General features: G+C 37.3%; 10 protein-coding genes across 11 annotated transcripts; 3 read left to right on the top strand and 7 right to left on the bottom strand.

Annotated features, from left to right (window-relative positions):
• Window positions 1-471: 471 nt before the first annotated feature.
• On the bottom strand, window positions 472-4,264 carry LOC112188380. Its single transcript, XM_024327484.2, has 8 exons — window positions 3,806-4,264; window positions 3,400-3,586; window positions 3,188-3,285; window positions 2,855-2,960; window positions 2,337-2,554; window positions 1,549-1,591; window positions 1,165-1,418; window positions 472-1,047 (listed from the first exon to the last, which is right to left on the bottom strand). Exons 1-8 carry the CDS (start codon window positions 4,153-4,155, stop codon window positions 645-647), a joined length of 1,659 nt encoding a protein of 552 aa, XP_024183252.1. The 5' UTR covers window positions 4,156-4,264; the 3' UTR covers window positions 472-644.
• A 403-nt stretch (window positions 4,265-4,667) lies between these two features.
• Window positions 4,668-8,733, bottom strand: LOC112189167 (V-type proton ATPase subunit d2). The gene is made up of 10 exons (XM_024328435.2): window positions 8,305-8,733; window positions 7,218-7,338; window positions 6,795-6,902; window positions 6,546-6,648; window positions 6,137-6,217; window positions 5,944-6,029; window positions 5,782-5,841; window positions 5,643-5,691; window positions 5,200-5,334; window positions 4,668-5,076 (listed from the first exon to the last, which is right to left on the bottom strand). Exons 1-10 carry the CDS (start codon window positions 8,483-8,485, stop codon window positions 4,945-4,947), a joined length of 1,056 nt encoding a protein of 351 aa, XP_024184203.1. The 5' UTR covers window positions 8,486-8,733; the 3' UTR covers window positions 4,668-4,944.
• Window positions 8,734-22,798: 14,065 nt separating this feature from the next.
• On the top strand, window positions 22,799-26,138 carry LOC112187994 (plant cysteine oxidase 2). The gene is made up of 5 exons (XM_024326983.2): window positions 22,799-23,463; window positions 24,179-24,297; window positions 24,387-24,618; window positions 25,310-25,537; window positions 25,625-26,138. The coding sequence occupies exons 1-5, from the start codon at window positions 23,238-23,240 to the stop codon at window positions 25,747-25,749; spliced, it is 930 nt and encodes a 309-aa protein (XP_024182751.1). The 5' UTR covers window positions 22,799-23,237; the 3' UTR covers window positions 25,750-26,138.
• An 8,257-nt stretch (window positions 26,139-34,395) lies between these two features.
• On the top strand, window positions 34,396-36,761 carry LOC112186938 (probable WRKY transcription factor 72). Its single transcript, XM_024325514.2, has 4 exons — window positions 34,396-34,676; window positions 34,935-35,468; window positions 35,549-35,662; window positions 35,763-36,761. The coding sequence occupies exons 1-4, from the start codon at window positions 34,596-34,598 to the stop codon at window positions 36,504-36,506; spliced, it is 1,473 nt and encodes a 490-aa protein (XP_024181282.1). The 5' UTR covers window positions 34,396-34,595; the 3' UTR covers window positions 36,507-36,761.
• On the bottom strand, window positions 36,349-41,773 carry LOC112186937 (translation factor GUF1 homolog, mitochondrial). 2 transcript variants are annotated; one of them, XM_040514740.1, is made up of 12 exons: window positions 41,072-41,773; window positions 39,929-40,679; window positions 39,703-39,859; window positions 39,510-39,564; window positions 39,174-39,241; window positions 38,993-39,097; window positions 38,820-38,891; window positions 38,351-38,464; window positions 37,796-37,936; window positions 37,654-37,713; window positions 37,388-37,567; window positions 36,349-36,480 (listed from the first exon to the last, which is right to left on the bottom strand). In XM_040514740.1, exons 1-11 carry the CDS (start codon window positions 41,420-41,422, stop codon window positions 37,402-37,404), a joined length of 2,040 nt encoding a protein of 679 aa, XP_040370674.1. In that variant the 5' UTR covers window positions 41,423-41,773; the 3' UTR covers window positions 36,349-36,480; window positions 37,388-37,401. The 2 variants fall into 2 exon arrangements, with proteins under 2 accessions (XP_040370674.1, XP_024181280.1); XM_024325512.2 differs by lacking the exon at window positions 36,349-36,480 and adding an exon at window positions 36,675-37,152 and having other exon boundaries at window positions 41,072-41,771.
• Window positions 41,774-42,160: 387 nt separating this feature from the next.
• On the bottom strand, window positions 42,161-43,751 carry LOC112186939. The gene is made up of 2 exons (XM_024325515.2): window positions 43,225-43,751; window positions 42,161-43,141 (listed from the first exon to the last, which is right to left on the bottom strand). The coding sequence occupies exons 1-2, from the start codon at window positions 43,729-43,731 to the stop codon at window positions 42,686-42,688; spliced, it is 963 nt and encodes a 320-aa protein (XP_024181283.1). The 5' UTR covers window positions 43,732-43,751; the 3' UTR covers window positions 42,161-42,685.
• Window positions 43,752-44,570: 819 nt separating this feature from the next.
• Window positions 44,571-46,500, bottom strand: LOC112185227. The gene is made up of 5 exons (XM_024323429.2): window positions 46,244-46,500; window positions 46,025-46,184; window positions 45,635-45,853; window positions 44,652-44,923; window positions 44,571-44,601 (listed from the first exon to the last, which is right to left on the bottom strand). Exons 1-5 carry the CDS (start codon window positions 46,498-46,500, stop codon window positions 44,571-44,573), a joined length of 939 nt encoding a protein of 312 aa, XP_024179197.2.
• A 1,614-nt stretch (window positions 46,501-48,114) lies between these two features.
• LOC112185226 lies at window positions 48,115-50,636 on the top strand. The gene is made up of 5 exons (XM_024323428.2): window positions 48,115-48,341; window positions 48,629-48,708; window positions 48,807-49,380; window positions 49,480-50,400; window positions 50,491-50,636. Exons 3-5 carry the CDS (start codon window positions 49,287-49,289, stop codon window positions 50,634-50,636), a joined length of 1,161 nt encoding a protein of 386 aa, XP_024179196.1. The 5' UTR covers window positions 48,115-48,341; window positions 48,629-48,708; window positions 48,807-49,286.
• A 5,871-nt stretch (window positions 50,637-56,507) lies between these two features.
• LOC112186246 lies at window positions 56,508-57,724 on the bottom strand. Its single transcript, XM_024324601.2, has 2 exons — window positions 57,123-57,724; window positions 56,508-57,009 (listed from the first exon to the last, which is right to left on the bottom strand). Exons 1-2 carry the CDS (start codon window positions 57,147-57,149, stop codon window positions 56,731-56,733), a joined length of 306 nt encoding a protein of 101 aa, XP_024180369.1. The 5' UTR covers window positions 57,150-57,724; the 3' UTR covers window positions 56,508-56,730.
• Window positions 57,725-59,036: 1,312 nt separating this feature from the next.
• Window positions 59,037-61,507, bottom strand: LOC112190177 (polyvinylalcohol dehydrogenase). Its single transcript, XM_024329597.2, has 4 exons — window positions 61,371-61,507; window positions 60,820-61,289; window positions 59,701-60,304; window positions 59,037-59,604 (listed from the first exon to the last, which is right to left on the bottom strand). The coding sequence occupies exons 1-4, from the start codon at window positions 61,458-61,460 to the stop codon at window positions 59,146-59,148; spliced, it is 1,623 nt and encodes a 540-aa protein (XP_024185365.1). The 5' UTR covers window positions 61,461-61,507; the 3' UTR covers window positions 59,037-59,145.
• Between the last annotated feature and the right edge of the window lie 7,460 nt (window positions 61,508-68,967).

Raw genomic sequence — 68,967 nt, 5'->3', positions numbered from 1 at the left:
AAGAGTCCAGACACTGTTGAACTAAAAAACCCCCTGAAGAACTAAAGGAAGTGGGAAATGTCCTTTTTACCCTTATTTTGTGCTTCACGTGCTGGGCACGTGGTCATAGTTAACGGTTCTGTGACGGAAATCGACCGCAGGTACGACGTTGATACCAAAAAATGAGTTCAGGTATCACATTGATAACTTTGAAAGTTCAGGTATCATTTCAAAAGTCCTCGAAGAGTTCAGACACTATTGAAGTAAAAAACCCGATTTCCAAATGACCTTTTTTTCTTCCCGAATAGATCGACAGAATAACATTAACAGTTCAAATATTATCATCATATGGTATGACCTTATTTGACATATGATCTATACATATGACTTTTTCTTATCAATGCCCCAAATTAAATATTAACTTTTTTTATATTGCCAAATTTGGATATTTTGATAAATAAATAAAAAAAAAGGGGGAATTTTAGGCGGTAAAACATCAATTCTTGTGTATTTATAACTTGTGCACCAAGCCCTTAAGACACATGAGTAAACCACCAATTTTGAACAAAAATTGTCCAACAAGATTGTGGCTCCATATCACCAAACATTTTCATATTATTTTTGTGGCTCCATAAATTATGTAGAAGCAAATCTATTCAGTCTCACTAATCACTATCACTATAAGATTGTGGATTCCAAAACTTTGAAACACGGTCATCACCTTCACTATTAACAGCAGGACATGAAGCATTGCTGAAGTCCCTATAGCGTAGAACTCCCGAATCTTCCATATGGCTGGTGTTGGCAGTAACAATTTGACACCCATTTACAGCTAGGGCATCCATACTTGCTTCCTCCAGATCACAAGTCAGGGAACTGACGAGTGCACCAGTGTTGGACTCCCAAATATTAACATGAGAATCTCCCCTGCCTCGGCCTCCTGTAACTATTTTGTATGAATCCATGTTCAAGTGAGTCAATGGCCCAATGTGTCCACCATCCAACTCGGTTACTGGTTCTGCTTTTGAGTTGGGGAGCTTGACCCTCCTGATATCGTAAAGCATCGCTCTGCATCATTACGTTTATTTGTCTCAGTAAGGGCAGAACTACTGGTAAAATTATGAATACTAATTTGTACTAATGAAACAAAAATACGTGAAATCAGAGGAATTCTGACTGATGTACCTGCCATTACTGCTGCCAACACAGCACAAGGATTTTGAAGGAATGGCATCAAAAGAACATAGCTTTTCATCTATCGAATATGGGAGAACTTTTCTCATTGTCCTCAGATCGATTACAGCAACAGAGGAACCGGCAGCAAGATAGAGCAATTGTTCATGGCACTTCATGTTTATAAGGGGACCAGGAATTGAAGTCATTCCCACACAAGATGAAGAAGGAACAGCAGACTGTGCAGCTGCATCCCACAACCTTACCTGTTAGAAACCACAATCATCAGAAAGCCAACGATATAAAACAAAATTGTCAAGAGGTTGATCAGATCTCAGTAAGAATGCAGCATTAGATTGATGAATGAGGTAACAACAAAAAAGAAAATGAGCATACCTTAGAATCTCCTGTAACAGTTACCAAAATAGAAGTTTTATGCCTGCCGGGTAAAAGAAAAACATATTATCAGTGTTCCAAAGCACAAGAATCATAGCCAGATGATCAACTATGAGGTGCAGCTAATATGGACAGACTATCATGATTGTGCCCCTATCAGCTCATCACACAAAAAGGATGGACTACTTAGAAAGAGATGTTAAAGAAACCAACGAATGTCCACAATGGAATGTTGAAACCCATACAGTTTAGATAAATCAGAACATGACTTACGATACAAATCAAGCTATAAGCCCATAACAAAAGTAAATTTACTGAGATACCATGAATTTATAAATTTAAACCCAGTGATCATTAGTTCGTAAGCCCATACCAGGCTAATTAGAAAAGAAAAGGTACCCATTCCCAGATTCATCCTTATTAGGCTAACTGAAGCAAAAATCTACCTTCTGTTTGCTTTGCATCACTTAAAGCTCAGATTAGTTACTCGGCAATCTTGTGAATTTATGTTATCTCTATAATTTTTCTTCTCCACAACTAGTTAGTTGGCAAGTTCAACATAAAAAGTATACATATACATATAATTAAAAACAATAACAAGAGTTATCATTCCTACATCTTCAAGTCTTCAACTAAAGGGCAAGTACTTAAAACGTATAATTGTGAACTCAAATAAGTAAAGTAACAAAGCAAAGCACTAGACAAATAGTAAACAGAGAATAATGAAACACATTTTTCATTTATCTAGTTTTAATAAACAGAAATAGCCTTAAGGAACCAAATCATACCCAGCAACTGACATCAATTTGATGGGTTTCTCATGACCATAGAAAGTAGCCTTTAAAGCATGCTGACCACGTCTTCCACTGGAAGTAAGAGACCAAAGGCGAACTGTGCCATCTTCCCCTCCACTTGCCAATACTTTTCCAGTGCCATTGCCTAACAATTTATCAGACAGGGCCGTAACTGAGCCTTTGTGACCTGTAAAACATCGTCGGCAAGCACCCTAAAAAGGAAAAAAAAAGCGATTAACAGCTTTCAAGGATTCGAAAAGGCATGAGCAATAACCCGAAATCAACTATCATTCTCCTTGTGTCCCATGGAACTGAACTAAGAAAAGAAAATTACTGTTTACAGTAGAATAGTAGCCACTGAATCGAAAATAATTCAATTACCAACACTGGGTGTCTGTTAAATTGGCTTAGAGCAAAGAGTGGAAGCCCAAGTAATTGAAAGAAGAATTAACAATGAAAGAATCAAAGGACAGCCAAATAATGAGACTGTATTCTTTAAGTTCTTGTAATACCTTCCACCATAGCCGGATACCATGATCGGAGCTTGAAGTTACCAAAACATTCTCTTTCCTTTGTGCTTCACTTCGATATAAAGATGTTTCATTAAGCGAAAACAGTCTGCAGTTTATGTCAAAGATGTTAGAATCACAAAACCTGAATATCCCAAAGAACCTTTGGTAGAGTAGCAATTGAGACAAAAAAAAACAAAAAAATCTAAATAATGGAATAGTCGTAACAAGCTCAAAACTAAGCAATTTCAAACGAAACACGAAAACATCATCAAGTAATCAATCATTTAAAAACATCAGCAGCAAATTAACAAAAACCACACACACAACACCCACCTCATACAAGTAATTCTTGCGCTGTGATCACTGAGTGTGACAACCGAATCCCTCCCACTTAACCAGTCATCAATCTTTATCACTTGTATCACTGAACCCTGAGGTCACAAAGGACACATTCGAAACTTTTAACATACGCTCAAAAACTAATCGAAACTCAAAACAGGCTTTGTTAAATTACTTCATACGATAATATGATGAATTGCATATACCTTAGAGAAGATTATATGCTTTTCATTCAATAAAATGTGGTCAACAGGCTTTCTATCTGTGATGAAATCGGCAACCACCGGGTCCGAAAACTTGAATTGCAGCAAATCCGTGCGCCGCCGTAAATACGCTTCCCTAACTCGTGAAGTTGGCGAAGCAAATGCAGGTGTTTGCTGCGGCCAACTCTCCCTGTAGCCAATTGATTTCGAAAAAAGCTTCAGTAAAAACTGAACAAACGCATGTTCCATAACAAAAAATTTACTATTCTCCAGAAAATGGTCAACAGTTGAAAACTCACAAGTAGAATTTTGAAAGGAAAAAAAAAATCAGACAGGAATGATGGAAACTCGGTATCAAATTCTAGTATGCTCGGAAAAGTAAATCTATCGGAGCCGTAAGGAGGAAGACCTGAAGAAGCGGCGCCAGATAGAGTCGGAGTAGGCGACTTTTTGGAGGTACTTGCAGGTCATGGCCATGTTGGAGACGTCCTGGAGGCTAAGGTAGCTGGTGCAGTGAGCCAAGGCGTCCACATCCACGTCAGTCATGTGCGTCGCCGGCCACGCCGAGCTTGGATTCTGGTTCTCACTCATCGTCGGCGGTGCCGGTGCCGGTGGTGATGGCTCCGCCATTGGAAATATCAGATACGAAACTATGATTTCGCTCACAACAGTAAACAGTGAGAGAATAGAAACCAGTTTTGGAAGGTAAAGGCGACACGTAAAAATGATGCGACTGTACGGGCTATAACTACTTGTCATAAAAATGTGGTGTGCCTTCTCCTTCTACTTGTCATTACTTGTATTTTTACGAAATATTTCACACTATCAAGCACAATTTCAGAGAAACCAACACACAACTTTGGAAATTGGAACGTTCAAGACCAAATGGACAAGTCTAGGTCCCTCCCGCAGTTAATACTTAATAGAGATTAGTCGGGTCATCTTTCTCCTTTAAAAAAAAAAAAAAATTGTTTTTCTTATAAACCAAAAAAAAAAACCCTTGTGTTTTTGCATATCTGGAAAATTTTCGTGTCACAATGGGAATGTAAGAAGGTCCTGTCGAGTATTAGATTACCAAGTCAATCTAATCCTCGTTCAATCAGGAGTTTATCTCTTCATTTCTTCGAAAGTAAAAATGTGGAATAGAATTCGAATGCATTTGTTGAACAGAATTACATGAAAATTTTCATTCCAAAGTGAAAACTAAGTTGTCTCCCTTCTTGAATGCAGGGTAAGATACAATCATACTAATGTATTTACCCAAAGATACGTATATCTCAAAATACAATATATATAAATTCATTTCACCCTCGCAACAGAAACGTATTCGATACCAGACATTTTTTCCTCCAAAAAAAAAATAATTGGAATACATTCAACCGCAACTTATTTGAACAAGATATGCAAACAATGCAACTGCATCCATCTCTACAGTTTCATTGTGATGGGGGGTGGAGAGAAGATAGGGAAAAGATTTACAGAAGATTATGCAGGGAAGAACATATAATAATCTCTAATGAACTGCTCTGAGTTTGAGTTTAGATGCAACTAAAATATGAAGACCACGCTGTCATGAACTCTGGACTTCTGGTTCTGAGCCACACACTCGGATATCCACATCAGATTTCTGATCTCCTGCTCCCTCAACCTCATGTACGCAAAGAAGACGCCATAATGAAACTGCAGTCACAGATGAAAACTGAGCATAAGTGAACTACCAGAGTGTAAAGATAGAACTTCACTTTACTAAAATGTGATGTTCTATGGAAAAGGATATGGCTGCACAATAATGGAAGTACAGACCTGTTGCTCAAATGCTAAACAAAGCCTTTTCACCTCCTCCTCATAAAATGCCTTGTCAAGCATCTGGCTCTCTCCATAAGATAGTTTTGAAAATATAGACTGATAAGGAGGATACTTTTCCATGACACCACGAACCTACAAGAAAATAAGTTCATAGCTTAGACAAAAGCATTCCTGTAACTTGAGATGCTGCCTAAGGATGAATATATGGTAAAGAGACAATCAACTGATGTCGCTTTCAATGGAATAAGTACGGACATCATCCAAATAACTCTAGCAAAGTTGTAACATTTTAAATTTCATTATAATTTCCCTTCAAGCACATAAAAAAAAAAAAAATAAATAAAAAAGTATTGCTGGAACTACGACTTCAAGAAAATATGGACCAAGAGCTGCAGCACTTATTTGGCAAGTACTAAAACCAATTGAAGCTCACACCCTACCTGATCAATGTCCTCACAGATAGCAAGTTCCTCGTGGCCATAGGGATAGCTGTACACAACCAGCAAACAGAAGTCAGATATAGCAATCCTGTACAGAAACATAGTACCCAATCAACAGCAAATCACAATGTGAGCTTACAGTAAGCCAAAGCTAGAATACAATTTCTTGCGATCATCTCGAGTAAGCTCTGTTCCAATGCTGCATAGAGTGAACAACAATAGTAGAATGAGACCATGAAAAGAATCTTATAACCAAAACTACGAATCAAGAAAACGTGTCATCAATTCAGCACAACTATACCTGTTTATGGTAATATTGACAGCCCTTCTGTCAGCTTCAAAAGCAAGTAAGTCAGACATGATCTCTGCTGTGGCACCACCAAGTTTCTGTCCAACAAATGAAAAGCAGACTGATGAGAAACACAATCTTTAAAAGTCAAAGACTTCACAGACTGAAAGTAAACAAAAATCTTCACTTTGCAATGAATAGTTACCTGACAAAACCTGTAAAAGTCTTCAAGGTATGCCTTGTAAAGAGTATTCCTCATGATTTCAATATTCATGTCATCCAGATCCTGAAAAAGAGAATAATGAAAAGACAATTAAAATCAGAAACCTAAGTCCTGGGACCTTACAGAAATTTCAATTCTTTATGATTAGAGTTTTTGGAAATAAAATGGTAAAATGGTGTGACTGGCCAGCTACTTATCACTAGCATATTGCCTACCATTAAACCCTTGATTTTTTTGTTCCCCTCTTATAATGAGATTTATTCAAACTATGAGATCGCTTGACCAAATAAAAAGCGATTCCTAGTTCTACTAGGTAGTAATTTTAGGACCCAATAGAAAGGTGAAACTTAATAGAAAGAAAAAAAAGTTGAAATAGCATCCTAATCTGTACCTCTGATGTAATGCACTCGGAAAAGTAAGGAGCAAGAGGTGTGTCAACAAGCACCAATCTGTAAAGCTCCCGCATATTCTGTGCAACTGCCAGGGTAGCAATGCTGAGGAGACAAAAATGAAAGTCAGATGAAGACTCTATAGAATGTAAAAAAAGTGAGAAACACTTCAGCTGGGTGGGGGGAGGGAGAGATGAATAAAAGAAAAGGAAAAGAAAAAGAAAAAGAAAAATATAATGCAATGATGATACCTGTCAAACATGCCCAAAGGGTGGCATTTTTCCAATAGTTCCTGGACATCTCTCTCATGCAAAGTTCCAGTAACGATCAGGACAACATTGTCTATCATATGACCATATCTGGATGAAGAAAAACATTAAATCCACAATTAAACACAAACTTTAGATACAAATGATGATAGAGATCACAAAAGGTTGTCATTTCAGAGTTCACAGTGCTACTCCAGCCTTGAATGGGCTGGACTAATGCCCAATGTAATATGCTAAGTATTGCCTGGCCAAGACCCAAATCATATTTTATATGTTCAATATCTTTGCTTAAGTTTGAATAAAACGCAAAAACAGATTACAAACTTTTGCAGATGCTAATGGGATAATAAAAAATGTCCACTAATTTTTATAGAAACAATGCCATGAAAAGACAGAGCTACTTACGTGATATACTCCAAAAATGTTGACAAGGGCTCTGTGGCTTGGCATAGCATGTGCTTGTACTCATCAACCAACTTAAGAGTGCACTTTTCCACAATGGTAGTTGTATGCAATGGAGATGGTTCTGCAAGCAAGCACATTTAAGGACATCAAAAACTCTGTGTGTGTGTGTGTGAGAGAGAGAGAGAGAGGGAGAGAGAGAGAGAGAGAGAGAGAGAGAGAGAGAGGAATTATACGGAAAACTATGCACGGAGATTCTATAAATAGATAGTGCCAGGCAGTTGACTCAATTACAGATTTACAGATGATCATGCATGTATAACACATGAAATATACCTGGTAAACTCAGTTCCCTATCTTCTTTTTCTGAATACCCTCAAATCCCACTAGCTACCTTATTTAGGATATGTTCCACAAATTCTCACAACTACAATATTGAATTAAATGCAACTCTTTCAAACTGATAATATGCCTAAATGAGGAGAGATGAATCTATCTGCTTCCCAGTAAGTTGCGCTTATCTTTTACTACAATTTCACACAGTTATACTGGAACAGTTTAGTTGTCATGAGCAATAAGCCATGCTCTAATATACAATGACAATTCCCATTATAGCTAAAATTAAAGTATTATTTTAAATTCACTCTCTAAACCCCTTTATTCTACTGTTTCATTCAAACCTTAATCAAAGTACCAAGCTCTTTCCCCTTTTTAGCACACAGCGCAAATAATAACTAACACTTGGCAGCAAAATTCAAATCCCTCATTCAATATCCAGATGCAATCTGTTAACATACGTGCTGGACTGTTCAGCACATCAAAGATAAACCCACTTCTGATCCACTTAAGACATCATATATGTGTTGCTCATACTAATTCTAAAATCAACACCAGCAAACACCAAAGCCAAATCATTAGCTAGCAAAAACTAAACATCCAGATCAATAAGCAGCATTTCAGTACGAAAACACATCAAATCAAAGCACAAAGATCCACAATTCAACCTCCAATTCTGTTCAATTTCCTCAGCTACGGACAAATTAGAGCACAAATCCACAATAAGAAAGAGAAGAGATACACCGAAACGCACCGTTTTGGAGGTAGGGGCCGTACTCGGTGGCAGAGAGGTGCATCTTAATGTCGTCGAGGGTCTCGCACTGGCAGAGGTTGTTGTAATCAGCGGCGGTGAGAAGACCGGCACGGTGTCCCCGGACGATGGCCTCCAAGTAGCCGCCGTGAATGTTGAAGGTCATCGCTTCGAAGCCGTACATTTTGTTCGATCGGAAAATTTAACGCGATCTGCCACTGGCCGATCCGAAATGAAATCCAAGAGGGATAGAGAGAGAGAGAGAGAGAAAGGGGACGATCAAAGAACCAGAAAGCCCCTTCGATTGAAGAAAGAAATCTGAAAACCCTAACGATCCAGACGGAGCTGAATTGCAGGTTTTAGGAGGAAGAGGGAGATCAAAAGCCTGGGTGGTGTTGAGAGCTCTGATCCTGTTTCTGAGAAAAAAACCCAATCTTGGTTTTTTTCGTTATTTGGAGGGTCTAAATTACTTTTCTGCCCTCGTGGATTTTGCGTAATGCCTGGTTCGGTTTTCGGACCGGTTTGGTTTTGACTTTTGTTCTTGGATGGCGGGTGGCCCGTGGCGCGTAACTTGTTGGGCTTTTGTTGTTTTTATGCAACGCAGTTCATGGACCTAGTGCTGAGCCTGATATAGGAGAGGTTTAGTCCCAGTCCACCAGTCCATACTCTATAGGTTTTTTTTTTTTTTTTCCGATACAAAAAAGGAAAATTACAAGGTACTACGAGCAGATTGTACAAAAGAGCATTACAAGCAGATAAAGTAGCATAAGGTAAAGGGGAAGCTGTAATTCTACTAACTATATCCGAAGGAAGCATGCATTATGCATAGAGAGCAATTTATCTTTATTCCAAGAGCCATTTAAGATGTAATCAGAAACAGTTTCATTAGTATTGATATTGGTACGATCATTAGGGGAAATAAAATTGATTAGAGGAAAAGGAAAGATCCAATTATAAAGCCAGAAGTTTATTGAACCATTTACTATATACTGAAGTTGGTGGGATGGGTAATGTTACTAAAGCCGTGTACCGGTGCCGGCTTGAGCCAAGCCGGTCTTGAAAATGACAATTTTACCCTCTATTTTTGTTTAGTTACAACCTTCCATTTGCCCTTTGCATAAAAGATGATCATCAAGGTAAGGCTGACTTTATATTTGCGCTTTATCGTTTGATGATGATGGCGAAGACGATGAGATAAGTGAAGAGGGCCATGCTAGGTTTGAACAGAAACTCGCAAAGGCATTTGGTGCAATTGGTGAGGATTAGGGGTGGGCTCACAAAACCGAAAACCGAAAAAAAACCGCACCGAAAATCAAACCAAAGCTGAACCGATTATGTTCAATATGGAATAAGACAACAATTTTAGGAATTGATGCTTCAATCTTTCGTAGATGAATCAAGCTATCTTCACTCATTTTCATCATTTATGATGTCATGTAACAATAACATTTTGGAGTGCGTTTTGTGAAACAAATTGCAATTGGTGAAAGTTCAGAATGAACCTACATATGAATAGGTTATGTAATTTTTTAGCACTTGCTAATGGAAGGCACAAAGCCCTTTATATTCAATAATTAGCAGCTATATATATATATATATATATATATATATCTGTGAATTTTGTTGGTATGTATAATTCCAACTGGATGCTTCAAAAGATATTAGAACGGTATATAATATCCTTTGTTGTCTAGCCCAGGCCTTGCTTCAATCCAAAAGTGGAAATTTTTGGTTTAATCATGCTTATCTATACTTTGTGATACTTCACGATGTTTCCTGAACCTGCTTTCCCTGACTTCATTTATCCTTGACAATTATTCTGAAACACCTCATGGAGAGTCAATCGACATTGATAACATTTTGGCTTCAATCAAGGATCTTAAATTAACCCCTATAGCATTAGAGAGTTCATGTCGAAGGTTAACTGAGAGCAGTTGCTTACATGTATGTTCTTGGACAATTTGTTGAAGAATGTGAAGCAAGGTATGAATTTTTATAATGGTACCCTCTCATGGCATTGAATTTCTAATGGAGTTATTTATATGTATGTTTGTAAGTTGCAAACAAATAAAAAAGGCAAACTCAAAAGGTTGATAACCCAATTTACTAACGGCAGCTTATTGCATGATAATTTTTCTACTTTATGTTTATGTCTTTTGTTATTTGCTTTGATTCTTATTCTCTGCTTTATTCGTCCAAATCTACCAAAGTTATGTTTTGATTTGTATAAATGACCAAGTGGCAACTTTTACTACATATTGATCAGTCTTTCCAAATTCGTTGTAGTTATGGAAGCCTGCTCGAGGGTGAGGCTGATGAACTCAAGGTATTTCTCATTTCTTTTACTTGGGATACTTTCTTCAATTTGCATATGATAATTTATTTTTTTTTTGCTATACTTCCTGCGGTGCTCATATCCAATTCAATTTTGATGAGTGTGATTGAGAACTACTTTTTAAAGTTTTGGGCAGTCTATAAAACAAAAGTAAGATGTGATCCATATTGTATTTAATGACCTTGCACGTTGTATACTTTAAAAAACAATTCAATGATCAGGGTTATGTCAAACTAATAAATGAAAATCCTATTTTCATGGTCCCGCTTTACTCTTTGCAGTAACTTCTATCACCACATGCTTAGCATTTCCTTAAAGTTTGGGTAATCCAGATCAGTTACTAACACATTACATTGTGCAATCTTGATCTGCAGTGGTGTGGATGGGCAGTGGGAGACCATCAAGAGCAAATTGGAGGTATAGGCCATGCTGGAGATGTGTCTCTCAATTTGTATTAGATCTTTTGTAATGCCAAGAAAGTGTTGTGTAGGGTTTGTTAATTGAATTGTATAAGATTAAGGATTTTATCCTTGGCTTACTTAATAATATTTTCTTCATCTTCTAAACTTAATTCATTTCAAACAGTTCCTATTGTTATTAAGAGTGAGTAAATTAAATTGTTATTTATCTACATGAGCACCTTACTAAACTGCACCTCATAATGTAGATAAATATCTTCATTACAATAATTTTTCATCATTAACAACCTAGCTAGAATATATTACTATAATTAGTTCAATTGACAATAAAACCCTGTGGCATCACGCGGGTGCTCTTTCTAGTCATACTCTATAGTTAGTAATATACAAAACATGACCCGCATGTCACAATAAAATATATTTTAATTTTAGCATGATGAGGAAAAAATGTCCAAAAACAAAAATAGTTATTATAAAAGGTTAGTCCATGGGACTAGTATAGACCGCGCACAATAGCCTTGGGGCTAAATTTTAGCCCTGAATTCTGTATTATTCATCAATCTGATATCAACCGTCTCCAACCCGTCAAGTTTAAATTATAGCCTTAAAATATATTTTAACATTTTAGATATGTTATATATATATATTCTTATTTTTTAAAGTCAATTGACTTATAGGAATTGAAATCATTTTTATGATAAAAAATATTTTTTCCGTTGTATTTTTTTTCTAAGATAATTAAAAATATCTTTAGCTGATTTTTAAATGGAATAAAACTAATTTCAAAATAGAATAAAGCTGATTTCGAAATGAAATAAAGTTGAATTCGAAATGGAATCATATTTTCAATATTTATTTATTTTATCAAACATTTATTTCATAATAACTTAAAGTTACAAGGAAAATTTATTGATAAAGAATAAAGATAATGAAGTTTATTGCAGCATCGTGTCATTTTATTCTTTGCTCTGTAATTAAATTTAGCAAGTAAGACAATCAAAAGCCTCAAAATCTATCATCATCGTCTCAAAATTCTCGAAATTCATTAGTCAAATGTTGAGCAACATCTTTAATTTATTCCTCCATTTTCAAAATGCAAGTCAAATTGTGCATGGTTCACGCAAACCCTAGAGTTTGCGCTTTAACATTAAATATTCAAATCAAAGCTATCAAGTACCGTGCTCCAACAATGCTCTTAATAGCGTTATAATATAAGGATCGTTGTACTAATCGAATTGGAGCAAATCCCTGGGGAACCAACCACATATTTATAACAAAGCATAACACTGATCAAAGTGATTGGATTATATAATCTCAACCCTAGTTTGTTAAATATTTTCAAAGTGGTCTAATCTTTTTTTAATTATTTCCCTGTAGCTTTGCCTTGTGGCACTTTGCCACGTAAAAGTTGTATAGAGTTCTTTACCACGTGGGCTACGAGGTTTTCCATGTGGAATCCGTAGGCCCAATGTCTTCCGCCATGTGGCCATTGCACTCGCAGAATACCTTGATATTAATATGAGATTATTGGAAGGAGACCAACGATCCAAATATCATATTGCAGGAAATTGATGAGCATTGAATGTACTGCTACATGAATCACTTTTTTGGGTACTATTTAGTATTTACAACTCACTTTATCTCCACAACCATCTTATTTAATGAAATTTTTTTATTGATTGAAATTTATCATACATCAGTTATCATATAAAGTGAGATGCAGCTAGTATTTGGTTTACATAACATTACTCATTCAAAAATCAATATATAAGATATATATATATATATATAGCTCACATGTCCCTGGATATAACAATATAAGGTTCGAGAGAAGTGACCGTCTGGACTTAAAGTATGTAAATTGTCTTTAAAAGAAAACATTGAAAAGAAACAAGTTAATCCATTGATCAATCTACAATACATTAATATAGGGGAGTGAAATTCACACTCCTAATTTTACAATCCACATTTTTTTTTTCATTTTTAATAACTTAAATTTTGTATTTAGTAATATAAATTTTGTTTTTTATAAGAATTTACAAAAAAAAAAATGTAAATAATAAAATAAAGAGTGTGGATTTCATTACCTTTAATATATTGATACGAACATTGTAGAGCAGTTCTATATAGTGGTAGACTAGTCGTATACCAGGTTATACTTTCCGCTAAATACATGTACTACACTAATCTATTGCCGCAAATAGCTGGCTTATAATTGCATGCAATTTGTCAATGTTTTAATGCATCGAATGAGAAAGTTGTCAAAAGATAAACTCCAAAAATCCTCCCTGATAATTTTGTAAATCTACCCATCTCTCCATTCTTATTTGAGTCTAGGGTCTTGTCAAGCTTCCCTAAGAAAGTAACCTGACATGGTCAATATCCACTATAATTAGGTGGGGCGAATAACTGGTCTCACTTTGAATGTAGGTAGTAACTTCAGGATAAACTTTTCCTTTGTCAAATTTAAGGATCTTTTTCAAAACCGAAGAAAATATGATAATAGTTGAATACCATCCATCAATATCCAAAACCGCCAAAACCATATAAAGAAAAGGGTTTTTATCATAGGTGGGGTCTGAACTATGTCTGACCGGACTGAATGGTACCTGGACTTTTAAAATGATCAAATAGGTACCTGAACTTCCAAAACCACATCATTAAGGTACTTCCGTCTATATTCCGTTAATCCTCCGTTAATTGCAGGGATAAATCAGACATTTCACCAAAATTGACCACTAAAATGACTGTTATAACCTCATCTGACATTTTGTCTTTTTCCCTCCTTTCTATCTTAATTTCCCTCCAAAAAAATTGACTCTTCCCCCAACACCATTCATGTAAAACTTTTCATCAAATTTTACCTCCAAGTATTGTCTTTCGATAAATAATAATCAACATCTCAACATCAAGTTTTCTTGAATAATTTTTATTGTTCTTCAAAAATTAGCCTAACATAATGAAATACCAAATTATTCAAGTTTTACCTCCAATTATTGTCTTTCGATAATAAAATTAGCCTAACATAATGAAATACCAAAATAATTTTATTGTCTTTCGATAAATAATAATCAACATCTCAACATCAAGTTTTCTTGAATAATTTTTATTGTTCTTCAAAAATTAGCCTAACATAAAAATTATTTTGGTATTTCATTATGTTAGAATTTTTGAAGAACAATAAAAATTATTCAAGAAAACTTGATGTTGAGATGTTGATTATTATTTATCGAAAGACAATAATCAGAGGTAAAATTTGATGAAAAGTTTTATTATGTTAGGCTAATTTTGGTATTTCATTATGTTAGGCTAATTTTATTATCGAAAGACAATAATTGGAGGTAAAACTTGAATAATTTGGTATTTCATTATGTTAGGCTAATTTTTGAAGAACAATAAAAATTATTTAAGAAAACTTGATGTTGAGATGTTGATTATTATTTATCGAAAGACAATAATTGGAGGTAAAATTTGATGAAAAGTTTTACATGAATAGTGTTGGGGGAAGAGTCAATTTTTTTGGAGGGAAGTTAAGATAGAAAGGAGGGAAATGGACAAAATGTCAGATGAGGTTATAACAGTCATTTTAGTGGTCAATTTGGGTGAAATGTCTGATTTATCCCTGCAATTAACGGAGGATTAACGAAATATAGACGGAAGTACCTTAATGATGTGGTTTTGGAAGTTCAGGTACCTATTTGATCATTTTAAAAGTCCAGGTACCATTCAGTCCGGTCAGACATAGTTCAGACCCCACCTATGATAAAAACCCTAAAGAAAACAATTTAGTAGAATTAAGTAAATACTATATAATTAAGGTCGCTTCACGGTCTTAATCAATAATACTTTATTGTTATTATGTTTATATATGGACGTCTATCTCATTTTTAGCCACTTTACCCAGAAAAAAATATATATTAAAATCTAGCTTTTGTAGGCTAAAAAATACTAAAATAGTTTAAAAAAAAAAAAAAAAACCAAAAATGATGGTTAACTCAGCGAGGCTATGTAATATGTACCAGCAGTCCAGCACCTTCAAAGCTCACGAGGTTGGGAGTCCTTACCATGAATCCGTTTCTGTTTATGTTTATGTTTATGTTTTGTTTTCTTTTATGTATTTTTATTGATTTTTATGACTTGTGACGATTAGGAGGCTCATGTAATGATGTAAATTGTAGATTTGAAAATATTTTGAAAGAGTTCGTTGTCTTTTTTTTTTTTTAATGATTTCATGATTTTTAGTGATAACGGGATATATAGTGATTTTGACACTCAAGTTTTAGTTAAGTGACTAACTCATAAGTGTTAGTCTATCTCAATGCTTAAAGGTGGATTAAGTGCAAGTGTTGAAGATAAGTTTTATATACACATCCCTATTTACTAGATACACAACCCTAATTTTTTTTTTTCCATATTCTTCTTTAAACTTCCTCTTCTACCCTTTTTTAATTAGAAAACAAATTATTTACACATATCTAATTACATGATACTGAAAACCTAATACTATTGTATGATCTTCCATGTACAACCATCACTCTATTTACAATCATGACATGATCATGTTCTTCTAGTTTCAAAGAAGGTGAGAACGCAAAGGTTCTGGAGTGAGGCTAGAGGAGTAAATATACAATTGACTTTCACAACTGTAATCAAATTATCATACAGACAAATTAATAGAGTGAGGAATTGAGGAGGTACTTGTTATTGCCATCATTTGTTTAATAATCTATCAAACATATTAATCCAATTGTTGTATTATTCTCTGTTTATGTGTGGGTCAAAATCAATATGAAGATTGAAACCTAAAGATGGACTCTATTCCATTCAATTTCATTCAACAATGTGAACAACTGGCGGCATCAAAGGTGGGTGGTATAAAAGATGAAGTTTAAAAGGAAAATTGGATAAAAACATAAATAAATAGATATGTGTAAATAAAAGTTTCCTAATAAGAAAGAAGGGCAGAAGAGGAAGTTTAAGGAATATGATGGGAAAAAAAAATTATGGGTGCGTATCTAGTAAATAAGGATGTGTATATAAAGCTTCTCAGTGTTCAATGAGGAAAAAAAAGGGAAATAGATTAAACTTTGCAGCACTTGTAATGGGAAATTCTGTACATATATAAAGAACTTTTAACTGCACGTAAATTTATAGGTCTTTTTGTTCATCTCTTGTAACTTTTCTCATCATACGTTTTCCCACTTCTTCCATTTTCTAGTTATAAGTATTTTCTTGTGAAAGTTACAGGCAGCGCAGGCTGCTACGTAGCTAGTTAGTAGCGATGACGCTTTTGTTTCCTAACTTTCATATTAGGTTAAGGATTGTCATCTTGACTTTCCCGTACTTATACCTTGTACTTGTATCTCAATTGCATTTAGCAGTTTAATGCAATGCATTTCCTTCTCTCCAAAAAAAAAAAAAAAAAACTCACAAGTATTGGTCTATCTCAATGTTTAAAGATGGATTAAATGCAAGTGTTCAATGAGAAAAAAAAAAAGGAAAGGGATTATATACTTTGCAGCACTTGTAATGGAAATTTTTATACATATATAAAGCATTTTAACTGCACCTGGATTTTTGAGTTTCTTTCTTCATCTCTTGTAACTTTTCAACGCATGTTTCAACTAGGCAACGCATGTTTCATGCACCTCCATGCCCCAACCGACGCTCAAATATGATTTTATGTTGAAGAAAAATCTAATGTTACATTCACACTATATCTTGATTATTGGATTTTTTCATTAATTGACTTTTTCATATTTTAAATATGTAACATGCATATTTGTTCATTTGTCCATTGTAATGCCGAACTTCATAGATTTTCTTTTCAATCAGTTTAATTTCTTTAACAAAAATGAACTTCATAGATTTTCTTTTCAATCAGTTTAATTTCTTTAACAAAAATGAAAAGGCCGGGTTAAGAGGGAAGATACCCGTTCAAGCACTGTTTTTCTATCATGCAAACTTTATACAAATAATTTGATCAAGTACTTTGCTAATTATATGTAATCCATGTTATCAAAATTCTTTAACTAGTACTGAGCAACCTTTGCACAACAGAAGTTGTATACTTTTTGTTTGTAATGTAGAAAATAATAGCATATTGTGGTATTGGGAATTATAAATAATTTGATGTGATTAAATAAGTTGGATAACGATGAACTGTTTAGTGTCCAACTCACTTAATAATGCGTTTTGTTAAGAGAAATGCATGACATGCGTGCTCTATTGGAAGCTAGCTTAAACCATGGGAGTTAGAAGAGAAAACTGATTATTTAAAAAGCCAAATCAGTTGGTTAACTCCACGAGGCTACCATCCCTAAAATGCTCAAAAGCTCACGAGGATAGTACTCCATCCGTTTCAGTTTTTCTTTGTTTTTTCCAATGTGCTTTTATTTATTTTCTTAAATTACAATAATTATAATACTCATGAAATGTGCGAATTTGAATACATTTTGAAAAAAATTATAGTTGTTTTTTTGTAGTGATTAGTGATAGCACAATTCAAAATACAGAGACAAATTAAGTGTGGGTGTTCATATATTGATGAAAAGATTTCATGCTTTAGAACACTTTGGACTAGGGTTTGTCTTTGTGATTTATATCAATGGAAATTATTCTATGCACCGATGGTGTAAGTGACTCAACCCTTATAAAATAATCTTAACCCTTGATATTTATTATCAACTTTATTTTTAATAAACAAAAAATGTATTTAATGCAATCTAACTATTTATTTATGTTGGTGCAAGTGCACAGCGATGCTTTGAATAATCTCTCTTATATCAAACACCTATACGTGTACTTGGGTTGTTGGGCTCTTTATATAAATGAATTTTTTTCTTTTTCTTTTTTTCTTTTTCTTTATTTCTTTTTCATGCTTGCTTTCTTTAGCAATTAGCATACGCGTGTTCCATGCATAACCATACTCGATATCCTCCTTCGTTGACCCTCAAATGAGATTTCACTTTAGAGGACAATTAAGGGTGCGTCTATTTACACCCTACTAAATACTTTGTTCACCCTATAACTAAATTTTTTCTTTAAAATCCCAAAATTGTCCTTAACAACAATTATTAACATAAAAAAATGAAAATGAGAAAGAAAAAAAAATGAAAATGAGAAATCAATTTTGTTTCAATTAAAACTTTACCCAACAGACATCCTAATATGAATTATCATAACAGCTTTCTATACCAAAAAAATAATAATTGTCATAGCTTCTTCATCGCTAGCCGACAAACATGTAAGTAAACAAAATTTTCAAGCTATAGCTACAAGTGAAAAAAATTGTTGGTTAGTATTATTTTGTTCTACTTCATGTGAGTTGTGTTTGATTCTATGTCATAGTAGTTAATGAAGGGAGAAAATAGAGAAGAGAAAAAAAAAAGTAAAAAGAAACTAGAAGGCATGGGGTTGATGGTGTGCTAATTTTATTTTTCTTTTTTCTTTTCCAATTTCACATTTTCAACGGTAATATCTTTTTTTTCTTTTTAAAATTATTTGTGGGTGAAATTGGAAATTTCATAATAAAAATTTAATTGTAGGGTGAACAAATCATTTGGTAGGGTGGAAATAGCCTCACCCGACAATTAATTGCTATAATCGCTAAATCTTGATCATCAGATTTGTTCATTAATATATCTTTTAATATTTTACACATGTAAGATTTGTATTCAAACTCTCGTTTAATGCCGTAATTTGAACTCTATAGATTCCTTTCCACTCATCTTTACCAGAAATGAAAAAGATCGAGAAGACTACCCCCTCAAACACCCTTTTCATATCATCATAACTTTACACTAATAATGATTTAAGTGATGCGCTAATTACTTGCAACATCAGAGTGATCAAAGCTAGAAACTTGTACGTGTGTTGCAAAGATGGGATTTTCCTTTACTTTTTACCAAATTTACTGGATTCTCACGGCAAAGAGGAATGAACACGATAGCTACATTTGTAAATTAATTGGATGTAATTAAGTTGGGATAATCAACGGTTACTGAATTAAGCGTTTTGTTAAGAAGTGCTCACATGCCATGCGTGCACTACCGGAAGCCAGCGTAAACCGGAGTTACAATTGAGAAAGGAAAGAAAGAAAGTGTGCTTCACTCGTCAAATTACTACAATGACCTCCTTGTTTAAGTTTATTTATAGAATTAATAAATTGATTTAATACATGATAATTTTGTAAAATATTTTGTTTATGGGAGAATATCACAAATGATCACTCAACTTTTACATATTCGACACTTTGGTCACTCACCTTTTAAATATATCACTTTGGTCACTCAACTTTAACTCTGTTATTCACTTTAGTCACTTCTTTAATTTTTTTCATTAAAAAAATTATTTGCCACAATATTAATGATATTTTCATCCAACCAATTGTGAAAAATTGAGAAATATGTATTAGAATGATTGAGAGAAGTGATCAAAGTGAGATAAAATGCCCATTAGGTGACTAAAGTGATTGACAGTGTAATAGTTGAGTGACTAAAGTGATATGTTTGAAACTTGAGTGACCAAAGTGATATATTTGAAACTTGAGTAACCAAAGTGTCGAATGAGTTATAGTTGAGTGACCATTTGTGGAATTCTCCCTTATTTTATATCTTAAACTCTAGGGTTAATATTTTACCTAGTATCATTGGTCTAGTGGCGTAAATCTCTTCTTTGTAAATGAGAGGTCGTTAGTTGGATTTACAATAGATTAGTTGTTGTATATGAGTTGTTTATTTGATATACAAAAAAAAAAAAATTTCTTGCTAATTGCTCGGTTGTGGATTTGAATCACAAAAGACTAGTTGTTAATGTAATAAAAATAACATTTCTTGCTATTTGATATTTTGGTAGATAAATTAATGCCCATTTCGCTTTGCATTTTGAATTCTTAATTAAGTCGATATAGATTTTTAAATATATATCACTATTAACGGTGTTGGCATACAACTCGTTGACAATGTTATACTTTTTATGCAAGAATAAATTTTGGAGATGATATGATTGGATTCAAATTTGCTCACCGCCAATACTTTGGTAGTGTTATCACCACTCAATATAAAACTGTTATGTGTTATAAAACACAATTATGGTTAATCATGATGTTTTATTAAAAAATAATTTCAATTAATTATATATGACGTAGCGAAATTTGTATTCTATGATTCTTTAGCTTTAATTTCTTATTAGGTGGTGTTTTTTATTTTGTAACTCTTATTATCGGCCCACTATAATCGCATATTGATATATACACTTATTTGACATTAAATTATTTTGTAACTCTTACTATGTGAAATTCTTCTAACGATGCAACCATATCTTTTTTTTTTTAATTTAGAATTTCAATTAATTATAAAGGATCAATATTTATGATTAAACATCTATGATTGACAGATTACAAGTTAATAGCCACAATAGAGATATTGGCGGGGAGAAAAAGCAAAAAATCTTAAAGGTTTGTTCTCTCGGTGCCGAACGCTGCTGGCGCCACTACCGCCTCTTTCCGGCCCGAGAGGGGATGCTGACGATGAGTAGCGGTGGGTTGTCTAAGAAGAGGTGCGGTCTAGGAAAGAAGGCTGGGTCTTCGACCCTGGGTTGGACAGACAGATCCTGTTCTGTCCTTCTCGGATCGAAGACGAAGGCGGTTGTGGAGCAGCGACTCGATGGTCCTTTCTAGTGGTGGGATCTGGCACAACCATTCCGGCGATCTGTGATGCGACGGACGAGATCGAATCGAGGCTAGGATAGGTAGCGGTTTTGGATCTGGTTGCAGTCGTATGCAGGTTGTCGGATTTGTCTGCAACGTGGCCTGGCGGCTCGATGGTGTAGGGTTACGGCTGCGTGGCGTGGTGATGTGTAGCGGCGGAGTGGTGACATCGGAGCTTGCCGGCGTCAGGAAGGACTATTTGGGGCTCTTTCTCTCTGTTAGGGAAAGGGGTGTTTGGGCTGGGCTTCTTTTCTTAGGCCTCACTGGTTTTGTGTTGTTTTTAGTTTCTTTAGGTTTTGGGGTTTATGTCTGGTTGTTGTTCTGTTGAAAATAAGTCTCTCCTCTTGTGAGCGAGGGTATAGGGGTTTATGTGCAGTGTCGATGCCATTGTTATGTCATGGTCGTTCTGCTGTGCCATGGTCTGGTCTTTTATCGGTGTTTTTTGGTTATCAACGTGATGGTGAATCACCCTTACACGTGGTCTGGCGGTTTTGGATTGCGGTGTCTAAACGGGTGAAAACAGTTTATCGTAATGTTGGTGGGTGGGTTGTATCGGTACAGGTTTGGTTGTTACTCATTGTAGCTCGAGGGTATGAGCGTAAAATTTGGTTAGGGGTTGGGTCTTTTTGGCTCATGGAAGTCACTCATGTTGACGGTCCCGTAACTATGGATCCAATGCTATGTAATATGTTTGGTTATTAATTGAATTTTCATCTTCTAAAAAAAAAAAAAGACAGATTACAAGTTAAGTATAAAGGAAAAAATGATCAAACATTTTCCATTGACATAACAATCGGGCCCCAATCCCACAACTTGCCCTAACTTTGCAAGTAGCCCACGATTCAACACACGAGCCCACGATTCAGCATACAAGCCAACTCACTAGGGTGATCAATACTGTACCATACATGAGATAATACGTTATGAGATTTGATATATGGAAAATTATGTTAAGTGTGCATGTTAGCACATTGTTTTACATCGTATACGAAGTTGGTTTTAGTCTTTTAAATCATTGTATTAGAGTCTGACATTGTACAATAAGCATAGTTAGTAAATAACGGGACTTGTATACTACGTGAAAAATATGTACGTGTATTATTCGGACATTTCATTAAATAATTCATTGAAAAGTTCAGCAAAATATTTTTAATTAATTAAATAATTAATTTTGTTAATTTTAAAATATTAATTTATATTCATTTTTGTTCAATAATATAGGTAAAATACGAAGAAAAAAAATGTAAAAATTGTGGATAGTACGTGTATAATATTTTTGACTTCAAAAATATGAAAAATTTAACGTGTCTCTTCAAAAGTACGAAGTATGGAAATATTTTTGAAAAAAATGTAAGTACGTGTTTTATTCGCGTATAATACAAAAAATTACTAACTATGATGATATGAGGCTATTACCATATATGAAAAGCTACTTTTATAAGTCTCGTATTATCAAGCACAAGGATTGGTAGATATTTTCAGCACACTGTTTTTAAGCGAAGTTTATAATACCGGTAACCTCGGATGAGACCGTTGCATGATTACAACACAATTAATACGAAACACATGATTATACGACTTTATATTCTCAAAAGCTGCAATCACTGAGCACAGACGTCTGAACATTGTTTTAGATTGCAACGGAAAACTAAATGAAATTGACTGCGCCTTAGTTGACCCCGAATCTATTTTATAAGAGTCTGACATAAACCGTTGCACGTATATTGAAAAGTGAATCTTTAAAAAGCCGTGCGCGAATTCTCGTACAAAATGTTTAAGGTGTTACCCAAAATTAAAAACAGATTTTTGCATTGCCAAATCAAAATTTCTTCTTGTCTCTTCTTCTACACCATTTGATAGCTGCTATCACTTATAGACATAGCAAATTCCAAGTTTAAGAAAATAAATAAGAATTAAGAAAATAAGAGTGGACTTGTGAAAATGACTAAAAGGAGGGGCGAAGATAGAAAAGAGCAAAGAGAAGAGGAGTGGATAAAAATCCGCTGTTGGAACAGCCCACTGGAAAGCCGAGCATGGCCCCTGGTTTTCACTCCCTCACGCCAAAACCAACTGTCTTTCTCTTTCAGCTAACCCTAACATCTCCATTTCCCTTGTCCCTTTTTATACCCATTAAATCCTCCCCACCCCTTCTCCTTCTTCCACAGAATAAGAAGAGGCAGCAGAAGAAGAAGCAGAGCTGCCAAATTTCACATCTCTGTCCTTCCCTCTCCTTTTTCACCACCCAACAGCAACTCAACCTGTACAAACCGTACCTGTTTATCACTATTCATTCATTCTCTCTCCTTCCCTGTTCCACCTGCTCTGTTTTTCTCGTTTTCTGGGTTCGAATGGGCCATTACCCGGATTGAAATTTTGCATTTTGCTGCGGTTTCTGAAACACCCAGATCGATTCTTTCTATTTTTAGCGAGTGGGTTTTCTGGGCGTGTCAGATTCTGCGATTTTGGAGTGTGAATGGGGGTTGAGACGACGTTGCCCAACCGAAAAGACAACAACAAGGTGCTTCATCCATCGCCGGAGGAGACGAATTCGATCAGCAAGTCCAGGAAGTCCCGGCGGCGTCATCGGAAGATGTCGCCGGTGCAGAAGCTATACGAGACGTGTAAGGCTGTGTTTTCCTTGTGCGGCGCCGGGATTATTCCCTCCTCCGAAGATATCCAGAAGCTATGCTCTGTTTTAGGTACGTATTTTCTTATATTGCATGATGATTCACTGGTTTCTCATTTTACGGAGAATTTAAGAGGGAATTTCGTAATCGGATTGAATTGAAGCCGGTTTCGGATCACAATTTCGCAACTGGTTAAATTTTTTCTTCAGCAATATTTTCTTTGTCAGACATGCCAATTTTTCGTGCCAGACAATGCATTATGTTTAGATCATCTCAATCATTCATTCATCTGTGCTTTGTTAATCTCAGTCTTGAATCTTTGATCTTTCAATTCCGTATACAAATATTTGTATGAATTTTGCATTGCATTGTTGGTTGTTTGTTTAATGTCAGTTGCTTATATATGTGTTTTTTAAATTATTTTTTTTAAAATTCTGATCCCTGTCCTGGGATAATGGTACATATCCTCTTGGAGTTGGGACTAAATTTTCTGTATATAAAAAAGAAAATGTCTGTGGCAGTACATATGTATTGCATGGTTTGGTTTCTTTACAGCTGGAGTCTGGTTTGGTTACCCAAGTGTCTTTTAAGTGAAGGGTTTTAAATAGGTCTCATCAAGTGTTGTTTGCATTCCATTGGAGAAAACACTTGGCATTCATAGCACCATGAGGTTGCTGGGACATTGTATTGTTTGTTATGTTTTTAATTTGTTGCCTAAATTGCAAATGTGGCGCACGGGGTATTATATACGCAATGTCGTTAATATTCATGGCTTGTTTGGATGCAGATGCTATGAGACCTGTTGATTTTGGCCTGAGTCCTGAGTTGCCATACGAAAGACTTACAACAGCTGGGCGAACCCCGCCAATCACATACTTGCATCTGTTTGAGTGTGACAAATTTTCAGTAAGTAGGATTCTTTGTGGTACTGCAATGCAACACGCAATTTTAGCCAACCATTGCTTATGTTCTTGTATTAAACCAACTATATGCAGATGGGGATATTCTGTTTGCCGCCGTCAGGTGTAATTCCGCTTCATAATCACCCGGGAATGACGGTTTTCAGTAAGCTTCTTTTCGGGACAATGCATATCAAGTCATATGACTGGGTGGTTGATGCCCCTGAGAAAACACCAACAATTGAGAATCAGCAACCGACAACTGAGAATCAGAATCCAGCAATTGAGAATCAGAAGCCAACACCTGAGAATCCTATTCCTTCCCAAGGTATGTTCTTCCTTCAGAAGTTATGCTGGATTGCTCAGATTGTGTGTACTTTCTGTTGTTGATTACTACTTGCTGCAAAAACTAGGGTGCCTTGACCAAAGAAAGAAAGATTAGAAGGAGTACACTCCTTGTTATGAGCAAGGAGTCCTGATTTTACTAGAGAGTCTGAAAAAAAAAAAAAAAACCATTCATTTTTGTGAAACAAGCACCTCATTTTAGGCACATTAGATGGTCATAGGCCTGCTATGTTGACCAACAGACCATCTGCCTATAGGAATTCTATGGGAAGATCAAATTTTACGAAAGTGCTATTTTCCCTTGATACAACCAAGGCTTTATGGATGGAGTCATGCACAAGACCTTTTCATGCTGTGAGAAATTAAGTAGCTGGTCTTACAAAACTTTGACATTTTCACAGTACTTCTTTGTCAAGTAAAATTTTTGTCTGGTTCTAGTCACTTCCTGTTACTTGTTATATATACGAGTACATATAAAAAGCCCCTGCCTCTGCTTTTCAACCTTTATATTTTAGGTAAAGACTAAAGAGTGCTTGCTTGATGACTTGAGTGCTAAAATCTTTTTGTTGTAAAATCAAGTCATGAGGACTGCCTATTTGTGCAGTTACCATCTTCATTGTTCTAGAAGAAAGCTAAAATTACCAATATTTTGGTGTTTGGTTTCATTTCTGCAGTTAATGCAGTTGCACCTCCTGCTACCCGCTTGGCAAAAGTGAAGGTTGATGCCGACTTTACTGCTCCTTGCGACACTAAAATCCTTTATCCAGCTGATGGAGGCAACATGCATTGCTTCACTGCAGTGACAGCATGTGCGGTGCTTGATGTGCTTGGTCCCCCATATTGTGATCCCGACGGCCGCCACTGCCAATACTACCTTGATATCCCATTTTCTCAGTTCACAGGTACCAAATTTCGTTGAGATGAATAATCTCCTTTTAGACTCATATGAGGACCTCGATTACATTTGCTTGTATTTTGTGAATTTTCAGTTGATGGAGTATCGGTCCCTGAAGAGGAGAAGGAAGGTTACGCATGGCTTCAAGAGATTGAGAAACCAGACGAGCTAGCCTTTGTTGGAGCGTTGTATAGTGGCCCTCAAATACAGGAGAATTGACAATACTTCTCCCCTCCATAGCTATCTACATCATGCCATAACACTAGTATCTCCATCATCACCATTCAATTTCCTCCTCACATCCATCCATCTACACCACAGACATTCCATTTCCCCGAAACCATGTCGTTGTCGTCATGTCAGCTGTCAGCTGCTGCTTCAATTCTGTGCATCAGCGGTAGCCGCAGTAGTATAATTTCTGTTTGTTTTTCCTGTTTTTCTCTGTATGTTTTTTTCTTTGTTGTCCGTGGGACATGAAGCACACTCAGTATGTGCTTTTTTTATGTTCATGTACATACTCAGAAAGGAAAAAACAACCAAAAGAAGAGAAGTACTATGTTTCCTAATGTAGTAGTTCCCCTGAAATGCAAGTTGGACTTAGTTTATCACACCTGTCTCTTTCCCTCTAAATCTTCTATATTTGAACAAAAAGAAGGGAAAAAAAAATGTGTGTGGGGCGTCAGGGCTTCGAATAGAAGGAGGGTTTGGTGGTATTTACAAAACGATGACGTGTCATACCGGTTTTCTATACGACCAGCCGACCAGGCGTGGTCAAAGTATGGACTAAAGGAGAGGAGAGAGGTCATTATCTTCTTGGTTGGTTTGTGGGGTCTTCGTCATCGTCGTCGTTATATTCAAACATGAATACGACCGAGGAGGTAAGGTGGTGGCGATCTGACGGGGATGGTTTGTCGTAATTGCCATTGGAGAAGGTCAGAGATTGAAAATTTTGGATGTCTGTGCCTTTATAGACAAGTCAAAGCGTGACGTGATGTGATGGCCATGGCGGCTTCTATAAGGGAGGGTAGGGTGGTTACGGCGGTGCTTGTGCAGAGGTCGATCAGAATTCAGAAATAGGCTAGACCCAAATATTCAATACTCGCAGAAACTGCCCTATATCGTAAGGAAACCTGTGTTGTTTTTGCCAAATATGGAAACCTAGTATGAAGCGACAGAATCGAAGGTAGGTTTGGCTTTATCTCCATCGAATCAAAGCTGCACAGTTCGGAAATGAAAATGAAAGGAGATCGTTGTTGGAGGAGTACTATAGCAAAGTACGTAACTACTGCAATAACTAGAAAGCTAGCTTCCATCGTCGATTATATATATGCTGATCATATTCGACAAGTAGAAACAACGAGGTAGCTAGGTGAAGATGTGTTCAACGAACGAGCTATAGGGTTTCAGAAGGAGCCAGGGAGATAGATAGCGATGATGATGAACTCTAGCCTAAATGTTATCGACAGTGGCGGAATCAGGATTTAAAACTGGAGGGGGGGTGTTCAGTCATGAAGCTTTAATTTTAGCATACTAAATTTAACTTAAAGGAAAAAAAAAAACTAATTTTCCATATTAATCAACGCACCTAGTTAACTTTCTCTATACTAAAACAATTGAAAAAACAACATTAATTACAATAAATTGCAAAATCTTTTAAACCTAAGAAGCATTAATTTCCATATTTCCTAATTATATATTCTAAGAAGCATTTCCATCTTTCTTTATTATAAATTTGGATAGTTATTACACTAATATACTAATAATTCTGAATTATTCTCTTTATAATTTTGCAAATTGCGTTGCTGATTGGTTTGGGAGGGGGGGGGGGGGTCCAGTGATTCAATTAAAGGCAAGTTCCATTTAATTGTATGAGGTTTAGCTGACACTGAAGATCTGGAAAATGTTGGGGGGGGGGGGGGGGGGTTCCGAACCTCCTCAGGCCGTATAGCAGTTTCGCCACTGGTTATCGATAACCAGCTGAGCGGAGCATAGGAAGATTCCATGTATATGAAGATTTGCTTTAGCAATTTGGCCTAATAAGGAACCATATATATGAAGAGGATGGAAATTAGAGGAGGTGATCCATCCACTCCATGACCAATAAGTGCTTCCTCTTTTTTGTTTAGAAAGAGCACTTATATCTTTGCTTTTGCTTATAACTGCATGATGAAGTTGGGCCCTTCAGGTTAATTGCATTTAGACCCAAAGGGTTGAGGCCATTCCTATCAGGCTGTAAGAGGAGTTTCTAAGTGGGGCTTACATGACCCAGGAGGTTTTGAATCTTTCTTGAGAAAAATAATAAGGACAGAATTACATAAATTATCACTGAATTTTAATAAATAAGATATTTTTGTCACTTACTTTTTAAAAAGAAGAATGAAGAAATTCATACTCCCTAATTTGTAATCCAAACTATTTCTTTCATTTAAAATTATCACAAAAAGACAAAATTTAAGTTATTGTCTGAGACACGGTGTACTGTTGCAGAGATGATAGATATTAGGGTTCAACTTGGTTGGAGGCATGCTTTTGTGGTGCCGTGTGTTTCCAGGGAAAAACGGAAGGGCAAGGGAGTGAGTAGGTTAGGAGGATTGTGTCTTTTGTGGAAGGAGGATGTGGAGGTGGCCCTTCGTAGTTACTCACAGAACCACATTGACGTTAGAGTAGGAAAGGAGACAGACCAAGGAGCTTGGAGGTTTACAGGAGTGTATGGACACCCCAAGGTGGAGGACCGTCACAAAACATGGACACTTCTTAAAACCCTAGGTATGTAATGCTCTTTGCCTTGGGTTATTGGAGGTGATTTCAATGAGATACTGAACAATAGTGAGAAGGAGGGTGGTTTATTGCGTGGTGAACGACAGATGGAAGGCTTTTGAGACTTTGTTGAGTTGTTTGGGCTAAAGGAGATTTCATTCTCTGGTCCGAGTTTTACTTGGAAGGGGAAACGTTGTGGGGAGTTGGTTAAGGTGAGGCTGGATAGATTTCTACTCACTCAAAGTTGGCATGATCTCTTCCCCGTTTCTAGGGTGCTTCATCTTAATCCAAATAAATCTGATCACCTTGCTAGTTATAATGCTCTAAATGATGTCTGGTTAGATGAGACTCATGTTATTATTCGGGATGTTCTCTATGAGGATGCTTGTAACATTGCTAGAGGTCAAGGCGTCATGTCCCCCTCTATGCAACTATTTAATTCTAATATAATAAGTCAGGCGTGGGGATGAGCCTCCCAGCTTGGCTGGGTTCCAAACCCCTTCAAAAAAAAAAAAAAAAAAAAAGAAATCATGGAGTGTGCATCATAAAATTAGGAGTGTTAATTTCACTCCCCTTCAAAGATATCATTTTTGTCACTCAAATTAGATATCGTCTTTCACTTTATTCATTCTGTCAATTTTGTCCGTTAAAGACTTGCAAATTTGCTCTTTATTTCTCTCTCTCGACCACGCCCATATACATTTTTTTTTCAAGATACTCACAATCTTAATTGAGATTCGAACTCAACCATTCTCAATAAATAGAAATAAAAAATTAAAAAAAAAGTTAATGAAAAAATTTTGTTTTCTTTTTCTTTAAAAACTTGGACTAAAATACTCTCAAGATTAATGGTGTTTAACGGCAGATCTGACGGCAGTGGCTGAAGTATGTGAATTGTAAATTTAAATTTCAGTGACTAAAGTGATATTTTTGAAAAGTCAGTGACCAAAGTGCTGAATGAGTTATAGTTTAGTGACTATTTGTGTTATTTTCTGAAAAAAAGAAAGTACCGTAATGTCTTTTAGAGTGTGCTTGGATGATGGGAAAAATGATGAAATTTAATTGAAAGTGAGGATTTCATAATTCCTACAATCTAATTCCCTCGTTTGGCATTATCAGATTGAAAATTTTAAATTTCTCTGTGGAAAAAAAACGAAGGAATTTATTATTTAAATTCCCCACTTCAATTTCCACCAAAATATGTGTCATTTACGAATTCCTTTGCAATATTCAATTTTCATAGGCTTTTTTCTATTTTATTTTTTTATTTGTTTTAAACTTTCTTAATTTATTCAATTAAATGGAATGCAGGACAAGACCTACATGAGTTATATTGATTTGACCTAGCTCTGCTAGGGTTTGGGATTCGGCGGCTTTCGTTCCGTCGTTCCTGCACCTGCTCCATCTTCATGGAGTCCCTATCGGGTTTCGGCCTGTAGCTAGTTGTTCTTGTCGCTTTCCACAGTAGCGGTGGCGGTGCAGTGAATGGCTGCGATCGTCTGCAAGTTCAAGGACGCTCGACAATGGCAACCTCGTCTAGAGGATGGGCATCGTCGACGTCTTTCAGTGGGTTTTCTTTCTGTCACTCATGGTATTCTGAGGCCGTCCGTGGTGGTGTTCTAGCTGACAGTGGCACCGGCTGGGTATCCACTTCGATCTCGGCTATTTGGGGATTGTGGGATGTTGGGGATTCTAGCTTCGGGTTTTGTTTTTGCAGGTTGGCCCGACTGCTTTCTTCGACTTCTCCATGCCGTGGGTGGACTGGCTATCAGGGATCGAGCCGGCGGTGGTGCTGGGTAGGTGGTATGGGATCTCGCTTGCTGCGATGCAGTAGGATCCGAATTTGGGATCTAGGAGGCCTTTGCAAATGGGTCCAAGCCTGGGATCCGGGTAGAGACTGGGTTTTGAGTACGACCCATTATTTTTGGTGGGCTGTTTATCAGCTGCTAGATTGGCTTGGGGCTCTTGTACATTGGTATTGGATTCAAGACCCATGTCTTTGGTATTTGTTCGTGAAAGATCATTTGCCAACATGATCATGTTCTGACACCCTTGGCCTGCTTCGATCTTTAGGTGGGAGATAAGTGCCTTCATTCTGCCGCCTAGTTGACTTTTGTCAAATTGTGCGTTGGAGTTCGATGGGTAGTCAAACTACCGACTACTCAATTCACTACACGACTGCAATCTGTAGTGTAAAATCAACGCTGCGCTTCGTCGCTACTGCTCTTGCATTTTTAATTATTTGTATTTCGGATGCAATTTTTGCATCTTTTCCTTTCACATCGTTTATTTTCTTTCGTATGCCTTTTGGCATGGTACCGTTGTAATCTTTAATTTTCAAAAAAGGGCTGACCTCATTTTACTAAAAAAAAAAACTTTCTTAATTTATTACACATTTCAAATCCTAAATAGATAAAACCAAACAACAGAAATTGCAATTAATTGAATTTTAGATTGATGGAGTTAAAGATTCCATAATTTATAAATTCCTATGAATTTCATAATTTTCTCATCCAAACTCACCGTTAGGGAAATATCATTTGTATTGTTTGTTTTTCCACACTTCTTACATAAGTGTAAATCAAGACGTGTAAATCAAGATGTGTGAATGAAGACTAAAGATAATCAAGCCATTTGGTAATTTTTTTTTTCTTTCCTCGTCCTAGAAACTTAAAGATGAATGATTAAGTTTATTAAATTTAATTCATGATGATCTCACACAAAGGTAGCAAAAATTTCCTTTCACAAACGTCTATAGAATTTCTTAATATCAGTAGGCTTGTTAGTACTATATCATCAATTCATCAAGATCATAGATCTCAGCATACACACTAAACCGAGATAATACGCAAAGGCTGGAGCAAGCCTCCAGCCATATATTAAAGATGATACTCAATAATGATGAATTAATAATCATAAACGGCAAGTAACGTCTCCAATTGCTGAGGTAATACAGATGATTAATGTTATACAAGGTGAATTAAAATTCAATTTGAAAATTGCAGATTTGTTCAATTACTAAATGAAAGTGAGAGCATTGACCTAATTCAATATGATAATCACCACATGGCCCTTAAGTCTCTTCCTATAATAGCAACTAGCAAGACTAAGACTAAAAAAACCTCATGTCTTGACAAACTTAATCTCCCTCTCTTTTGCTCTGTCTCTAGAGTCTCTCTCCAGTCTTCACTACGTAAATATCTATGTAACCATCACCGTGAATATTATGAGAGTCAATTCAATCATGCAAACGCCAGTAAACTTCATGTTACCTACGCCCAAGACTAGGAGTCTAGGACTATATGTATGACCCCTATATATAGAATTATAGACTATCATTTTCTGCTAATATATACTAGTGACTAATAATTTAATTTTTTTTGGGCGACGTTTAGTGGTAATCAATTGTTGGTCGTTACTTGACTAATACTTTTTCGATCTTTAGACTACCTAAACCTTAAACACACATCTAAGAATTGGGTACATGTCAGCATACAATTAATCAACTGCATGCATAACGTACTTGTTGCCATTTGGTGTATCCGATCGATATACAAAAGTGTTAAGGGCCTTGCTTAGTTAATCAGTATACTCAATAGAGCATCAAAGGTCACTTACTAAAGGTTCTGTTTTAAATTAATGGACCTACAATTTAGTCTAATCATTAGTAAATTTCTCCATAAGGTGTTAGTAGAGGTCCGAATTCCACTCTTCCCTCAGATCTAGAACAGCATCGCTGTTATGTTCCTATATAACCAATTAACAATATACATCACCTAAGTAAACACCTTGAAGAGGCACTTCAATTAATTTCCAATTTCAATTGATAGGTTAATTGTTTAACAGGTTAATATATATAGACTTATGGCTTCTTAAGAAACCATCAAAGCGACATGTATCACGCCTAAGATGCGATGACGACTTCTAATTCTTACATCAAAAGCCATCACGATATAAGAAATTGTTATTACTTGGTAATAAACATGATAGAAAATTCTATCTCAATCAGTTAATTGTCCATTGAAGAACACAAAGAGACAGCCTTGAGAGCTAGGTTAGGAGGACACCGTTATAGCTCGATGTCTCTTCAAAAATTCTCCAACAATCAAGTTATAACAAATAATTAATTTCAGAAAGTTGGCAGCCGTGCTTAGTCAATTAGTAAATAGCTGGGTACCTGCTTCAGTTTGGTCCAATATTTGTAAGTTGTTGGTTTGGTTGGTATATATGCATGTTGTACTAGTTGTATATAAGATCGACGTCGGTTGCGACTAAGTGATCGATGGACTGCACTTCCTTGGTTCAAATAGCTCTATCTGCAGAAAGGAGTCATACTAGTCATATGACCCCCAGTTTCCATTAAAGAGTTGAAGGGTTTGATTAAGCAGGTACAACTTTTTCAGTCTGCAGATGTTTCCATATGGAAATGACCGGTCTTCCGGGTTGTTTGCCCTTAGATGACAAGGTCAGTGGTCTACTCTTATAAGTCAAGATCACTACATATAATTACATCGACTTAATTATTGGAAAAGCAATACGAGATATCGGAAGAAAATTCAAATTACTACAAAAACAACAATACGGGATCGATACTAGGAATACAATCCACCGTATCACAAAATATAATCGAGTTACTGGAAAAACCAATCCGAAACTTTCCGTCATAGTTGGAGCTCTAGTAACTTACATAAATTATTGCAGTAATCATAAATTATGCATTTGATAGCTAATGGGAATGGGATCTGATTGTTTAAAAAAAAAAAAAAAAAAAAAACTCGCGTCTGTCTTAGTTAGATGGTCTCTGTACGTAATAAATACAAACCCTAAAAAGTCATATGTCTCCAAGACAATTTGGTTTGGATCAGTCTCTGAGATATGTTATAAAATTAGATTTATTTAAGAACCATAATGATATCATGGTGATCGTGCATTTTAAAAACAAAAACAGTCGTCTCTCAGAGTATTAAAACTTCACTAATTTTCTTTATGGGGTTACAGTTTCAAAAGATCACGTACATTTTGATATTCAATTGTATATACATGGTGTGGGTGTCAATCTCAAACAGTAATGGATGAGATTTGCATGACTGGATCCAAACAAATTATTACAAATCCTGCTATACTCAGATCCCAAGATGATTAATTATAGGCTAGAACATGAAGAGGTGGCCGGCTTTTAACCTAAACTAGGTCGTTGATTGAGAATATGAGAAACTTTAAGAAAACCTTCAAGCTTTCAAAGTTGTAGTAGTACATATGTACATGTTACATGCTTATATTTTTGAGAGAACATATTAACAAAATACTTATATATATTGCGTAAGAAAGTTGACTTGTCGATCGATGTTATAAGTGTGGCAGCTAGAACGAGTTGGCTAATGCGAAGTTATTTTTGTTTTACAGTTTGAAAACATAAGATGTTTATATATGTCTTTAATCTAATTATAAACCTAGAATATTGCTTTTGAATGATAATACTGTTTATAAATTTAAATTAACAATCTAATTATAAGTATTTTCTAACTTAACGTGTCTAGATTTTACCATGACCGTATATATTTAGACCGCGTTCCGTATATATCTAGACCGCGTTTTCTCCTTCAATATTTTCTATTTTTCTATGATCAAATAAAATTTGGTCAATTAATGAAATATAAAGGTGGATGAAGTCTCACCTCGTGTATGGCAAGCGTATTGACTGCTGACAGTCATGAATAGGTTAATATTTTTGGGCAGCTGCCTTCTCTCGCTCGATCACCATTAATACTAATCCACTGGCTTGACTTAATTAGCCATGTGAATCCAAACTTGTACGAAGCTTCAAAGACGTAGTACCACTACTACAAGTCTTCTCCTACATCATATAAATATGTATGTATATGTTTATATATTGAATAATACATGTATACAAGTTAGCTGTCCCATCGTATTAAGCTCTCTGGAAGCTCCTTAATATGCCTCTTAACTGTGGAAATTGAAACATAAAAATCCTTGTTAATTTATTAGTCTTAGCTAATCTGGAAGAATAGGTATTAAAAAAAAAGAATGTGGCTTGCTGCAGAGAGTTGACATTTTTTCTGTGCCTGCGTAATGAGCGATCAGATGATTACCGGGTTCGCCGACTTCGATAATTTATATTAAAAATCTGAAAGTAATGGGTAGTTAACCCCAGGTCGATCTCATCTCTAGCTCCTATAGATATTTATATCCAAGTTGTTTGGTTGTGAGCGAGAATAAATTGTGTTAGAGAAAAAGTACAAATCTGCTGGCTGCTGTATATATAAAGCAAGAGAGCTACATCATCGAGAATGCCAAACTCTAATTCAACTGCAGCAGCTGAAGAAACGAAGGTTGAATCCTTTGGCTGCCAAGAAGGGCACAGTGAGGAGGTATGTTGTTCATGTCTTACTTAATTACCGTCATCGATCTCCTAATTTAATTGATGTTTTTGATCTCCTCCTAGCCGGGATCGATCGATCATCGTCGATCATATTCTGATAGTTTTGATTGAATCATCTTAATTATTCGTGTATGAAAGAGATGCATGCAGACAGTTGAAACTTGAAAGTATCTAATGTTAATAATTAACTAAAGACTAGAACAAATCGAGGTTCATTTTTGATTGTTTCATGTTTATTTTTATATAGGAGAATTATGAACTTGTTAATGCCAAAGCCGAAATGAATGAGGTCAGAAAAGAAAATGCGAGGCTGAAAAAGACGTTAGAGCATATGATGAAGGATTACCAGTCCCTACAGTCGCGCTTTTTCGACATCCTCAAACAAGAGTCTCATTCCAAGAAGGCTACAATGAGTGCCAGCACTTCTCATATCAAAATCGAAGAAGCTCATGATCAGCTCTTGTCTCTTTGCCTTGGAAGAAGTCCAAGAGACCCTAAAAATATTAGTGATGAGAGCAGACTTGTACAAGTTGATCATCACCAAGACTTGAAGGCCAACCTTACTCTTGAATTAGGCTCTAAATTGCAGTTGCCGACCGAGCTTGTATTGAGCGGTCCAATTCCCGAGAATAGTTCCGAAGAGCCTAAGGAAGCAGAAGCGTCCCCATCAAGTACTAAAACACCAAGGACAATAGGAAGCGAAGATGATGAAGCTTCGCAGCAGGCCAATGCTGCAAAAAGAGCTAGGGTTTCCGTGAGAGCTCGATGTGATACCCCCACGGTACTGCTACACTCCACATGAATTTGTTCTCTCATACAAGAATTGCTTTTGTTACAATACTTCTGCTTAATTTTCTACAGATGAATGATGGATGCCAATGGAGAAAATATGGACAGAAGATTGCGAAAGGAAATCCATGCCCCCGAGCATACTATCGATGCACGGTTGCACCAGCATGCCCTGTTAGAAAGCAGGTCAAATCCTTGTTACAAAGACGACATTCAAGTTTCTATTAACACAATTGAACAGTTTTTGAAGCTAATATGTTAGTATTTTTCAAATGATCTTTTTCAGGTGCAAAGATGTGTTGATGACATGTCTATCTTGATCACCACCTACGAAGGAACCCACAACCATCCACTTCCAATGACAGCCACTTCCATTGCTTCCACCACCTCTGCCGCGGCTTCCATGTTATTGTCCGGTTCTTCAACATCTCAGCTTCCAGGTCTTGGTTCCAGTTTTGGTCTCTTTGATAATTCCAGACAACAACAGCTCTACTTGTCTAAATTTTCCTCATCTCCTTTGCTACCCACGGTTACTCTAGACCTCACATCCTCTCCATCCCCTTCATCAACCCAATACCGCACATTTCGTCCAAGTGTTAGCTTTTGTTCCTCAGAATCCAACATCAATTTACCAACCAGTTGGGGCAATGGGTACCCTAAATTCGGGACACCGTTTGACAGAAAGAACCAAGAGTGTTTCCAACCCAATCACCAACCCTCTTCTCAGGTGTCCTTAACAGAGACATTGACTAAGGCAATCACATCAGACCCAAATTTCAAGTCGGTAATTGCTGTAGCACTTTCATCCATGGTTGGAGGTGGTGCTGCAAGTTATGGAAGCCAAGGAGTAGGGGAAAGATTAGGGCAACACTTGACACAGAATGCGAAAGGCAGCGCATCAAGCATTTTCAACAGTCTGTCATCTTCCGGTTCTCAGAAGGGAAACTTGACGCTTCTCCAGCCTCCACTGCCATTTCCCGAGTCCAAGAGCACTTCGTCTTCCCCTGCCATCAGGGATAAAAGTCTCTAAATTATGTGATCGGAAACTGAATTTCCTAAAGTTGGACAATCTCAGATGTTATTTTGTCAGACCATCAATATGGACTATCAACCGTGTAAAATGTTACTCAAATGTGTGGTCTAGATCAATATTCTGACAAGATCACATGTTAGATATGTCAATTACCAGTAGTTACTGTAATCAAGAGATGTAGCCGTTTATTCACAGGCTCACCCTGTTCTGAAACTATGATCGTCAATTAATAAAATTGCAGCACATTACCAACTGTTTGCGAGATACAAAATACGACTTGGGGGGGGGTTTAACGGCTCTAATGGGCAATTCTTCTGTATGCATCAGAAGACAGAGTTGAAACTTAGACAGTTCACTCTACCAACTAACCAGAGACATTATTTGAACAATCAATATATTACAAAGTGTAATCTGTAAGAAGAAAAAAAACTATCATTTTAACGATCAAAAATGGTCTTCCTCCACTCCAAAAATTTGAAGCCAATGCACCACAATCCTTTCATTTTTGTTGTTCCAACAAAAAAAATAAGCCAATGGTCTTCCTCTACCTTGTTATGTTCCTCATCGTGAAGGTTAGCCAAAGTAATCTATATCTGAAAACCTTGAAGAGTGGCTCCTATAATAAGCCACATAAACTATAGGCCTACAAAAATGGGAATCCACATATAAGTGTGTAACGCGAAAAGAAAACCTGGTCATTAATTTCACTAACCTAACAAATTAGAAATATTTGAAACTTTCTCTCATGCTACCAAAAATCTTGGAATGAAAGACATAATTTAGTCATGCAACCAAAAAATTTTGTAATGCTTCTGGTGCCATAGATCATTTTGACAACATAAATGCAAAAGGAACATAAAGTAAGAATCAGTCATTACCATCAGCTGCTTTTCTATGAGCTCTTTAGTAGTTCATGAAATGCCTCCTGAGGTATATCTATAGAACCAACACGCTTCATTCGCTTCTTCCCTTCCTTTTGCTTGTCTAATAGCTTCCTCTTTCGAGAAACATCACCACCATAACACTTGGCAAGAACATTTTTTCTCATAGCAGAAATCCTAAGACAAACATAGAGAAGCTTAGCTGAACAGTATATGTGTGAATAGTCGTTGCATGAGAGGCAGAAACATTAAATGATACTTACGTCTCCCTTGCAACAACCTTTGTTCCAATTGCAGCTTGTATAGTTATCTCAAACATTTGCCTGCTCAGAATCAAAGATCCCATCATACAGAAAGAAGGGAAAAAAGATGGAAAAAATTACAATTATGTATAGCTAAGCATACCTGTCTATATATTTCTTCAGCTTCTCCACCAGTTCACGACCAATACGTTGCGCCTTCAAATTATGAACAATAGTTGCCATTGCATCGACTGGTTGTCCATTTAGAAGGATATCAAGTTTAACCATATCAGATTGCTGATATCTGTTTTATTTCAAAAGACATCAGAGGGAATGAAATGAGTTTGTAGTTACCATACATAAAAAAAAATAACAGTTGTCTCTTGTCTATTAGATCTAATGACTCAGGAAACCATCAAAGGCAGTCAAGTATGAGCCATGAATAAAATTATTATAACAATATAAATGCAATAAGGTTCTGGTTTTTCCTTCGAGTTTAAACCATCAACTACAAGAGGAATTGCTCTACCTAAGCATTTAATAGTAGTATGCTACCCATTCTGATTATGATCAATTGAAAATTTGCAGCACCAATTTATCAGATACCAATTGATAGTTCAATCCCTTTGCTTGGCACTAGTATATCATCCTTCCTTATCCAGCCGTTAGGTTTCTCTAGTAGATGTGTGTGTGTATAAATGCGAGAGTTGAAACTTACTCTGAGTCCTCATAATCAAATGTTGCATATCCTGATGTAATACTCTTCAGTTCATTGTAAAAGTCAACAACAATTTCCCTCAAAGGCAAGCGGTATTTCATGAAGGCTCGTTGACTGCATAGATCAGATTACAGTATCTCAATTACAGACGAGCTTAATCAGCAAATAAACTTTATGAGTAGGTAAGGCAACATCCCGGGGATTACTCATCTGTGTTGAACAAACCCATGTCCAGTAATAAACACAATTTAGATCTTATGAGCATGAAATCCATGCTCACGAAATTTTGGATCAAATTGCAACAACTGTAACCAAACTCTGATAAAGTACTATTCTTTTATAAATAAATGTAAGCAACTGGACTTTGACTCAATGGTTGATGAGGCAGGAGACATTAAAGCAAGATGCTCAAAGTGACACCTTGAAGGCTATTTTCATCTTTCAATTTGACATATCATTGAAAAATTACCTGTCTATGAATGTATACTCCAACTGCTGACCTCTCCGCTCAGAGCAGAGGGTGATTACAGCCCCCACATACCTTCAATTGGACAACAAATTAACTTAGGAGTCTGCTGTATGAATAAATGCCTCCCAGCGTGGAGAGGTAAAAAGACATGCTAAGGGTGTGCGAGAGCTTACTCACTAGGAATAATGATGGTAGCTAGAACTGTAGGTTCCCAACAAGCCGTTACTTGTTTCTTGGAGTTTGCGACCAATGCGGCAGGATTCTGAACTTCTACTTTGCTAGAATAGAACCCACATTATGTTTGGTAAACCATATGAGATTTGTAAGATTACAAAATTAGCATTAAACACATACCTCCCATCAGAATACTCATAAATATAAGGAACAGTTGGAATTGTAGAAATTACATGAGCTCCATGTTCCTGTAATCCACAAATTTTGTAGGTGCATATAAGTGAATGTTAAATATGCAATCAATAAGTTCTTTGATGGAGTTCTTTTCTTTCAAGAAAAGCTTTTGGTTGGAAAATATCATAAACTTTTCATTCTGGTGTATTAAGAAAAGTTCTTATTTAATATTATGACATGAGGGAGAAACATTAGACTCTTAATTGTGCCTTTCTCATACTGAAGTGATACCTTCATTATGAAAATTTCTTTAAAATATCCCTAGAATCACTATTTGGTTACCTGTTCAAGCCGCTGGTGAAAAACATCCATGTGAAGTAACCCTAAGAAACCACACCTACAGTTCAACAAGATAGAAGTCATAACATTTAAAATTATATCAAAATAATAACTGAATATCAATCATGGTAGAAGCAAACCACTTTATTTTTGCAGGTGCAAAAAGGTTTTACTGTTTTAGTAATAAGTTCCCTACCTAAAACCCAGACCTAGTGCTGTGCTACTCTCTCTGGCTACAGACACACTAGCATCGTTGCAGGTCAGTCTCTCAATTGCATGGTTAAGTGCCTCAAAATCAGATCCATCAGCAGGGTAAAGACCAGAAAACACCATATGTTTTGCAGGCTTGAACCCTACAATTTGAACACCATCAGTGATAATAGAATACCTCAACTATGAATAATAAATAGATATATAAATACCTGACAGGGGCTGGACGATGGTTTTATTATGATGAAGTGTGTCCCCAATACGTGCCTCTTTGGTCGAACGCATGCCACTCACAACATACCCAACTTGTCCAGTATGAAGGACTCCTGTGGAAGTAAGCTCGGGATGCATGATCCCAACATCCAAAATGTCATAAGCTTGGCCAGTTGCTGCGGATGCAATTTTGTCCCCCTTGCGCAGCATCCCATCAACAACTGCAACATGGCATATAACTCCTTTATATTCATCATAGTATGAATCCAACAAAAGCATCCGCAAAGGTGACTCGCTCTTCCCAGGAGGAGGTGGTACGCGCTCTATGACTGCAGGAAGGACATGCTCAAGCCCCTGTCCTGTTTTCGCAGACGTTAAAAGAGCATCACTTGCGTCGAGATCAAACATTGACTTAAGCTGAGCTTTGACACGTTCGGGATCAGCAGTCGGCTGGTCAATTTTGTTGATGACAGGTATTATTGCCAAGTTAGATTCAAACGCAAGATAAAAATTCGCCACAGTTTGCGCTTGAACACCCTGAGCAGCATCAACAACCAAAAGGGCACCCTGGCAAGCGGCTAGTGATCTCGATACTTCATAGCTAAAGTCCACATGACCCGGGGTGTCGATCAGATTCAGTAGAAAACTCGGTTCTTCACCGGCTCCATCTTTATCCGCACCATGAAAACTGTGCTTGTGGAACATGGTAGCTGTCTGCGCCTTTACAGTAATTCCCCTTTCTCTCTCCACCTACCACAACCCAAATCAAAATGAACATATGAAGTACAACCACATTTTCTTTTTCTTAATAACACACAGGTTCCTTCCTACACTATGCTAAGAACATCAAGAGCTTCAAACGCAACCGAATAAAAACATCAACTATATATCAAATGGGCATTTTAAATAAAAAATGCTTTTCCATTTTCTTAACAAAAGTTCAAGAGCTTCAAAGCAAGTAAGCAACCATTTCAATTCATAACCTTTATACACAAAACAGCAAATACACCACAACATTCAGCTGAAACAAGCAAGGAAAACCAATCCCATTTACCAAACAACCATTAAATCCACACATCCTAAACAAAGCAAGAATCTTTCTCTCTCTAAATGACAGAAACAATCATTAAAGTTTCATATACCTGCAATTTATCAAGGTACTGAGGCTGACCATGGCCTCTCTTAATGGTCCCAGTGAGCTCCAAGAGCCTATCTGCCAGAGTAGACTTGCCGTGATCCACATGGGCGATAATGGAGAAGTTTCTGATCCTCTCAGCAGGGTACTGGCTCAAATCCACGGCGTTTTCTTTGCTGCTCTGGCGAGAATGGGAGCAAAAAGCTTGGCTCAATCTCAATGGGTCGTAGTTGAAGTTGGTGGAAACTGGGTTGCGCCTGAAAATAGAGGATAAAGGGTTTAAGGTAAGGTGGGTTTGTAGTAAAGATAGGTTCTTTGGTGGTTTCAGGGTTTTAGAGGCTCTGCTGAGAAAACCCATTTCGGGGTTTAACGAGAGCTGTGGAGCTGAGACTACGGCGGAGCTGAAGTCATTTATTACTTTTGGGATGGAGGTGCTTCGGACGACGCCGTTTTGGTTGAAGTGAAGTGGGTCTGGGCTAGACGACAGTCCAGTTCTTTCTTCATGATGGGCCAAGAGGGCAGGCTATGTTCTGGGCCCCCCGGGTACCCGAACCCGATGCCCGGAAATCTTCAGAAAGCTGCTCTTTTTGGGTGGAGTGATTTCAATAACTTCAATGATAGGTAAAGCTTTCTGCTTTCTGTGAAGAGTGGTGTTCTCTTTTGTTGTCTCATGTTTGAATTATATTGTGTTTAAGTTGCTGATTAAGATCATAGATGGTTCAGTTACATTAATGAAGTTCTGCTGATACTTTAGTATAAGTTGTTGATTAAGATCATACATATATTTTCTAATTTGACTGTTTTTTTTTTTTTTTTTTTTTTTTTTCTGTTAAAAAATCTGTTATGGTTACTTAGCTTCAAGAATCTGCATGGGTTTCTTTCTGGGAAGATATATGGTTCAATATGGGTAAATAAATTTATCATATGAATTTGCTTGTAATTTTATGAATGCTCACTGCAAATTGGTAGTCACAGAAAGCATCATAACTCCTGAGGCTGCTTGCACTTATTAGTGGGTATTTGGGTAAGAGAAAACCTAATTTCAGTCTGCATTCAGGGGATTGTTAAGTCACAGTCACTGTATCATGGTCGAAAATATGAGAATTGCTGGATTCTTTGTTGAGAAAAATGTAGGGGATTGTAAGTCACAGTCATGGCAAGTGTGACTCATCTCAGCACTTCTTATTATGCTTCATTTAGCCATTCTCCATCGGTGAACCTTTCGCTTGTTTGACTGCCAGTCAGTTTGCTTTCATTGATGTGCAAAACGCTTTCAGTTTGTTTATCTAGTATAGTATGCTTAGTTCTTGTACTAGCATGACATTTTTGCATGCATATGTTGAATCCGGTGGTTTTCCCACACTTAAATTGTTCTAAACTTCTAATCCTTTCTTTGTTTACCAGGATGTCAATTCTAGTGAAGCTAGTTGAGGGATCAAACCAGTTGAAATTATATGCTATATTTGGATAATGCATGCTCTTATTTCTGATATATCAAACACTGCACCTTGTGGTATTAGGCACTTCAGAAGATTCATTACTGTAATTATTAGTGTTGATCATTTTATCTAAGAGAAAAGATACATATTGCACTGGGGGGGGGGGGGGATATTTGTAGTTATTAAACACAGAAGGCATAGAACGAGGTTCCTGCAGTATAATTTGGGTTAACAAATCCATTAAAGACCTTGTAACCATTTCCGAGGTAAATGCATCCATTGCTCACCGAAATCCCCCCATACACAGTTGCTCCTGTATCATACGACCACAAAATCTTTCCTGTCTTAGCATTCATTGCATATATTGGTCCTTGTCGGTACGTAGAGCCACCAAAAACAACACCATTAGCCACAGTAACAGCAGCCGGGGCAGTAGCATCATTAGCATTGGCCGTGGACCATAAGATATTGCCACTGCGAGCCTCCATTGCTACCCATCCACCAGCAATTGTAGTGTTCTGGGATGGTTTTAGGGTGAAGTTCTTGTGTTGGCTGTTGGCAATGTTAGTATAGACCCTCTTTTCGTCAGTGGCTGCACCCCACATGGCTCCTCCTCCTAAGCCTCCTGGTCCAGCTTCCTGTATCAAAGCATGTTGTTCAGTGATTTGTACAGAAATAAGACCAGTTTTAGTTAATCCAATAGTTCAACTAGAAAACTAACCGTAGACCACACTAAGATACCAGTATCTCGGTCCAGAGCCCATGCAAACCCACTTTTCTGAACAGCAACTACTATATCTCTCTTAGTCCCATTAATTTTTGTGGTAAGCATCATTGGTGCTTCCCCAAAATCAGCGTCTGGACTTGGACCGGGAGGGCACCTTGGGTCCAAATGCCGATGGCATGCACCGAACCATATATCATAGCCTCCCAGCTGCTTGTACCATTTGATTTTGCCGGTGTCTAAATCAAGGGCTACAATAGACTCGGAGTGGTTGTCAGGCTCAACGCAGGCGTCTGGTTGTGAAGGTATGGTTTGATTATTTTCCCTTTCCTGGCATTCAATTATACGCGGAGGAGCTGAATACAGGTTCGAAGTGGCAATGTAGACATGGTTGCGCTTCACATCGATAACTTCCCCAGATTGCTGCACCAGCGTACTCTCCAAACTTGCCAAAGTTGTCTGGTAGCATGAAGGTCTGCCACAAGATTGCTCCTGTTTGGACATCTAATTTAAGGAAGCTCCCCCGAAATGTGCAGCACAGATCGATGGTGAGGCCTTCTTCTAGAGAGGATGTTCCGACATAGTATCCCCTTTCAAAGGTACATACAATAATTTGATTATAAATTGAAATTTGGTGCCTCTAAGGATTGTATATCCTGGTCCATGACTATATATGCTAATCACATTGTAGACTAGCTACCATTATAGACAGGTGGTATGTATATGCACTAGCAGTACTAGTGTACTACTATAAATTTAAGTAGGGTTCGAGGTAAGTGATCACTTCAGTTTCACACAAAACAAATAGGATGTCTTGAAAGGATCTAAACATTGTCATAAAATTAAACAAAGACCTGTATGTTAAGTTGGACAGAGTCTAACACCTCTGTTGACATATACAGAAACTACAATATAATTAAACAGAAACATGGGTTACAGCAAGCTATTTGGCACATTACTGAATACTTAATATATCAAGTTGGCATAAAAGATTCTCATGATTCTACAGAAGCAGGCATAAACAGCCACGAACCACATGGTGTTCCTTATCTTTTTCCCAACTTCAACTTCTTTTGAAGTAACACCATTGACTTACTGATGAGTTAACTAGCACTGTATAATTCAAAGGGCTAAAACCATACTTTCAGAGAATTTCTAATCCTAAAATTGAAACTAAGAATTAAAACATAACAGAAAAGTTGACTAACCCATTGTAATATGTTCCAGACATGGTGACAAAGGCTCTGGTGTGGTTGTCAACCCTGGTAGACCAAACGAGCTTCCCATTGGACCTTTTGACAGCAATGACAAAAGCAGGACCATAGATTCCAACAATGAGAAGGTCACCGGCGATTGTTGGGGTTGATCTTGTCACTGTGGAGTTGACATTGAGAATGAAGCCAGTGTTATTGAAGCCTGTCAACTTCTGCACATTCTTCTTCCAGACAAGGGATCCATCAGATTCTTTAACGGCATAGAGATATCCATTCCAGCTAGGGAAGTAGAGAATGCCATCAGAAATGGTTGGTGTTACAGTTATGTCACCTCCCACGGAGAATTTCCACTTCACACTGAGATTGGAAACTGTTGCAGGGCTTATCTTCTTCTCCGTGTTAGCATATCTTCTGTTATACAAGTCTCCTCCATGGTTCGGCCAATCTTGAGTGCTAGGCTTGTATTTCTCTGCAGAAGGCCACTGGAAACAAACAAGTGAACCAACAATTTGTGAGCAACCAGCATGTAATTAACAAATTAATGAGAGAGTGCGAGTGGGGCTTACAATATTGAAACCTGAGCTTGGTGTCATAGCTATAAAGAACATACATAGAGAAAGGAGAAAAAAAGTATTGGAGAATCCTAAAGGCGCCATTCCAGTGAAAGCTTGAAGTGGTTACGCTGAATGCTTGGACTTATCCTGCGTATTTATATAAGATTAGCGTATAATTTTGCTGTTATACAACATTAATGCATTACATTTATTAATGACGAGATTATATTATGGATTTAAGATACGTCATACATGTAGAGCCACATTACATCAAGAAGTAGGCATTCGAGTTGATAAGCTTATATACTAGAGTATATAATACTTCATTTTACATTTATAGTAATCAAAGTTTATTCATTTGGTTTTACATCTACGTTGTTATTTGGAGATGCCTTATTACACATATATAGAGTTGCTTATGTTACACAGAAGGCGAACAACGAGGTTCCAGCAGTAAATGGAGGTCTATATCCATTGCCAATGTAAATGCAACCATTGCTTATGGACATGCCAACATACACGGTTGCTCCGGTGACATAGGACCACAAAACTTCGCCAGTCTTGGCGTCCATGGCGTATATCTCCCCTTTTGGGCTTGTGGATCCACCAAAAAGGACATCATTAATTAGCTACGCTAACTGGTCCATAAGAAGTTGCATTGCTGGGATTCGCTGTTGACCATAGAATCTCGCCACTGCCAGAGTCCATTGCCACCCATCCACCCGAAGTCGTTACCTTGTTCGATGGCTTGAGAGTGAAATTTTTGGCACCAGAATTACCAATGTTGGTGTATACCCTTTTCGCATCAGTAGCTGCTCCCCAAATTCCTCCTCCACCAATGCCACTAGGCCCAGCTTGCTACACATCAATTAAAATAGTTGATTTAGGAGAATCGCATTGTAATGTACATGTATTTGATAACATAACTAGTCAGATATCAATCTTGTTTTAAATATTTTGTTATTACTTATTTAGGAGAATCGCAGTAACGTTGTTTGATGAAATGAAAAGTTAGTCAAATTCATGTACCGTAGACCACACAAGGCTGCCATTATTCCGATCTAGAGCCCATGCAAACCCGCTTTTCTGAACGGCAACAACTAAATCTAGCTTGCTCCCATTGACTTGTGCACTAAGCATCATAGGTGCTTCCCCAAAATCAGCATCCACATTAGGTCCAGGAGGTAAGCTGAAGCATTAAACCCACACTGCACAAACCATACATCCTAGCCGCCCAATTGCCAGTACCATTTGACATTACCAGTGTCCAAATCAAGTGCCAGGATTGAATTACCATGGTTGTCAGGCTCTACACAGGCATCTGGATGAGTAGGTACCGTTGAACTGTTCTGATTTTCTTGACATTGACTTACATTTTCGGGGACCGAATACGTGTTCCCAGTGGCAATATAGACATGTTTCCTGAGAGCATCAATTGATGGACTACTTCCCCATATTGCCACTCCGGAATATTGTCCCAAGTTTCCATTATTGTCCGGCAACATGAAGGTTTGCCATAAGATGAAGCCGGATCTAACGTCTAATTTGGCAAAGCTGCCACGGAAGGTACAACATTTCTCAACGCTGACGGTTTCTTCTAGCGATGACGTTCCAATACAAAAACTCGTATCATAGGTTCTAAATCTCTGCGATATTTTTGATATATCCCCCGATATCTCATTTTTTCGAAGGATCAATATATCTAGGAGGGTAAATATTTTATCTGTTACAGTTTCTGCGAAATTTCTCCGACATCGTCAAATATCTCCAATATATTAGATATTTGCGATATATCCCGACAAAGTGAAGAAATATCTGTAAAATTTGAGGTAAAAAAAAAAAAAAAACTCAGTAATTCTCTAAATGAAAATCTGTGTGAAGAGAGATTTCCTAAACGCAAATTTGAGTGAGGAGAAATCCCCTTAAGGTGAATCTAGGTGAGTAGAAAATCCCCTCAAGGAGAATCTAGGTGAGGAAAAAAATTCCCTCAAGGCGAATCTAGGTGAGGAGAATTGGATAAATACCCTCAAGGCGATTTTGGGTCAGAAGTAATTCTCTAAAAGTCTAAATGCAAATCTGTGTGAGGAGAGATTTGGTACTGTGTAGTGTGTGACTATTTCTGTAACTCTGTATGTAGTTTGTAACTCTGTAGTTGAATAATAGAAAGAAGATAAAGCCATAAAGGTTCAATTATTCAAATGAGGTCAAATGACATTGCAAAAGGAAGTCAATGAACCATATATGGATGACATGATGAGAAGAGAGTGCAGAGAACCGAGTATTAAATTTTGGCTATGCATCTTGAAAAAGTAAGGAATAACGAAGCTACTGTGTAGTTTGTGTCTTAAACCTGAATTTTTTTTTTGGAAATTGTCTCTTGTTTTAGTGGATCAACATAATTAAAAATAGAAAGTGATATAAGATATGAAGCAAACTACAGACGGTTAAATAGTTAAATGTAATTCATCTTTTTTATTGATTTTATTTTATTAAGTGCAATGTTTATAAAACTATACAAAGGGCCCCAAATTGATCAGGGAAGGAAATTTCCTACCAATTTCCCATAGAAATTATTGGTGGGAGACTTGAATAATAATTTGGTCGTCAAGTTACTCTTTCTTGGTTAGTGATGATGCTTAGTTTGTCCTCTATTGTTAGTTGGCGAGTTCCTCCACCTGAGAGGCATTATTATTACTCACACTGTGAGTGTATAGTCTGTAGTTGAATAGTATAAAGAAGCTAAAAGTTCAAATGCTAAAGTAACTATCAAATGGAATAGGTGAATAACATGCATAAAGAGACTCAGAGCAGGCTACTCAGGCACGGACGGAGAGGGGGTTGCAGCACACCTCAACATCTTGAGAAAAAATAATGATTATATATATAGACTACGTTATAGTACTTCTAAAAAAAAAATCAAACATATATAATATATATAACAAACTGCAACCGACAATTCTCTATTTTTCTCCCATTTTCTCCTCTTTTCTGTCGTCCCCTCCGGCCCTCCCCACCTTTTCTTCCCTTTTCTTCTCTTTTCTGTCATCCCCTCTTTGTCTTTTCTTTCCTTTTCTCCTCTTCTCTTTCTTCTCTTTTCTATCGGCCCTCCTCATCTTTTCTTCCCTTTTCTCCTCACCTTTTCTTCTCTTTTATGTCATCCCCTCCTCATCTTTTCTGAATTTCTCCCCTTCCCTCCTCATCTCTGCCCAATAACCCAGTTCTCTTGTTTCTCAGACTCAATACTCTCACCTCTCTTTGCACATCAGCGTCAGTCTTTCACCTCTCTCTACCAAGTCACTCTCTCCTCTTCTCAGCAATCTGCTCTCATTCTCTCAACTTTATTGAGGTATTACACTTCAACTTCTTTTCTATAATGAATTTTTTTGATGAAATTAGAATGTAATTTAGATTAAAACTTCGGTATTTTTCTAGATTTCTTGATGTAAGTAATCAAATCTATTGATTTCTAAAAAAAAGTACATTCATATTTTTTGAAAAATGATGTTGTTAATTGTTATGGGTGATATTCCAAGTTCGGTTGAGCAAGAACCTTCTAGTTATGTAAGAGTAGAGTTTCGTGAAATTGATGTTACAATAAATATTTACTTGTTTTAGTACATTTTTATATGCTAGATTAAAAATGGCAAGCAGCGGTAGAGGTGGAAATGATCCAGCATGGAAGTAGGCAACTCCCGTCGAAGGAAATTGAAATGGTACAACATGTATATTTTGTTTTGCCACTTTTAAAAGTGGAGGAATTACAAGATTGAAGAGTCATTTATCGGGTTATGATCCTCACAAGAGTGTAAAGAAATGTGATAAGGTGCCACCGGAGATCAAAACAGAGGTGATTGCATGGATAAAGAGAAAAGATTCTATTAAGCAAGAAAAGGCAGCTGTTCAAGATGATATTAGAGAAGAACTCCGCAATGATTATCTTGGAAATCAAACAAGTCTGTACAATGACGATGACGACAATGATGATGATGATGATAGATTTCAGTATCCACCAGACATGCACCCTGTAGAACGACAAGATTATCGTGCTGCAGTAAGACGATCAACCGTAGATCGTGATAAGAACTCTCAGTTTAGTATAAGTGCAAGATTTCAATTTCCAAAACAATCGAGGGGCGGTAGTAGCAGTCAACAACAACAACAAGTTGATCGATCAAAAACCTATCGGTACTCATTTCCTGAGCCTCCAGTAGCAATGCCATCAAAAGATAGTTGATCAAAACAAAGCACAATTAAATCATTACTAAAAGGTGGTAGAGAACTATTGGCAACAATGTTGTCCAAATACCACATATATGATGCTGTCCCTTTTAACAAAGCTGATTCTTCACATTTCCAAAACATGTTGACTACAGCTGGAAATCTAGGTAAATTATATTGTTTTTACATATTTCTTCATGGACAATTATGTTAAGTAGAATTTATATAATGAACATTCCTATAAAATAAATCATTTTCTTGTTTAGGTCCTGGTGTAAAGCTTCCTACCTCCTATGAAATTCAGACTCGTTACTTAGAGAATGAGTACACAGAAATGAAAAGGTGTGTGGATACTCACAGAGAAACCTGGAAAATATATGGATGCACTATCACGTGTGATGGATGGACTGACCCAACCAAAATGTCTATTCTAAATTTCATGGTGTATTCAAAAGGTTCAACTGTGTTTTTGAAGTCTGTAGATGCTTCACATATGAAAAAAAATGCTCAGTACATAGAACTATTGTTAGATGAGATTATCCAAGATGTTGGACCAGAAAATGTTGTCCAGATTGTCACTGACAATGCATCAGCATTTAAAAAGGCCGGAAGGGAACTACAGAAAAAATATCCACTGTTCTGGATCCCGTGTGCTGCCCACTGTATCGATTTGATATTTGAAGATATCGGGAAGAAAGAGACTGTTTCCACTGTCGTCAAATGGGCTCAAAGTGTAACTAACTACATCTACAATCATGGTTGGGTACTGGCTGAAATGAGGAGTATCACGAAGGGAGATTTGATTCGACCGGGTAAAACTCGATTTGCGACAAATCACATTGCCATCGATAGTATTTTGAAGAAGAAATCTGATTTGAGAAAATTGTTTACAAGTAGCGCATGGAATGAGAATGCAGCGAGCATGACCAGAGATGGAAAAAGGATAGAAAAAAGAGTCCTCGATGGGACATTTTGGGATGGCATGGAAGCAGTCCATAAAATTTATAAGCCATTGTATGAGATTCTTCTAATTGTTGACACAAAAATTCAGCCAACCATGCCCATATTATATGATATGTTTGAAAGAGTGAAACAACAAATATCACAGATGAGAGGAAAGAAATGGGTGCTTAAAATCATCAATGATCGATGGGATAACATATTAAGTCAACCATTGCATGCAGCAGGTATTATTTCTCTATCTCGAAATACGTTTGTATCTTGATAATTACTTAGTTAGATCTATATTATATAACTTTTTGGTTTCTTGTTTGTAGCACATTTCTTAAACCCAAATTTTCATTATCGACATGATGTTGGTTACAGCCCACGTTTCACAAACTCTCTGGCAACAGTTGTCGAACAATTTAACATAAATGGAGAAATTGCGAATACATTTGTGGATGACGTAACTTCTTATTGATGACAACCTTTAAAAAATTTGGGATTAGAAATGACTAATTTTCAAATGGTTAATGCAGATTGTATGCTTTAGAGATGCAAAGGAATCATTTGGGTCAACCATAGCAAGAAAAACAAGAGAAACCAGAAATACAGGTTTGTGGTATATCCGTATATGTATACATTAAAACACACACATACACACACATATAATTTCTTTAATAGAAAATGTTGATCTATTATAGCAGTAACTCATTGTAGTAGCTTTACAGCTGATTGGTGGACACAATATGGGTATTCTGCACCAAACATGCAGAAAATTGCAATGCGTATTTTGGCACAAACGGCTTCTTCTTATGCGTGTGAGAGAACTTGAAGTACATTTGCTATTATTCATACCAAGCAAAGGAACCGTTTGGCATATCAGAAGTTGGAAAAGCTTGTATACTGCTACTAAAACATGAAGCTGCGGCTGCGAGATAAACAGGCAAAGAATAATGTGGTCAATGAAAACAACTATATAGATCTACTTCATGTTGCAAGCGAGCCGCTTTATAATGGCATTGATCTACTTCATGATTGGATTATGCCTGCACACCTCGATGATGAAACTGGAAGACCTCTTCCACAAGTTGTAAAAAACTGCAACTAATGCTGGAATCAACGTAGAGAGAGTCTTATCTGAAAAAGTTGTTAAAAACCCAGAAGATAATTCAGATAGTGATGATGCGTGGGGTGGTACAACAATTCCAGATAGTTCTGATGATGGTGGAGATGGTGGAAGCGGAACAGGTGGTGGAGGTGAAAGATATGAATATGGACAATCTTCTGTGGATGGAGGATTCCAATTTACCTGTGAAGGTAATTTTGATCATACCACCTAAGATAAAGACCACAGAGTGAGAACAGCTGGTCATGGTGCTCAAGAGAAGACCCGATATGGGAGGAGGACTAGAGGTACAACTGATGATCAAAGTACCCCATCTGATGTTTCTTCAATTGCCTTAAGTTTTGACTCTATCAGTTTAGGCACAGAGCGCAGTGGGGTCTCAAATGAATCTCATGTAGGCAACAATCAATTTGGTTATGATGCTTATGGATATAATCAATATGGAGAAGTATATGATCAGTCATCTAGTTGGGTTCATCCTTATTATCCCCTTATAGGGGAAACAGTCGGCAGCTCTAAAGAGATCTATAACTATCATGTTCATCACTACAATTCGCACTATATGGGTCATATGTCTTGGTCTGATTATTGCATTTTCGTAGACCAGCGAGTGGCTTTTCAACCGCCTAGAGTCTCTTTTTGGATGTAGATGAAGTTTACATTCATATGTATTTATATGTAGTTCTAAATTTCTAATAAATTGACTTTTTTCAAAAACAATATTTTCGTACACTGTATCTCTGATATCTCCCTTTTTCAAAGTACCGATAGATATGAAAATACCGATATTTAAAACCTTGCATATATGCACTAAAATTTACATAGGACTGATATATGTAACAGATCAGTTATCACAATTTTCAATTATTATTCTTCTTGTGATAGAATCACAAGTTTCAATTAGGATTAATATCAGTTTACCCCCCTGAGGTTTGGGGGTGTCATAATTTCACCCCCAAACTCTCAATTTCACTTTTTTACCCCCTGAACTTTTCAATTTCAATCAGCCGTGCCCAATTTCTCTTATTCAATCCAAATTGGACGTTAACTTTGACCTTTGAGGGCTAAAATGGTCATTTCAAGACCAAAAAATAAAAAAGTTAAAAATAAATAAATAAATAAATTCTTTTTTTTTTTTGTCTTCAATCTATACACCACAAGTTATAATAGGTTTATAAAAATAAAAAAAATACTCTAGGTGGTTGAAAGCCGCTCGCTGGTCTACAATATTTGTGATATATCTCCGATAAAGTGAAGAATTTTAGGATATATCCCCAATAAAGTGAAGAAATATCTGTGTAAAATCATTTTTAGTCTACGATATTTGTGATATATCTCCAATAAAGTGAAGAATTTTAGGATATATCCCCAATAAAGTGATGAAATATCTGTAAAAAATGATTTTACACTTTATCTGTAAATATCAGTATATTCCCAATAAAGTGAAGAAATATATGTGTAAAATCATTTTTTACAGATATTTATTTACAGATAAAGTGTAAAATTATTTTTTACAGATATTTCTTCACTTTATTGGGGATATATCCTAAAATTCTTCACTTTATCAGAGATATATCACAAATATCCTAGACCAGCGAGTGTGTAAAATAATTTTTTACAGATAAAGTGTAAAATTATTTTTTACAGATATTTCTTCACTTTATTGGGGATATATCCTAAAATTCTTCACTTTATCAGAGATATATCATAAATATCGTAAACCAGCGAGCGGCTTTCAACCACATAGAGTATTTTTTTGTTTTTATAAACCTATTATAACTTGTGGTGTATAGGTTGAATATAAAATAATAAAAAAATGAAAAAATAGAAAAGAAAAAAAAAGGATTTTTTTTTAATCTTGAAATGACCATTTTAGCCCTCAAAGGTCAGAGTTAACGTCCAATTTGGACGGAATAGGAGAAATTGGACACGGCTGATTGAAATTAGAAAGTTCAGGGGGTAAAAAAGTGAAACTGAGAGTTTGAGGGGTGAAATGATGACACCCTCAAACCTCAGGGGGGTAAACTGAAATTAATCCTTTCAATTATGTAAACAGAAAAATTAAGTCGCATTCCAACAATATTTTTTTTTCTAAAGTATAGAATGACTTAATTCGTAAAAATATAGATTTTAGATTCGATCCTTCATTTTATATCCATTTTATTCATCAGCAACATTCCAATATAATATTTCGATTCAAATCAATTATGATCCTACCAAATTCTCTGATCTTTTTGACTCAGCAACTTTATGTCGTGATCAGATAATTTTTTTACTTCTAAATCATTGTTTAATAATCAATTCTTGATAAAGTCAATGGAATATGACATAGCTTGGTAGTTCTACTGCATCAAAGAAATAGATGATCTTGGTGATAGTTAGATTTTTCATGACCAAAGTTTTTATAGAAATGATCTCTAAAATGTGATTTGGAAGACGAGTTTTCATGACAAAACAATGCTAACTGTTAAGAAAAATAAAATAAAAATTTGGACAGCTATCTGTTTTGACCAAGTAATTAATATGAAAATTGGTCTATAAAATCAAGGGAAACCAAAGTCTATCTTGCAATTGATGGATCAACTTGTTTTGATCACCTTGAACAATTATTATAGTTTTTTTTTTTTGAGAAACCTTGAACAATATTAAATACAGTTGAACGTTCAACGGCAACAACAACCGCAGGTGCATAGAGTCCAAAGATTAGGAGCTCACCCCGATCACCAGCAATTGTCGGGGTTGATCTTGATATTGTGGTGTTGACAGCATAAACAAAACCGGTTGTGTTAAGCCCAGTCAACTTTAGCAAATTCTTCTTCCAAATGACATACCCATTGGAAGCTCTGACTGCGTAGATGCAGCCATTCCAGCTCGGAAAATAAAGGCTGTTGCCATAAATTGCTGGCGTTGCAGTTATATGGTCCCCTGTGTTTGGCTCCAAAACCAGCTGGTGTGCAAACAGTCTCTTTTGGGCGAGTGGTTGCGTAGGCGTGCCAGCACCGCGGGGTGCAGTCGTTGGGGTAGTCCCGTGACCTGACTTCTTCTTCAAGCGCTGTGGACGAGGAGAGCACCAACCTCGTCACAGGGTTCTTTTCTTTGCCTTTCGAAAAAGGACTTCTTTGCCTTACGCGGGTAAGGGCTTCGGCTGTGGTCTCTTTGCGTTCACCAAATCGATACTTAGTGTTGTAGACTAAGCAGAGCAATCACTGGGAAGTTGAGAGAAGCACGGGTTTGCTAAAGCGTGACTTTAGCTTCGCTGGGTTGCGAGGGCGTTACCCTTGCTTCGCTGGAAGTAACAGTGGCGGTTGTGCTCGCAGTCAGCTCCTAGGGAGACTGGGACTGGAAGTACGGTCGCCGGGTTGATCTGGCGAGGCTGACAGTCAGCTCGCGAGGAGACTAGGACTGGCGGGCGGTCACCGAGTTTCAACGAGGTTGAAGGTTTGCTCCGGGGAGGCTGTGTAATCGCTGGGATTGATTAATTCGAGAGAGGTCCATTCTGTATCGTCTTTAGCCTCTATATATAGGCTACAACATATTCACTTTCCTAATATGATTGGAATACTTATATTTTGGGCCACAGTTATTGGCCTTGAATTAAATCAAAACTCTTAATAGTATTGATATGACTGTGGGTGATAACTATCCGCTTCTGCCGTCACTAGAATATAGGCAAAGATTAATTGTCTCTTAGAATCCTAAATGTGATCGCTGGATGTGAGCAGTAAGATACGCACGCATTAATTGCAAATATATCTTCACGCCCTCACAAGCGCTCATATCTTCATGCACTTAAGGATGATATCTCCTTGAGCAACATCACAACCCAAATCCGTGTAGTCTCATTTTTGGGCCGCAGGTTTCGGCCCACTAGCTCAGACCCACTAAAGGATTTTGCCAAAATTACTTTTGGGCTCAAACACCCTGCATAAAACTTCCACTTTAGGCGAAGTTTTGAAACCTTTTGGGGGCTGATCTTGGTCTCCTTAGAGGCATGTCTTGTGTTGAACAAATCTCCACCGTGGTTTGACCAGTTCTGTGTGGTACAATAACCATTTGTATCTGCAGCAGTGGGGGTGAGAGTAAGTATACGCAAGGAAAATAGAGAAGCGACTAAAAGATGGTGGTAGAATCTTAAAGCTGCCATGTAAATGCAATGCAGCCTATACTAGATGAAAAACCGAATACTTGGTTCTCTTTTCACTATATATATATATATATATATATATATATATACATATCTTATCTAGAGCGAGGTCTCGCTCTGAAATAAAAGTGAACTTTTAGAGTTTAAGGTCACTTTTCGGTTTCATATTCACATCTCGACAGTTAAGTTTTTAGGTACTAATATATAGATCATCTCTGCAAAATTTCAGTCAAATTGATAGTCGTTAAGGCATTGATAACTGTCTTAAAGCTAGTATGGTTCAGGTTGGACAGATTCAGTTCGTCCATTGGTTTAAGGGAGTTAGATATTTTAAAAATCATCAATTTGCTGAAATTTTTCAGAGATGATCTATACATTAGTACTTAAAAACTGAACGGTAAAGATGTTATATATATATATATATATATATATATAACAAGGACTTGCATGAGCTGGATCATCAATCATCATCTTAAAGTTGTCGTGTAAATATAAAGGACCAATGGGTATTAATTGTTGTATGGGCAATATCATTTAATTAATTTTTGTAATTAGGGTAACATGATTGACTAAACCTCTTTCGAATATTATGACTTTTTTCTTAATTTGAATGTAGTTTTGTTCATTACTTAATAATTTCTATTTTTTTAAAAGGATAAAATAAGGAAGCTAGGCCTCCTTTAAATCTTTTGAGCTGAAAACTAGCTAGTCGTCAGATCTGGTACATGTTCAGATCATGATCAAAAAGAATTATTTGTTATGTGGGCGCTGATTCTATAATATAGACATTGAAGATGCTCTTAAAAAAAACTATTTTAGGGTGAGATATATATGACCGGTTAAGAATTGAAATAATAGGAAAACTTGTAGTCAATCCAACCTAATTTAGTAATTTACCGTCTTCAATAGGCGAGAAAACGTGTAGATGGTGCTTATGCCTTTCCTATATGATATCAGGCAAGTTGACACAAGTACGTGTATAATACTTTTTATTTAAAATGGATGGGAATCAAAGTCGTTTATGAGGTTTTACATCGATATCTCTTAGCCAGACTGATAGCGTTTACTACATTTGCTCATCAGGTAGCTAGAGATGATGCACATGCTGATGCAGTGATGTGTGTCTTGTTATACACAGAAGGCAAAGAGTGAGGTTCCAGCGGAAAACGGACTCACAGCTCCAACACTAACTGTATATCCATTGCCAACGTAAATGCACCCATTGCTTAACGACATCCCACCGTACACTGTTGCTCCGGTGTCATAAGACCACAGGATGTTGCCAGTTTTTGTGTTCATTGCTTATATCGGTCCTCGTTGGCTTGTCGATCCAGCAAATAAGACACCGTTAGCCACACTAACAGGCCCCGGAGAAGTTCCATCGCTGGGATTAGCCGTCGTCCATAGGACTTTCCCATTGCGAGGATTAATTGCAACCCATCCCCCGGCGGTTGTTATATTATTTGATGGTTTGAGAGTGAAATTTTTGTGATCCGAGTAGCCAATATTCGTGTATACTCTTTTCTTATCAGTAGCTGCCCCCCAGGTTCCTCCTCCGCCAAGACCACCAGGCCCTGCTTCCTATACATACCAATTAACACCATTTACAACATAAGATGTCATATATTAGACGAGATATTGATCTATGCTACCGGTAAAATTGCTTGATAAAATGATACAAGAATCAAACTAACCATAGACCAGACAACTAAGGCTTCCATTATTCCCGACTAGAGCCCATGCAAACCCACTTTTTTGAACGGCCCGACCACTATATCCAGCTTGCTCCCATTGACTTGTGCACTAAGCATCATCGGTGCTTCACCAAAATCAGCATCCACATTTGGTCCGGGAGGGCAAGTTGAGGCATTGAGGAAACATTGTACGAACCACACATCATAGCCGCCCAACTGACGGTACCACTTGCCCACTTGATATTGCCAGAGTCGATCGATATCAAGTGCAAGCATTGAGTTGCCTCTGGATGAGTGGGTTGGGATGTTGAATTCTTATTCTGGTTTTCTTGGCATTGGCTTACATTTTCAGGGACCGAGTACACGTTCGCGGTAGCAATATACGCATGTTTTCTATGGACATCAATTGATGGACTACTGCCCCAAATAGCTGCACCGGAATATTGTCCCAGGTTTCCATCATTATCCGGTAGCATAAAACAGGGCCAGATTTGACGTCTAATTTGGCAAGGCTACCGCGAAAGGTACAACATTCCCCAACGTTGGTGCTCTCTTCTAGTGACGAAGTTCTAATATAGATACTCCTACAAGATTATATGCCATAAACATAAACTAAAAGAACTATATCTTGCCAAAAATAAAAAAGATCTACACATGATGAACATACATTAATTATTGATATTGAAAATGACAACATGAAAATCAACAATTTGGTCTACTGATCGATATTCATTACTTGGACCTCAATTAGTTATCAACTGTCCGGATATGAATTTCTTGAAATAAGAACTACATAATTTTTAATTAAAGTTTTTCAAAGCAAAGCAAAGACAGAAATGTTAACTTGTATAATCAATCAAAGGATCATGTTCGTAAAGTCAACTATATCATGCAATCGATGGATAACATATTCTTGTTCAAGATAACGTACTAAAAGAAATGGCCCAAAATTTCAAATACACGATATGGATAAATGTAATGGTAGTACCTTCGTAGTAAGTTCCGGGATTGTTGAAGAATCTTAAAGGTGTCATATATATATATATATATATATATATATATATATCTTACTGTTCTGTATGTTCTTACAATTCGATATATAGGGCCAAGGGGAGTGGTACACTACAAATCGTCTGAATGAAGTTTGAGGTAATGGTTCCAAATATAAAATATGTAATTGCTCACTAAGACCGCTATAAATATTTGCATATGATTTCGGGATGCGAGGTTAAAGGGTCCATTTGATGTTCTGTTAGGATATATAGAGTCCCATTAGGGTCAATTTTGAGAATTTTTTTTTTTAGAGGGAGCGGCATTGCCATGTGAGATATTGATTTATATACCTTCAATTACATTTAAGGGTACTAAAATTTTACCCCTGCTAACCACATTTTTTGTACATAAAAAAAAAAGGTCTTTAATTATCTAGCCATCACTAAAGCTATTGGTATATTCATGCATTTTCCAAAAGACAATAGAGTGATAGACAAAAAGTCGTGAGAAATTATCTTCCATGTATATTTCGGTTAACTATATAACACCTTAATAAGGAGGATGTCATGTATATATCTTGGCTGCTAGAATATACTAAAATAAACTGATCGAAGAATGTAAATACATTTTTTTTTATGTTTAGTTAACCAAAAGACTTTGTATAAAAAAAAAAATTGGTTTATTACTTGCACTCATTGTAACTAGAAACCCTAGATCGTCAAGTCTTTCTTTGACCAACTATGCATTTGTCGTCATGCATGACTGTCAATTAGGTTGATCTATAAACGTATATTAACTGTAGTCTGCCAGAAGAAAAGGAAATGAAAACTATAAAGAACTATAGTGTCTTGTCTGATATTGTTCATACGTTGATACGGACTCAATTAAGTGAAGTTCATTTAGGTTTTGCACTTAGCTAGATGACATCTCCCTCTATGGGTTTTCAGTATTGCAAATATGATTTGTGTTAAGTGCGTACATATTTACCTTATTATGCTTAAATTGATAACATTATTTACATGGAGGTAACTCATGTCACACAGAAGGCAAATAGGGAGGTTCCGGCGGTAAACATCGGTATTGTAGCTCCAAATCCAGATTTATATCCACTGCCAACGTAAATGCACCCGTTGCTTATGGACATGCCACCATACACGGTTGCTCCAGTTTCATACGACCATAGAACTTCACCGGTTTCGGTGTTCATTGCGTATACAGTCCCTTTTGCATTTGTGGATCCGCCAAATAAGATTCCGTTAGCGACACTAACTGGTCCGGCAGAAAATGCATTGCTGGGATTGGCCGTTGACCATAGGACCTTTCCACTCCGAGGATCCATTGCTACCCATCCACCGGAAGTTGTTACGTTGTTAGATGGTTTAAGAGTGAAGTTTTTGCCTTCATTGTTGATAATGTTGGTGTAGACCCTTTTCTTGTCCGTAGCTGCTCCCCATGATCCTCCTCCTAAAATCCCACCAGGCCCAGCTTCCTTTAAATAGCAATTCGATCAAATAGTTCATTGACTCATTATTCATTGACATGATATTGTGCATTGACATATTGTAAAAGCAAGAGTAAAACTTACCGTCGACCAAACAAGGCCGCCGTTATTCCGATCAAGAGCCCAAGCAAACCCACTTTTCTGAACAGCAACAACTAAATCTCGCTTGGTTCCATTGATATATGGTCTGAGCATCATCGGTGCTTCCCCAAAATCAGCATCCACGTTCGGTCCAATAGGGCATACCGAAGTATTAAGGAAACACTCTAGAAACCATACATCGTAGCCACCCAGCTGACGATACCATTGGATTTCGCCAGTGTCCATATCAAGAGCTAAGATTGAGTTGCCATGATTACCAGGCTCAACACACGCATCTGGATGAGTAGGTACGGTTGAATTATTATTCAACTGGTTTTCTTGGCATTGGCTTATATTTTCGGGCACCGAGTACGTGTTCCCGGTACCAATATATACATGCCTTCTATGAACGTCGATGGATGGACTACTCCCCCATATCGCTGCACCGGCATACTGTCCCAGTTTTCCCTGATTATCCGGCAACATGTAAGTTTTCCATAAAACGGCACCGGTTTTGACGTCTAATTTGGAAAAGCTTCCACGAAAGGTACAGCATTGATCCGGCGGAAAGCCTTCTTCTACCGACGTCGTTCCAATGTATATGCTCCTGTAAAGCAACACCATTGACCATATTGCTAACTATTAGAATAACATATTAATTAAGGCTCAAGTATGCTAATTAACAATAATTAGGAGAGCTCCACTATATCTTGTAATAGATGGAGAGTCAACTTATACCCTTTGTAACTTTACGCGATGATTTTGGGATTGCAGGTGGCAAAGCAACGTGGTTTTACTCACATTATTTGGAATCGGATACTAAGGAAATTATCAATGACTTAAATTGCTTGAAGGAAAATTGGTCATTTGAAGGTACTCTTATTGAAAAAGTTAAATCTTTGTTTTGTTTCTTTTGTTCAGTTCATTGTACTTTTGCTCCACATGATTATTATTAGGTGGTTCACTTTCTAGCAACGAATGAGCTTATGGTTCCCGACTTTCATATTTGGGTCAATGATAGTCCTCGATGGTTGTCTAGTATTGTAACTTCCGATGTATGTTGATTCTTTGTTATTTATGGTAATTCCACATTCTCAAAAAAAAAAAAAAAAAAACTTATACCCTTTGTAGTAAGTTGGGGACATGGTTATAGCACCTCCGGCGTGGCTATCTAGCCGGACTGACCACACAAGATTCCCCGTTGAGCGTTCCAGGGCAATAAGAACGGAAGGGCCATAGATTCCAACAATCAAAAGCTCATCATTATCACCGGCGATTGTTGGCGTTGATCTGGACAAGATCCAGTTAGGGGTAATAAATCCAGTTGCATTAAGCCCGGTTAATGTTCCCAAATTCTTTTTCCAAACCAAAGACCCATCGGAAGCTTTGACGGCATAGAGGCGTCCGTTCCAACTAGGAAAATAAAGGGTACCACTGTAAATTGCTGGAGTTACAGTTATGTCCAGGCCTGCCTTGAACTCCCACTTGAAGCGTAGTTTGGAAACGGTTTCGGGGCTGATCTTGGTCTCGTATTTGGCGAATCTTCTGTTACGCAAATCCCCACCGTGGTTCAACCAGTTTTGTGTATGCCACTTAAATACAATATAAAACAGTTAATTACCACATACAAACCCTAATCACTTTATTTATATGAAAAGGACAGAGATACTTACATCAGAAACTGCATTTGCTGTGGTAGCAAATAGACAAAAGACGAATAGAGAAAGGACCAAGAGATTGTTGTAGAGCCTTAAAGTTGCCATGAATCAAAAGTAGTATAGGCTAGGCTACCTACACAATCATGCTATTAGAAGAAACAAATTAAAGAGTACGTTCTCATCTCAATGAGTCGCGAATATATAAAGGAATTAGGGTTGAATGAGGAATTTATAGTTTGCTTATTTATTCGATACACTAGTTGTTTATAGAATACGGTCGCATTCGATTGATTATATGTGTCTTTTTTTTACACAGAAAGTTTACCCGTGGCGCACCTTCTGGCTGGTTTTCATATATATAATCATAGTTATGTTGTGGCCGGCTTTGGAAGATGACAATGCGGAACGAATTAGATTATATATCCACGCATTTATCGTCATGCATGATTGCAAAAAATAGGGTTAATTCATTACTTAGTCTGCGTGAAAATGAATTAGCCGTATAATACAATAAGATCTAGCAACAACGTACTGAGGAGCAGTTTACAGAATAAATTAAGCTAGAAAACAAAAACAATTTTATCTTTGATTACCACTTGCGGCTTTGCACGCGGCAAGGTAGAACCAAAAATGGAAGCCTAATACAAATTTTTAGGTCTAATTAACAATCATTTTTCGTCATAAATGATTGTAGATTAGGTTGAATATATTAGTTGATATCTGATAAATAGTACTCCACTAGGTTAAAGAAGAAACAGAACAAAACAAGCAAAAAAATAAAGCGATTGCTGTATATGTTATCCTTCATTGGAATATAGCAGACCCCAAGTTATTTGCAGGTTTTATGTAGACACGGCATCCCTAACTAATAATGCAAATATGATTTCGCATCTCACTTACAGATCGAGATGCATTATTAACTATGCGTCTTTTCAATTAACACCGTAGTTAATAATCAACACGTTTAATTTGCCGCCGTAAACGGCAAAAAAGCTCCAAGATTAACCGCATATCCATTGCCAACGTAAATGCACCCATTGCTTATGGACATCCCACCGTAAACGGTTGCTCCAGTATCGTACGACCACAGGATTTCACCGGTTTTGGCATTCATCGCGTAGATCAGCCCTCGCGGATTAGTGGATCCGATGAATAAGACAGCATTAGCCACGTGTTTGCACCTATTTTTTGCACGTCGACCTACTAAGCTCTCGCTGTTGGATGAGAGAGAATTTTGACTGAGATTAAGTAAGGGCTAAGAATGAAGTCACACGATCATTCGGCCAAGAATGAAATTAATTGGCCATTCAGCTGAGATGAGGAAATTAGTCAAATAAGCATTAGGTCGACCGAGAATATAAAGTTTAGATCATACGGCCGAAATAAAGGTGTTGACCGAAATCAGAGTTTCTCGGTCACTTGATCGAGATTATAGTTTTGAGTCGTATGATTGGGCGTTGTTCGGTCACTCGACCGAGATTAGAGTTTTGAGTCTAAGATAAAGACATCGTTCAATCACTCAGCCAAGGTTTGAGATTTTGGGTTGAACAACCCAAAAGATGATGAAAGTGGATCACACGGTTACATGGTTGGAAAATCCAAGTTCAAATGAGTGACTACGCAGATGGGCTGAGAAAGAGCTTAGATATGCTCGGCCAAGCCCAACTGACAAACATCGGCCGAGGAGTCAAGGAAGGAATCCTCACAAGGAAAGAGTTCAAATCATTTAAGGATCTCAATTGTGAAGATTTCAGATATCAGCCGAATCATAACATTTATGGATGAATCAACCCAAAAAAGGAAGATGAATCCTACTTGAATTCCACATCTTAGAGAGCAAGTTAGCCTAGCTAGGGTTTGATATGTATATATAGGAGCTTTAAACTCATTGTAAAGGGTCATGCACTGTACAAACAAATCAATATACAACTTTTACTCACAAACTTGTCTCTTGCTATCTCTTAGGTACTTTACTTTCGATTCAACTTTCACAACTTGTTTATCCATTCTAGTTTCTCAGTTTCAATTCAATGCCTTACATTCAAGCACTTCACTTTCTTGTTCATTTACTTTATATGCACTTTACTTTTCGCACTTAGGAGTAGTTAATTAGTAACGTAGAATTATTGTTCATTGATCTCTTTCGGCCAGTCCGGATTGTGTCGATGCGATTCGTTGTTCACACACATATCATCTCACAACGCTTTGACAACCGAGTCCACTTCACCTTCGTCTTCTCCTTGATTTGCTAGTATCTTCACCCGATAGATCTCTCGTTTGTCACTCGAACCTTTGAGTTTACCCAAGAAGTGAATGTGATAGAAGATCCTGGTCAGGATTGATGCCTAGCCGAAGTCCTTGCAATAGAGGCTTTAGAGCCTAACGGTCGACCCTTCCTTGGTCTACAATCGTTTGAAAGCAGTCAGATACAAGCACAAATCAGATCTGAACCTCGCTCGGCCATTCGGCCGCGAGTTGGCACGCCCGCACAATTTCAGAAGGACGATTCAACCACAGGTCCCTCGGCCCTCATTTAGGCCGAGACGATTTTAAGGCAAACACCACACTAACTGGCCCATTAGCCGTTGCATTGTCAGGATCCACTGTTGACCAAAGGATCTTGCCATTTCGAGGATCCATCGCCACCCATCCACCAGAAGTTGTTATGTTGTTTGATGGCCTAAGAGTAAAGTTTTTTCGATCAGAGTTGGCAATGTTAGTGTACACCCTTTTCTTGTATGTGGCTGCTCTCCAAGTTCCTCCTCTAGCAATCCCGCCAGGCCCTGCTTCCTACGTACATTTCATAGCTCTATGTATTCAGATAAATATGACCGGCATAGTGGTAGTTAAACAATAAATGTAAGAAATTAGGTTTACTTAATCACTGTGCTTTGTGCTTAGTTGAGTAGATAGAAATGCAAATCTAATTAAAAGTTTACTAAATTTGCTTACCACCATGGTTTTATTTTTTTCAAACTAGCCTTCACATGTTCTGCATGTATAATAGTTTTTTTATATATTTTTTAAAGAAAATAAATGAAATAAAACAGGTATATATTGCAGAGAGAAAATAATGGGAGACAAAAGTGGTGGTTGTAGGATAAATTTTTTTTTAATTTTCTTAATAAAAATATATTTTATAATTGTCATATTTACCCTTGTGATTTAATTTATTCTCAAAATATTTTAATCTTTCAGGGTTAAATGTGTCAAATTTTTTTTATTCTGGCTAACAAAACCTCTTATTAATAGCATAGATAATGTGACTGTGTGATACTTTCATATTGAGACTCATCAATATTCATTAACATTGTATGTACGTATTTGATCAATAAATTTGGTAAAATGATAACCAACTCACCATAGACCAGACAAGGCTGCCGTTATTTCGATCCAGAGCCCAAGCAAACCCACTTTTCTGAACAGCAACAACTACATCTCGCTTGGTTCCGTTCACATATGGACTTAGCATCATTGGAGCTTCCCCAAAATCAGCATCCTCATTTGGTCCGGGGGGTAAGTTGAAGGATTAACCAAACACTCAACAAACCATACGTCGTAGCCACCCAACTGGCGGTACCATTGGATTTTTCCGGTGTCCAAATGAAGTGCTAGGATTGTGTTTCCATGATTATCCGGCTCCATACATGCATCTGGATAAGTGGGTATTGTTGAATTATTATTTTGGTTTTCTTGACATTGGCTTACATTTTCCCGAACCATGTATAAGTTCCCACTTCCCAGTAGCAATATATATATGCCTGCGATGTACGGACTACTACCCCAAACAGCTGCTCCGGAATATTGTCCCAACTTTCCATGATATTATCCAGCAGCATGAATGTTTGCCATAAAACGACGCCAGTTTTGGCAAAGTTGCCACGGAAGGTGCAACATTCCTCAGGGCTGAAACCCTCTTCATTTGATGATGTTCCAATGTAAATATTCCTTTTGGAAAAATACCACTTCACATATAATTAAGGAAAACTTGCAACAACAAAATATTTTGAAAATAATTAAGTTGTTGGAGAGAAACTGAAATTGAAAGGAAGTTGCTGTGTATTCTCATTGATAATAGGGGCATAGAATCTCAATCATAGCTGGAAAGTAATCGTACATTGAATAGGAATCTAGATCATTCTAATTTAACCTTATTACCACTAGGTCAAGTAACCTAGAGTTTGGGCTAAACACAAATTAGGGTTTTACTTGAACATTCCCCCTTGTGTTGCCCAAACGCGGTGCTTTTCTCATTGCCTTGTTAAAAACCTTGCCGAGTAACAAAAACCCAGTGGGACAAAAAATAACCTCGGTCGAAGGGGAAAAAGAGCACAACACACCCTTCACGTTTCGAGGTGAACATGTAGACATCTCCCCTTGATGTCTGCACCTCCCCTGATGACTACGATCATGGGAGTTCAGATAATTTCTGCAAGCCAATTCTTGCAACATGTTTCTCGAACGTGGATTTAGGTAATGACTTAGTAAACAAGTCCGCCACATTGTCCTTAGATCGAACATGGTTCACTTTGATCTTGAGGAGATTCTGTTGTTACTGATTGTAAAAGAATTTAAGCGATATGTGCTTGGTGTTGTCACCTTTAATGTAGCCTTGCTTCATTTGTTCAATGTAAGCAGCATTATCCTTATAAATTCTTGTTGGCTCATCTATGGTAGACTTCATACCACAATTGCTTCGAACATGTGTAACTATGGATCGAAGCCATATACATTCATGAACTGCTTCGTAAAGAGCAATAATCTCTGCATGATTTGAAGAGGTAGCGACTAAGGTTTGCTTTGTAGACCTCCAAGATATTGCGGTCTTTCCTATGGTGAAAACATAACCATTTTGGGAGTGGCCTTTGTGTAGGTCAGAGAGGTACCCAGCATCAGTAAAACCTTCCAAAACACTTATATTGTTTTAGGATGGGGAGAGGGAACGTAATCCACCGTGTGTGGCGTCCCTGGCACTCGATGGGTCTGAATCCATCGTCTCTCTGTAGGGATAGAACAAGCTCATATCGATCGTACCACTTAGGTATCGAAAGATATCTTTAACACCAGTCCAATGGTGTCGTGTTGGCGCAGAGCTATATCTAGCAAGCAAGTGCACAGCGAATGAGATTTCCGGTCTTGTGCATTATGCTAAGTACAATAATGCGCCTATTGCACTTAGGTAGGGCATTTCTGCCTCTAGCACTTCTTCGTCGTCATCTTTTGGATGGAATTGATCCTTCTTTGGATTAAGACTACGGACGACCATTGGAGTGCTTGAAGGCTTAATCTTGTTAGTGTTGAAACACCTAAGCATCTTTTGGGTATAAGCTGATTGATGAATCAGGATACCATCTCTATGGTGCTCAAGTTCTAAATCGAGACAAAACCGTGTTTTCGGATTTCAAGTGTTCAGCGATTTTCCTTAACTCTTTAAGGGTGCCAATTGTGTTCATGTCATCGACATAAACCGCTACTATTGCAAATCCGGAACTTGTCATTTTTATGAACACACATGGGCATAGTTCATTGTTGACATATCCATTACCAATCAAGTAGTCACTTAGCCGGTTATACCACATCCGTCCGGATTGTTTCAATCTATATAGTGAGCGTTTCAATCTAATCGCAAATGCGCTCCGTGGTTTGGAGCCACTTGATTTGGGTAACTGAAGTCCATCTGGGACCTTCATATATATTTCCATATCTAGATCCCCATATAGATACACAGTAACCACATCCATAAGCCGCATGTTCAGTTTTTCAGAAACTACCAAACTGACAAGGTAGTGGAACGTTATTACATCCATTACGGGAGAATAGGTCTCCTCGTAGTCGATTCCAGGGCGTTGTGAGAAGCCTTGGGCCACAAGGTGAGCTTTGTACCTTACAATCTTGTTTTTCTCATTACGCTTTCTAACGAATACCCATTTGTGACCAACTGGTTTGGTGTTAGGCGGTATTGGCACAACTGGTCCGAATACCTTTCTTTTCTCTAGAGAATCAAGTTCTGCCTGGATCGCATCTTTCCATTTTGGCCAGTCAGCTCTACGTTAGCATTCATCAATAGAGCGTGGTTCGATGTCATAGGTCTCAATAATCTCACGCGCCACTGAATATGCGAATACATCATCAATGATGATGGAGTTTCTTTCCCACGTCCCATGTACACTAGTGTAATTTATAGAGATCTCCACGTTCTCAGGAATAGGTTCTGACATTGAGGCGTCCCCCAATGATGTCTCTTGGACGTAACCATAATCCGGAACATTCTCATGGGACGGATTCTGAGTATCGATGATCAAAGGATTTGTTTGTGCCTCATTGGCTTTCTTTCTAGGGTGAGTATCCTTCGAACCAATTGGTCTACCGCGCTTCCTTGCGGGAGCTGTGGCCATAGACGCCACATCATTGCCATTCTGGGCAATGGTGCCATCTCCTGGTGTCACAGGAGTGGCGTTATGTCCATTATTTGGAACATCAATCCTTGCAGGCATGTTTGCAGCAGGTATGTGTGATCTTGTCACTTTGGCAACATCAGAAAAAGCATCAGGCAGAGTGTCTTTTACGTTCTGGAGCTCGATTATTCTTCGCACTTCAAGTTCAGACTGTGCGGTACGGGGATAAAGATGAGACATAGTGGGGACAGACCATGACAATTCCTGTCGTTCATGTTGAACATATGTGTTCTTATCTCCCCCTAACGATGGGAAGACTGTCTCATCAAAGTGACAATCCGCAAATCTAGCGGTAAAGAGATCGCCTGTCAAAAGTTGAAGATAGCGGACGATGGTTGGAGATTCATATCCAACGTAAATGCCCATTCGTCGTTGTGGACCCATCTTAGTAAGCTGTGGCAGCATGTAATAGGCACATAAATGGCACACCCAAAAATGCGTAAGTGCGAGATATCAGGTTCGTACCCAGTCACTAGCTGTAACGTACCCAGTCACTAGCAGAGTAAGATTGGGTTGTAGTGGGTCGTAGACGAATTAGCGTCGTTGCATGCAATATTGCATATCCCCAAGCAGAAACAGGGAGATTAGTGCGCATAACCAATGTCCGCGCTATCATATGTAGTTATTTGATAGAAGCTTCTGCGAGACCATTTTGGGTATGAACATGGGGAATTGGATGCTCTACATCAATCCCCAATGACATGCAATAGTCATCGAAAGTTTTTGATGTAAACTCCCCAGCATTATCAAGTCGAATCAACTGAATAGGATGATCAGGGTAGTGAGCTTTAGGCCTCATCAAAAAGCCCGCGGATCAAGTGGGTCGATGGAGGCCCGCCGGCCCTGAGGGCTTTTAGCCCGGCCCGGCCCGTCAAAAAACCCGCAAAAGCCTGCCTCGGTGGGCCGAGGGCAGGCCCGCCAAAAGCCCGCAAAAACCCGGCCCGGCCCGTAAAAGCCCGTAAAATATTATATATATATATATATATATATATGTGTGTGTGTGTAGATATGTGTGTGTGTGTTTATAAATATATATACACACACACTCACACATAGATATATATTTGTGTGTGTGTGTGTGTGTGTTATATATATATAGAAAAGATATATATGCATTACCGCATAATAAATAAATATATATATATATATAGATATAT

This window comes from Rosa chinensis, chromosome 2 (genome assembly GCF_002994745.2).
Source record: "Rosa chinensis cultivar Old Blush chromosome 2, RchiOBHm-V2, whole genome shotgun sequence".
Classification (NCBI taxonomy): Eukaryota; Viridiplantae; Streptophyta; class Magnoliopsida; order Rosales; family Rosaceae; genus Rosa; species Rosa chinensis.
The sequence above is the reverse complement of the archived record's forward strand: the minus strand, read 5'-3'. Positions and strand labels throughout refer to the sequence as shown.

Coding starts and splice junctions, on each gene's coding strand:
- LOC112186938 (XM_024325514.2), top strand. CDS start 34,596: ATGCCAAACTCTAATTCAACTGCAGCAGCTGAAGAAACGAAGGTTGAA. Junction 35,469..35,548: donor CTCGATGTGATACCCCCACG/GTACTGCTACAC, acceptor AATTTTCTACAG/ATGAATGATGGATGCCAATG. Junction 35,663..35,762: donor CATGCCCTGTTAGAAAGCAG/GTCAAATCCTTG, acceptor GATCTTTTTCAG/GTGCAAAGATGTGTTGATGA.
- LOC112186246 (XM_024324601.2), bottom strand. CDS start 57,149: ATGGAAGCCTTAGTTGTCTGGTCTATG. Junction 57,010..57,122: donor CCTTAGTTGTCTGGTCTATG/GTTAGTTTGATT, acceptor TGGTATGTATAG/GAAGCAGGGCCTGGTGGTCT.
- LOC112186937 (XM_040514740.1), bottom strand. CDS start 41,422: ATGGGTTTTCTCAGCAGAGCCTCTAAAACCCTGAAACCACCAAAGAAC. Junction 39,860..39,928: donor CATCGTCCAGCCCCTGTCAG/GTATTTATATAT, acceptor TTCAAATTGTAG/GGTTCAAGCCTGCAAAACAT. Junction 37,937..38,350: donor TTTGATTATGAGGACTCAGA/GTAAGTTTCAAC, acceptor GAAATAAAACAG/ATATCAGCAATCTGATATGG.
- LOC112188380 (XM_024327484.2), bottom strand. CDS start 4,155: ATGACAAGTAGTTATAGCCCGTACAGTCGCATCATTTTTACGTGTCGC. Junction 3,286..3,399: donor AGCATATAATCTTCTCTAAG/GTATATGCAATT, acceptor TTGTGACCTCAG/GGTTCAGTGATACAAGTGAT. Junction 1,419..1,548: donor CTGTTACAGGAGATTCTAAG/GTATGCTCATTT, acceptor GGTTTCTAACAG/GTAAGGTTGTGGGATGCAGC.
- LOC112189167 (XM_024328435.2), bottom strand. CDS start 8,485: ATGTACGGCTTCGAAGCGATGACCTTCAACATTCACGGCGGCTACTTG. Junction 6,903..7,217: donor ACATTTTTGGAGTATATCAC/GTAAGTAGCTCT, acceptor TTCTTCATCCAG/ATATGGTCATATGATAGACA. Junction 6,218..6,545: donor CCGAGTGCATTACATCAGAG/GTACAGATTAGG, acceptor TCTCTTTTTCAG/GATCTGGATGACATGAATAT.
- LOC112190177 (XM_024329597.2), bottom strand. CDS start 61,460: ATGGCAACTTTAAGGCTCTACAACAATCTCTTGGTCCTTTCTCTATTC. Junction 60,305..60,819: donor TCCCCAACTTACTACAAAGG/GTATAAGTTTTT, acceptor GTTGCTTTACAG/GAGCATATACATTGGAACGA. Junction 59,605..59,700: donor GCGGCCTTGTTTGGTCGACG/GTAAGTTTTACT, acceptor TGCTATTTAAAG/GAAGCTGGGCCTGGTGGGAT.
- LOC112186939 (XM_024325515.2), bottom strand. CDS start 43,731: ATGTCCAAACAGGAGCAATCTTGTGGCAGACCTTCATGCTACCAGACA. Junction 43,142..43,224: donor GTATCTTAGTGTGGTCTACG/GTTAGTTTTCTA, acceptor GCTTTGATACAG/GAAGCTGGACCAGGAGGCTT.
- LOC112187994 (XM_024326983.2), top strand. CDS start 23,238: ATGGGGGTTGAGACGACGTTGCCCAACCGAAAAGACAACAACAAGGTG. Junction 23,464..24,178: donor GAAGCTATGCTCTGTTTTAG/GTACGTATTTTC, acceptor GTTTGGATGCAG/ATGCTATGAGACCTGTTGAT. Junction 25,538..25,624: donor CCCATTTTCTCAGTTCACAG/GTACCAAATTTC, acceptor GTGAATTTTCAG/TTGATGGAGTATCGGTCCCT.
- LOC112185227 (XM_024323429.2), bottom strand. CDS start 46,500: ATGTTGCCGGACAATAATGGAAACTTGGGACAATATTCCGGAGTGGCA. Junction 46,185..46,243: donor GACACTGGTAATGTCAAATG/GTACTGGCAATT, acceptor TTAATGCTTCAG/CTTACCTCCTGGACCTAATG. Junction 45,854..46,024: donor GCAGCCTTGTGTGGTCTACG/GTACATGAATTT, acceptor ATTGATGTGTAG/CAAGCTGGGCCTAGTGGCAT.
- LOC112185226 (XM_024323428.2), top strand. CDS start 49,287: ATGTTGTCCAAATACCACATATATGATGCTGTCCCTTTTAACAAAGCT. Junction 49,381..49,479: donor GACTACAGCTGGAAATCTAG/GTAAATTATATT, acceptor TTTCTTGTTTAG/GTCCTGGTGTAAAGCTTCCT. Junction 50,401..50,490: donor TCAACCATTGCATGCAGCAG/GTATTATTTCTC, acceptor TCTTGTTTGTAG/CACATTTCTTAAACCCAAAT.